The 62,235-nt window shown below is 44.7% G+C and overlaps 1 protein-coding gene and 1 pseudogene across 6 annotated transcripts; both read right to left on the minus strand.

Moving 5' to 3' along the window:
• Positions 1 to 4,074: 4,074 nt before the first annotated feature.
• Positions 4,075 to 30,563, minus strand: LOC148506350 (E3 ubiquitin/ISG15 ligase TRIM25-like). Of its 6 annotated transcripts, none has more exons than XM_088446890.1 (3): positions 30,543 to 30,563; positions 10,660 to 10,721; positions 4,075 to 6,509 (listed from the first exon to the last, which is right to left on the minus strand). In XM_088446890.1, the coding sequence occupies exon 3, from the start codon at positions 6,495 to 6,497 to the stop codon at positions 5,085 to 5,087; it is 1,413 nt and encodes a 470-aa protein (XP_088303016.1). In that variant the 5' UTR covers positions 6,498 to 6,509; positions 10,660 to 10,721; positions 30,543 to 30,563; the 3' UTR covers positions 4,075 to 5,084. The 6 variants fall into 6 exon arrangements, with proteins under 6 accessions (XP_088303016.1, XP_088303015.1, XP_088303014.1 ...); XM_088446889.1 differs by lacking the exon at positions 30,543 to 30,563 and adding an exon at positions 30,291 to 30,361; XM_088446888.1 differs by lacking the exon at positions 30,543 to 30,563 and adding an exon at positions 30,267 to 30,312.
• Positions 30,564 to 44,965: 14,402 nt separating this feature from the next.
• LOC148506351 (E3 ubiquitin/ISG15 ligase TRIM25-like) lies at positions 44,966 to 47,389 on the minus strand (annotated as a pseudogene).
• Between the last annotated feature and the right edge of the window lie 14,846 nt (positions 47,390 to 62,235).

Genomic DNA, 62,235 nt, shown 5'->3' on the forward strand with positions numbered 1-62,235 from the left:
TGATGTACATAAAGCCACACCAGTTAATTAGTGAGACAACTGGCTTTCAAGTTTTAGTAGCATTGGATCCCACCAGGATCGCTCGGGGTACACTAAATTTTAGATATATCCAAGATCTTGCTAAATTGATAGATAATCACCGCGATGTATGATGACACCTTTAGGTATACAGGTAGGGAATTGCAAGCGTACAAGAAAGAACTGGTGCAACACAGACTAGTGTTAAATTATTTAACCGCTGTCACTGGGAGGTACTGCGTAACTTTGGCCACCCAATTTGGAGTAAAGTGTTGCACTTATATTACAAATGATACCAGCGATCCCAAGGAGGTGATAGACCGAAAGATGGATGAAATTCTGCAGCTAAAATGGGAGTTTTGAAAGAACCATAACGCTGCAGTGGCTGAAGTAGAGGAGAAGGTAGGGGAATGGGTTTCATGGTTGAACCCAGGGAAATGGTTCTCAGGTCTAGGAGAGTGGGTCCAGGAAATGATTGCGAGCATAGGTAAACTCCTGATCCTTATACTGGGTGTCATCATAGTAATTGGCATATGTGTCAGGTGTGTTCCTCCTGTGTTGGAATGTGGAAAATGTAAAGATAAGGTGAATCAAAGGAATGAAATCATGATGGTGATCAGTGGTAACAATATGAATACTGAGGTAAATGTAGAACTGCATTACAACCCTGAACTAGGAAATACCATCGTATAATGTATTATATTTAGACATGCATAAAATGTGTTATTAAAATGTTATTTTAAATAATGTAAGTCCCTATTCCCCCTCAAGACTTCCTTTATAGGATTGGTGCATCCCCACATCTTTCCCATGATCTCCCAAGATCCGTGGTGTGCGTATAGGGGTAGTCTTATCCCCCTCCTAGAGACACATTATTGATGGTTTAAGAACCACCGTGTGCCATCCCATAATATAACATTAAAATAATAATGTCATAATGTAAGCCTAAATTAATTTTAAAATCAGGAGTATGATAGCATGTTGTTTGCTTTCAAAGGGTGGACTGTCGAAGCCGGGATAGGATCGGTTTAAAATTAGATCTGCGCGACACCATTTTACGAATGGCAATGAGACGCCATTTTGCAACTGGCCGCCCAGCGCCATTTTAGTGAAACACACCATTATAAGTACATACGGCGATGCTATTATTTAGTGTCGTGCGACTCCCACGCAATAGAAAGAAGTTAAAAGTCCTCACCATGTAAATACAGACACTCACTAAAACATATAAAATGATTATCCCTGCAAAACACATTCCATGGTGTACTCCACAAAATACAGTCGCACAGCGCTAACTAGCGTCTTTTCCCAATTCCCCAATACATACACACTGCACACTTACATAAAAGGTTCCCTAGTATTAAAGTGTAATATTCAAGGTTTATTCAGTAATTATTAATGTTGTGAAATAAAGATTATTTGATATCTAAGGTTAAGTACATGGTAAGCAGACCGTGTTTGGTGTTGTACTGATCCACTGTGTCTCAACAGATTTCCGGTATCATCGATGAGAAAATCGGAACATACGTCTGCAAACTATGGACTATAGAGAGTTAAAACACTAAAATGTACTCTGTAATGTTAGCAGTTTAGATTAGCATGCAGCGGGAAAAAAGACACAAAGGACGGTTGGAGGCTGTTTGTGTCTATTTGAATTGACCTATGAACTATTCTGTAACAAAAGCACCTTTAAGAAGAACCAATGGAATCATGTCAAACTCGTTTATTGTATTGCCTAACCCTGCAAGAGTATACATGTGTGCTCTCTGACGCCAGTCTTGAGTTCTTGAGTCTTCTTGCTGTGCTGTTGACGAAGGTTTCTAATCCTGATGCCGGTATCTGGGCCCAGAGCGCGTGCATATGTAACAACTGTACCTTGGGTCTGTATGATTTATTTGCGCTAATTGTATTTAGATCACAGCGTGTAACCATCTGTTTTTATATTGAATAATATCTTTTTGTGCATTGGAACCACATTCAAAGTCTGAAAGCATTTATTTCTTGTGCGACTTATTACGCTGAATAGCGACAATTTTAGAAGGCATAGGAAGGAATTGATTTTAGACGGTATAGATAGGTAGGAATCGATACCCCCCTGTCATGTGTGCAACCCTGTGACCCCGTCCAGACTGTGTGGGGGGGTGTGACCTTGTGCAGTCACTTGGGAGAGGGAGAATGACCCCGTCAGTGATTCCCCAGTCATGTGTGCAACCCCCATTACCCCATCCAGTCTTTGTGCAGTGTGTGTGACCTGTGCAGTCACTTAGCAGCAGTCAGTATGGGGAGTGTGGAGGAGCAGACACCAGAGCAGCTGAGACAGGTAAGGTTTATTTTCCATCTCCTCTCAGCAGGATTTTGCCCGCAAAAATCCCCGCATTTTTTTTTTTTTTTTAAATTGGATATTGTGGGTGTCGGGAGAGCGCATTCCTGCCGTAATCAAAAATTGGTCACGAGGTCGGTGTAATTTTTCTTCAGACAAGACCTTGCGGTAAATTGTATATGCCCCTATAATCACTTTTACATGTATCCCTACAAATTCATCACTGAGAACATCGGATCAGAGTGTCCATCCATTCAATGAATGAGATTGTGCTGCGCTTTGGTTCAGGATACTTTTTACAACATCCATCATTTGATGGTGGTCTTCCGATGTCCATCCCTACACCGTCAGGTCTCGCAATGGGATTGGAAATACAGACCAGGGGCCGTCGATGTTCCATGCTCAGTCAAAGGATCGGTGGGATTATACATTTAAATATTCACAGATTTGCAAATCACGATTATATATTGATTGTGATCTGCAAATCTGTGAAATCCAACATTTGATTTCACCAATCCTCCGAACCGGCATCGCAGGACTGCGACAATCCATTGCAGATGTATGGGGGCCATAAGACGGTGCTCCACACACCTAACCAACCATTTCATCAGATCAGCAAACTACGCCTCAGCTTGTGAGGTCACAGACATAGGCGGATAGTGCCTCCCTACTTCTGTGTATTTCGTATAAATAGATATATTTTATTTATTGCACACAGTGACAGGGCAGGAAGAGAAAAAGGGGAGGGGAAAAAAAATCAGACGCCAGGAGGCCGCCGTTTGGCCTCGAAGGGGGATACAAGTCAGGTGGAGAACACAGCATTCGGGTGGACTTGGATCCCTAATGTTCGAAGCGGTTCAGATTCCGCAGAATCCAAAACGCTCATCTCTAGTGCAAAGTTGACAGAATTAGGCCCCACCCCTTTCCTGGAAAGTCTGCAAGGATGGGGTGAGGTTAAATGACACAATGAGTCATTTAGCCTTGCCGCCTCCTCACGGACCCACCCCATTAAATCTCCCAATCCTGCCCGCTTAACTAGGAAGTGGGCAGGATACAGGAGATCCGCCTACACTTCTGGGGGTGCCAGGGACTACCCTAAAAATCTGGAGCCTCTCGTGACTTCATGGAGTGTAAGCAAGTATACATCTGCGACTTTATGCAAATCCCACTACAAATTCCTTCCCTTGTGTACAATCGTGAGATCAAATGCGCAAGTAATGAGACACTCACTTTTATCAGCCGTGCACGCTGTAACCAGGCATGCTGTGTTCTTATACCCCACCATCAGTCGTACCATTGAAACTTTCACCTGCCATACGGCAGGAGCAGTTTCCCCATCTGACCGCGGCCTCCTATGCTTGCGTCTGTGAATACCGCTGTCTGACTGAACCACCCACGACACTCACATAAACAGACCATTTTTGCATTCACTACTAGTCACCTCCCAGTCACCGTCCAGGAACGCCCGGCACTTTCCTGCCAATTATGTAATCGATTCAGACAGTATCAGACAACACCTTTGTGCGCACACTGTGTAACGCAGGCGCCGCAGGTGTTTTTAGACATTTTCGCGCTTGCACAAGTGGAAGTTATAACTCTCATGAACATCAGCATTGCGTGTGACTCAGATTCAGGCCCACAATGCCTGACGTGGTGTTACCTCATGCTATACTATAAATATGACACATACAACAGAGGGCACAATGTGAGCACTATAATAACACACGACACACATGTAACATGTAATTGTCTCCATCTATATTTCCTCCTGAGCACCATATGCAGTATTATCAGTAATAACAGCATGTTCCCCATACATACATGTAACATGCACATTCCAACCTTATTACAGAGTAACAGAGACAGGACTATCAGACACATGGAGGCCACAGTCACATACATTTATTACATTGGCTTCTGTATACCCTCCTGTGACGGTTACTGATGTCATTGTCTATATTCCTCTCAGCCAGGTGACATGGGGCTGAGTTATTACCATTACCCCCATATAGGACCACAGCTGTTCCGTGCTCTCCACACAGGCTTTAATACAGAGAGCAGGTCTGTAATTTACCTCAAGATAACAAAAAAAAAAAAAAAAAAAATCACACATCTCCCCATTGATAAAAAGGCATGACTGAAAAGCACAGAAAACAAATTAAACTAAAAAACCTAAGGGGGTAATTGTAATAGCTTACATGCGTGATGTGAGCTGCACTGTAATCAGTAAATACAGTATAGCCGCCTTATATACATTACTGCTCACACCTCCTAAGGTCACAGCCAGAGATCAGCACAAACTCACTGCAAAAAGCTGATAAGCTTTCAGGGCTTCACACACAAAAGAGTCAGAAAATCATGGCTAATTGCATCTCCACCCAAGTATTTAGTAAAAGCATCATGAAGGGATACCAGCCAATAAAAGGTATAGGTGATTAGTCATTATTACCTCAAACATATCTCATAGTTGCCTACCTTTTCATTGTCCTCCCTGGGAGAAGCCTGGGGAGGAAAAGCAGATGTGATGCGACAGGGGCGGGGCCTGACAGTCACCTCATTAAGCCCTGCCTCCTTCACAGTAAATTGCCACGATTGGCCTAAATTTAAACAACTTGGAAGGGGCAGAATGCGGGAGAAAGGCCTACCCTTCCAGGAGTGCGGGGGGGGGGGGGGGGGCTGGGGGTTTACCTGAAAAATCGTGAGCCTCCCGCGAAAACCAGGAGGAGGGTAGGCATGTATGACATATCTAGCTTTTAATCCTGACCCAGCCATCATGCCATACCACAAAGGCACCATGCAGGGGCTCAGTGAAGATGGCAGTGAAGGTATGCAAGTGTCTGATGGGGTCACACAGCTGATAGAAGGACAGACGCCCGGCCTCATAGTCCAGGTATATTCTTACTGTCTGCACAGGAGACTCCAGCTGCAGGTTATTGTATACTGAATTGTGCATCACAAAGTAACTATTATCTGACAAACGCAAACACCAGGACTTACTATTGTATCCAATTCCTGACCAATTTCCTTTTCTTTCAATACTAGAATAAGCCACTCCAACCCACCATTGCTCTGATGTGCTGACTCCCAGTTCCCAGCAATGTTGTCCTGAGACAAAACTTGTGCTGCTTAAAACCTGACAATACTTTGTAAACCTCATTATATTCTCTGGGTAATTTATTTTTTTTTCAGACCAGGATACAAATTTTAAATCCCCTGATACAGAGACTTCACTACAAGCCGTGTTTATATCAAGTAACATATCTGCAGCCTCAGGTATACAGGACCCTCTCTTTGCAGCAGTCAGAATATCAGATAAACCCGAGTGCAAGGTCACTGAGATCAGACCCTCGTCCAGATCACTCACAGGATAAACCTCATTGTCATCACTTTCTGTGTCATTTTCCTTCTCATAAGTGTCTGATTCTCGCTCCTGTAAGACAGTTAGTGAGTCAGTCATGTTACACAGCTCCTCAATGTGACCCATCTTCCTGGGCAGCTCGTCCTTCTGTACTTCCAGCTGCTGGATCAGATCAGAGATTTGCAGAGAAATCTCCTCAGTCTGTCTGGAGACCTCACTCAGGACTCTCCCCTCTAGGACGTCCAACTTCTGCCTGATGTCCATAAACAAGTCAGTGACTTCCCCTGTGACAACAGCCGCTCTCTCCTGTACCTCTGTCCTGTCATCCTGCAGACTCTGCACTTCTTCCTCAGCATGTGCTCTGTGTGTGGTCAGTTTCTCCAGGAGGTTTCTCAGCTTCTCCTGCTTGGTCTTCATGGCCTCATCCAGTGACTGCACCTGGTGTCCTCTGTGTGATCCTATTAGACAGGAGACACAGATACAGGCAGCATCCTCACAGCAAAGGTACGCAAGAAGTTTCTTGTGAATTTGGCATTTTCTGTTGCTCAGTGATGACGTTGGGTCAATTAAAACATGATCCACTGACTTGTTGTGTACACTCAGGTGGTCCTCACACAGGGACATCTCACACTGCAGACACAGCTTCACAGCCAGTACAGGAGCCTCCACGCAGTAAGCACAGAAGCTCCCGATCTCCTCCTGCTCTGGCTGATTACATAGGAAACTTTCCACAATGTTACTCAGCTTCCTGTTCTTCTCCAGTGCAGGACGTTCCTGATACACTGCTCCTCTCTCAGACATGCAGACGTCATTCTGGAATAAAGGAAAGAGAGAATAAAACTAGTGTGTTTTGTGGGGGGGGGGGGGGGGGGGGGGAGGAGCAGGTGTGTGCATGTTTGGGGGGGGGGGGGGGGGGAGCAGAAGAGGACCTGGCGTGTCACGAACCTCCAGCTGATCTCTCCAGATACACCAATCTGAGAATCGCCGCCCGTGACTTTTAGAAGTTAACTCAGCACGCGTGGTTAAATACCTGAAAGCTGCCACCAGCAAAAGTAACTAATGCTTCAGCATAAGGTGAGCTTTTGCTCTCACCTGCATACACACTTAGAACAATAGGTAACGTGGGCCAAGTTTATGCCTCGAGTCATAAAAACACAGTTCCTGAACTAAAATTTATGTTTTAATTCAAGAATACCTTCAAAGCTTAGTTACAAAAAGTTACAAGATTATAATAATATAAAATAAAAGGTTGCACACAAGTTTCTTCCCTTTTATTTTATTTATGAAATTGTAAGTAACAAACCACACCATTGTCTTAAGTGATTTGGGGGACAGGGCAGCCCCTAGTGATGAACTCCGATTCAATCTGTACCACACGATAACCCCTCAGAAATTAACACTGACCCAGAAGTCGGTTACAGTTTTATACCCGTTTCTTCAGGCAGCTCTGGGTCACTCCCCTCCCTTGGGGTAGTTTAACCCTTCCATTGCTTAGGTGACTGAAACACAGGGTTTCTTGGTCACTTGAGTAGGGGTTAGTTCATTTAATCAATCATTGCTCACTCCATCCTGTTTGTAGCTCAGAGATTAGGCCTCTGTCCACAGAACTGGACACTTCTTACAGATGGCTAGGGGAAAGATTTAACACCTCGCTGGTCGGTCTGTCTCTCCTTGGCCTGTAAGCCTAACCCCCTGTGGGGTTATAACCAGACTACTCTTTGATCCCTGCTTCAAGTGAGGAAACCACAGACATTAACAACTTATTTTATAAGAGCCTGGTCAAATGGCTGGCAATTTCCAGGGTCATCTATTTTATGTGAACTAGACACGTTGACACAATTATAACTGAAGCAGGAATGCAGGACTTCCTAACCTCTTTTCACTCTAAGTTGAAAGGCTTGTCACCCATCACACACGAGTAACATTACAACCAAGACAACAAAAGGGCAAGTTACATGTTTATACCAATTACGTATCCTGCGCAGTTATTGCCATGCAGACACAAAAATCCATCTTTCGCGACACTGCACTGAAGGGAAAACTGCCTGTTTGGCACTGAATAACGGAGTAGGGATGGAACATCGAAAGAAAACATTGGTACTTCCAATGTTTTTAACATACAAAACATTTAGATATAAACATTGGTTCTCTGTACATAGACATTAATAGACAAAAGGTGCGTACACACAGGACGATTCACTCCATGAACGACACCATCCCGTGTGTCCCCGGCAGGGATGTGCTCAGTGTCGTTAACGACACTGAGCACAAACACTGAACGATTTCGTGAACAAAATAGTTCAGTGCCGGGCTCCCTCCCTCATCCCTGATCATGTTCAACCTGACAATATTGTCAGGTTGGACAGGAGGTTCGGGCGATGAACGATAACTACCAACTACAAACGGGAGCGCGCATTGGTAGTTATCGTTCATCATTTTGGGGCTGAAACTGGATGATTTTTTGGACAACTGATCGATAACGATATAGTTATCATTCACTGAGAGCAGCACCAGTGGCAGTGAGCTGGGGGCAGGACTGTCCTATGTGCTGCTGCTGCTAATTGGCTGACCAGAGTGTCTTTCACTCTGTCAGCCACCACCCCCAGCAGCAGTACACAGCAGCAGTAGCCCAGTCAGTGTTTGTACTCTTTGTTGTGATGGAGTATAAAACAAGGTGAGAGCCAGCTGGCAGCCCAAAGCAGTGACAGCACCATATAGTGTCACAAAAAAAAAAATCATCCACTGATTCCCATCCCTATAAGGGAGAGCCAGACTCGGAGGACATCGCCGCTGGGCGAGGAGAGCCTAAGGACCCCGCAAGTCTGACTGCACTGGCAACCAAATAGCCAGGTAGCGCTGAAGCCATGTTGCCATGGAAGTGAAGAGGCTCACTGACCACCGAGGACCCCTTAGACCATCGCCAGGTACCTGCCCTGGCTGGAAGACTGCAATGCTGCCTGGCTGGAGGAAGGACCTCCTGCTGCAGGAGTCATTGCCAGTATCCAACCACTGTGGTGTATTAAAGGGGCAAACGGAGCTGGCTTGCGGCCTGCCAGATGACACTCCTATGCGATTATATCCCCTGATACCTCCGGCACACACTCTTGCTGGTCTCCAGATATTGAGAGGAGTAATAATGAGCTGGCTTGCGACCCGCCAGATGTGGCTGCAACAAGACTTAGGGTTCGGCACCCCCCCGGAGGTTAGGTTTAGGCTAGGGGGAGGGAACTTAGGGTTAGGCGCACCCCCCCCCCCCCCGGGGGGAACTTAGGGTTAGGCGCACCCCCCCCCCCCCCCGGGGGGAACTTAGGGTTAGGCGCACCCCCCCCCCCCACATGGGGAACTTAAGGTTAGGCACACACCCCCCCCCCCCGGGGGGAACTTAAGGTTAGGCACACCCCCCCCCCCCCCGGGGGGAACTTAAGGTTAGGCACACCCCCCCCCCCCCCGGGGGGAACTTAGGGTTAGGCACACCCCCCCCCCCCCCCGGGGGGAACTTAGGGTTAGGCACACAAGGGGGGGACTTAAGGTTAGGCGGCAGGGATAGGTTTGGGTTAGGCACCCTAAAGGAGGGTTAGGGTGTAGATTAGGAAATACTTACCACGTGGCCGGCGGTATAACCTATGTATTCCCAATTTCTGCATATAGTTGAACGACTTTAGAAAAGTCACCGACCAACGGCAAACTATTTTAATGAATATTCACTCCATTCATTAAAAATTTCCACTCCCTTGTCTCTTCAGCGACAATCCTTGGTTTCGTTTCGTTTAAGGGGCCTATCCATTACACGACTTTATGAACAATCCGACCAAAACCAGGAGGTTCTGGTCGCATTGTTCTTAAAGTAGAGTAATGGATAGCCAGCAAGGACCAGCGATGCACGTGCACGCTGGGTCCTTGACAACCCAGACTATCTACGGAACATGCCCATCATCCTGACGACGCTCGTCAGGTTCGGCATGGTCTGAGATAGGAGGTCGGACTCCCGCACTGAATGATGTTCAGTGAATGCCATTCAGTGTGGTGCCCGTACTTTGGCGACCTGAAAGACTCAACGCTAGACGTTGAGACTTTCAGGGCGCTTAATGGATAGGCACCATTAGGCTTGCCTCTCTGTGACGGTGTGTCCTATCTCAACGACTGGGAGTTCGGCCACAAGAAAGCATAACAATCACACCTAAACCTGGTTCTAGTGGTACATCACTATAGAAACTCCCAGAGCATCACACTTGAGAAACCGGTTTCCTTCCCATCTTGTTGAGACTTGACAGTGATTATATTTGAGGAAAAAAAATCCCCAGCTGCTTCAGGCCTGATAATGTACTCAATAAGCATATCATAAGGCTATATTGTAACATGTAGACCCCAATATTGTTTTACAGTAGTACAGTGGGTGGAATTATTAATATAAGTACTGTTGTACATAGACCAGAGATCTGGTTTCAGACATATATGCACAAGTGTATAATTAAGCATTTTGACTATAAGTATCTATAAGATTTGGAAATAATGTAACTATAATATTCTCCTTCATCCACAGGTGCCCAATTCCTTATATATTAATGTTAAAATAGTGTTTTTTTTTTTCTTCTTTGTTTTTCTTTATGATGTTCTATGCCTACTACCTATTTTAAATCTATATATAGTAAAAGTTTAAAATTACAGACAGCAAGAGTGCCCCCAGCAAAGTCTTCTTTCTCGCCCTATAAAATGGCTACTTATTCCTGACTCAGGGGACCACCACCAACTCATGTACTTAAGCAATTTTTCTTCTGCTTATTGATTGAAGTTAGTTGGTTCCGTGGAAACTACCAAATACGGTTTCTTGTTAGCAGCTTACGAGCTCTATGTGGCGTAGGCAAGTTTGCTTTTCTCTAGCGCGGATTCCGATACTATTTATCCTTTTATAAGTGAGACTGGCAAAGAATACAAATCATCACACTACAGAAGCTTACACTTATACCTTAATAGTGTTCACAGGTCCGCTACTGGGACTCCTTGTATCCGATGACTTCGGTGGTGGCACTAAAAGAGAAAAAACAATAAAGCTCTATAAACAGTTATTGTCAAATTAATAGAGTACTGCACTAGGTTTGTGGCTGGAAGAAAAAAAAAAAAAAAGTCTAATTGTGCATCACATTGCTGACAAAAAAAATCTAAATACATAGGACCTGATTCAGACCCGCTCGCTAAGGTGCGATCGCTCGCTGTAAGCGATATTTGCCCATCTGCGCATGCGTATAATTTGCAGTGCACGTGCGGAAGCCAGTCAATGTGATTGCACAACGGCCGCTTGCAAGCCACTATCAGGTCGCTACAGTGACAGATAGCGCCATTTGTGGGTGGTAACAGGGGAAGGTGCTTGTGAACGGGGGGGAGTAAATGTGCGAACGCAGGCGTGTCTGACCGCCAAAACGCCAGCAAAGTAGCATCATTGTACACGTCACCTGCATGTATTTCAGCCCTCACTGATCGCAGTGCTTGTGGTAGGGCAAGGCAACCCCAAGGCTTGCGAGCTGCTCTGATGGCTCCCGATGTTACCGATTAATCCTACAATTCCCAGAGATGACGTGTGTGGCAAGTAGCAAAGGGGGCATCTTTATGACACTTGCACACGCTCACTTAGACATAGAGGGCATCCTTACGTGACGCAGTGTGAGCGCTTCATTTAAAATAGCCAGCCCCTTTTAGCCAGCGAGCGAACGCATCAGGTCCATAATGCATTATACGTATGTAATACCCTGCTATGCGAGGTATTACGTCTGACATTGCTGAGAGTTGTGGTCTGCACAGTCTCTACAGCTGCTGAAGAGGTCAGGAGCTTGTCACATGACCAGGGTCAGGTGGTAAGGTGAGTGGCAGTTAGAGGGGAAGGACAGTTGGTTGGAGCTGAGCGGAGGTAATGGACCTGGAGAGCGATGCTGTGAGGAGGCAGGTTGGAGGATGGCCCACAGGGGCTGATAGAGACTCTAGGCCGGCCTCCCCTTCATTGTGCTACAGAATCAGCAGACAGCCCCTGAGGCAGCACTGGGAGTGGCTGCAGGAAATCACATTTAAATACCAAAACCTTATTTCACCACATGACTGGCAGGCACAATTAATGACTAAAGCTGCACACACACACACCACAATTTTGTTACCAACGATTTTCTGAACGATTATCTGTCAGATTTTTTTAAAGTGTAATGAACGATTTTTTTGAACTACCAACGAGTTTTGCATATTCCCTTAATGAAAATCGTTCAGTTGACAAGCCTGACTGAACTACAAACATGAACGATAATCGTTAATTGTTTGACTCAGAAAGTGAACAATTTTTTTCAAACGATTATCGTAAAACGATATCGTCTAACTATAGTCGTTCAAAAAATCGTGTGTATGCAGCTTTAGCATCAAAATTACATGTTAATATACCAGGATATAAAACAGAAATTACTTACAAGAAAATACACAGTATAAATGTGTGTGTGTGTGTATATATATATATATATTTATATTTTGATAGGATCACTGGTAAAGTGGTCTGTGGCATGTACATTTGTCCCAGATTCCTGTCTTTTGTGTTTTAAACCCCCAGGAGAAAGTCTGCAGTGTAGCAGGCTTGAGTTTCGGGTTTTTTGAAAAGCCGGTTTGGGACCTGGGGGTTGTGGGTGAGAGGAGAGGGAGGGCTCCACCCACGGCCACTCCAGGTTTTGGTTCTCGCAGCCTGGTAACAGGTTGTTAGTTTTCCACCTGAGAGTGGCTAATATAAGCCTAGTGTGTTGAGGGCTGATGGTCTCACCTGGGAGAGCAGACAGGGAGTTTGCTCAGAGACACTTGAAAAACCTATTTGTGAGTACTGTGCTGTGCTTTGTTGCTGGCGAGGGCATTAGGCCCTGCCAGGTTCTGGTAGTGAGGGAACTACCTGTGAAGTTAGTGCCCCGACAGGGCTAGGATTTATATTTATGTTTTCTTTATGTTATTTCTGACATTGTACAATAAAGACTGGCGCCGACCAGCTTGCACTTGCATCCAGACACGTGTAAGTGTACGTGTACGTGTGTGTGTGTGTAAGGAGTCCTCTACCCAGGAGAGGGACCCCCTAACCTAACTGTCACAATATATATATATATATATATATATATATATATATATATATATATATATATATATATATATATATATATATATATATGCAGACCACCAAGTATTGCTCTTCAGGATATTGGGTCTCATTCAGACCCGGTCGCAAGTGCCGATGCGCTCACAACCAGGTCGATGGTTAGCCCAGAGCGGCTGCACTGCGCGTGCGCAAGCCCCAGAGCGATAGAGAAACTCTCTCGCTCCGGAGCTCGCTACCAAAGGGGTGGCTGTCGATGTTGAGAGACAGCTCGCCCTGTTTGGTAGGCGGGCCGTGGGGGGGGGGGGGGGGATGTGGCAGCACAAATGGAGGTGAACGCTTGCAGTTTGTGGGCGGCCGCACTGACATCATTAAAGATGTCAGTGGGGAGCTTCCTGCTTAAACAGAACAGGAAGCTCCCTGGGGCTTACGAGTGCCCAGACCCAACCTTAGGGTCTCGTTGTAAGCCCCGATGGTCGCGATGGTGATGACCATCGTGACCATCACCCTGGTTACCACCCACAGCTTAGCTTGCGACCAGGTGGCCGCACTTTAAAAAAAGAAGCGCCCGCCCTCATTCAGAGAGCGATCGCTTCTTGCGACCGCCTCTAAATGAGGGCCATTGTTCCAAGGAGATACTTTTACATGAGATATAGAACTCAGGTGTAGTAGCTGTTCTGGTACTAGCAACAAAGTACAGACTGACTTAATATGTATCCACAGAGAACTCTATTGTTCATGTTATTATAGCTATGCTTAGGACTGTTTGCTAGTATGGTAATAGCTTGTTGATATTAACCTACTGCTACCAATTTGGTAAGGGTGGAGCATGAGTTAATGCAATCACCATTAAGGGTATTACCAATAAGGAAGAGTAAAGGTAGTGAAGTGTTAGATTAAAATATATTTTGAGAGTGTAATGTATTATTGCTAGTTATATGCATGGGAAGATCCAGAACGGTCAAAGAGTTCCAGCTAAATAAAGTGAGCATTATTTTATTTACGGTCAATTGTTGTACTGGGATTGGTGACCACCTGCCTCTCTGCTGTGACATGGGAAGAAAGAAGCGCAGGAATCACTAGAATGCTGTGAAATCCAAAACTAAAGATCTTCAAACACCTTATGGGTGTCACACAGGGCCATAGTGAGTGGGGCCGGGTACTGTAGGGGAGTGGCCTAATCATGGCAATGTGGCCACACCACGCCCCCTACCCCTCACACACATGCAGGCAGGAGACTGCTGCTGCTTTTGGTAACAGCCTCCCAGAACCCACCGCAGCCCAGAACACAGGGGCATATACTGCCCATTAGTGCCTGCCACCCCCCCCCCCCCTGACCATCCATACAGGGTAAGCAGGGGTGTATCTATAATGGGTGCAAGGTATGATATGGGCCCCTGAGTCCAACACCACACACCCTGCACTCATTTGTTAAGCATTTACCTCCCTGGTCTCCCGCATCACTGGTACCATCACACCACAATCACCTGGAAAATGATTCTAAACACATTTTATACCTGCAAAGCATCACTATACAGTAAAGCATCCTCCAGAGAGGAACATTTAGGGCTCTATTTACTACAATCCGCATTTGTAATTCTGATTGTAGTGTGATATTACAGAGTGAATTTGCATTGCGAATTCAGGCAATATCACAGGGATTTGCTTTTGAGAAAGCTCTATCCCTGCGAATCCCCTCCACACACTAGTCACGGTATTTTTGCAAAAAAAATACCATGACCAGTCCCCCTTGCATTCACCTACTGGCCGCCGCTGCTACCCCCCCCCGGCACTAAGCCCCACCCCCCACAATCACGGACCCCCCTCTCCCTTAATTACACTTACCTGCATGATCCGGGCTCCAGTGAGGTCTTCCATGCCTCTGGTCAGCTGCTATCCCATACTGCACTGGGACCCGATCATCTGATGACCGAGCCACAGTGCAGCATGGGAGACCAGCTGACCAGAAGGAGGACATCACCCGGAGCCCTGACCACAGGTCCATGGAGTCAGGTAAGTTTGTTTTTTATTTACATTTTTTTTTTTGCAGCGTATCAGCGTGTGGTCTGTTTAGACCACACAGCTGATTACTGGGGCCGGCTCCCAGCTATACTCTCCCCGTTAGAGCAGGGCACGAGTCCGGTAACCGGGGGAGAGCCTGGATAACGCCACCTGCAGGTGGCGTTATCACAGGGCTTTTCCCGATATTTTTTTACAATTTATTTTTAGTAACTCTGGTCGGATCACATATCCCATTACAATTAAGGGAAATGCGATCTGATTACTAAAAATAAGTGATAATTAGGGCTTGGAGTAGAATTTTACAAATTCTACTCCAATTGCCCTGTAATAACTATAGGGGATACTAAAATAATGTGAGAAAGGGTGTGAAAAAAAACACTCACTTTATTTTAGTCAAAATAATGTTAATAAATAGAGCCCTTAGGCTATTTGGGTTCAGAACAAAACTATCAGAGTATTTGAGCAAATTGTGGATACTGCATTTCAATAAATGATTGATATTAATATGTGGAACTGCAAAATATACTTCAGTATCCCAGAATCTCTCTCATTTCACCAGTTTGAATATCTTGTATCTGTAGGATTATTGTGTATTTTTTCTCTCTCCTTTACATGCTTTTCAACTGCAATTATTAAATCCAGCCATTATATCCAGTGATTAGCAGAATATTCTATCCAAATATTGGCAATTACTCTACAACTGGCTGCTACAAATAAATGTAAGAAATAAAAAAGCAATGCATTTACAATTTCTGCACTCCTATCGATATGCCAATTAACCTGTATACTGTATATTGTGAGCAACACTCCCCCCCCCCCTTTTTGCGTATTCATTGTTTATAATATTTTGTACAAACCACTTTATATTCCACCATCACATAATTTAACTGTTTGTATCTTCTCACATCTATCAATAAATTGTGTAACACCAATTACATAACTCACTGTAGCGTCTCCTTTCAATCTTTGTACCTTTACTGGAAAAGACTCCTGAGTAGAGAAAGTAAATGTTTTTCTCCTTTTGGTTTTTCAATGCATATAAAATAAAATTAGTTTTAATGAACAGTAAAATTTCAATCAAAAGAGCGTCCCAACAACAAGGGTCTTCAGTCTTTCTCCTTTGGTTTATACATGATATGATATACCTGACTCTAGGAAGCACCACCAACCTTACGATTTAGTATGATCATACCATACTATACGATGCCCTATATGTTGGTTCTTTAACACTGTACACACACATACTATTTGGATCAGGTCAGTGTGGATTCGCACCTTCCCTTTTGTTCCAGGCATCGCTAACCTCTCTGAAGGCACCGGGCATTTGCCACATGGGTCGCACCAATGAGTACAGCTCTGATTCAACCACCTCTATTCCGCTATGACCCATCAAGCCCAGTCTACGGGTTCGGACTCAGATCTGGAAACCCTAAATGCGACATATTTGTCTGTGTTTTAGCTCGGGGAAATCAGAACACACACATAAGGGGCGTATTCACGCATCATGGGGGTGTTGCAACATGCCCCCTTAGGTCTGAACAGGACTTCTCCAATGTTGGGTCACCACCAGCTGTCTTCCTCTAAATAAAACCCTTCCCTGCAGCAGTAAACATGAGAAACACCCTACCAGCTCTGCAGCCCACAGGAGGAAGATGTCCCAATCAAACTCTGGCAGTGGGGAGGTAGGTATACTGTTGTAAGCACAAGTGTTAATAAACTGCACTAGGTTGCTAGAGCACATGTACATAATGTTCAATAAGCCCAGCAGTGTGATATTTGTTATATACAGCATGTCTGGTCAGAATACACAGTAACGGAGGTGCACTGCTTCACATGTACAACCTCCTACCCAGTGCACCTTCTCAGCATGCACGCTTCACCGCTCCTTCCTCCGTCCTCAGGACAGATAGGACGTGCAGTGGAGAGAGACTGTGCCCCATGTGCGACATACACTGGTGCCACAACAGCGGCTACGCCACCATCACCACTACATCTACTAGCAGGTGTGCACTACAAATACCACAGGCCACCTGCATTAACCCACTCCTAACAGGATCTGTCTCCCATTGCAATAACCCTGTATTGTCCTATATCCTGCTGTTCCACTTGGTTAACAAACCAATCCCTAGTTAAGCTATTTATTGTGTGGACTAACGTCCATTACACACTGCTGACACCTATGAACATAGGTTCCTCCAATACACTGCATCCCTACATAGGCCCCTCAATGCGCGTTCCTGCATCGGCTCCTCATACGCAGCGTCCCATACTTGCCTACTCTCCTGGAACATCCAGGAGACAACCATATACTTGGGTGACTCTCCTGGACTCATTGAATCCGCCGCTGATGGGCAGGTTGATTGTACAATTTGCACTGAATCACATCAGAGTAAATAGTTGTACCTGGCTTTCAAATGGTGTGCCAATGTAGTCATTAGTCACCTGACCACTAGGAACAGCAAGAAAGCTGTGGGCCCACCTCCATCCATCAGCGATGGGAGCAGTGTTGTGGTAAGTGAGAGAAAGGACACCAGGCGCTGGGTCCAGTATGTAACAGGGTCAGTTATTTGGTGGAGGACAGGGTTGCGCTTCTATTTGTCCACATATTTTATGATTGGCAGCCACCAGCCTATCACATTGACCATAAATCATTTCATTTGATACTGGTCCACCAAGCCATAGCACCCCTGCCCTGCGGCACCCAGTTTGGGAACCACTGTGCTAGGGGGATGCTAAAAAGTCATCTGTACTTAAGAAAAAATAAAAAAAAATAAAACTACAAGAGGATTAGGGTGGTGATAGGTGAGCGATGGGCATGTTCTGTGTGATAACAGCGTTGGTGAAGGGCTGTATAAGGAGCTTGGAAAGGGAAGGGATTAGAAGCCATAATCGGTTTGTTTGCTCATGGTAAGCAATTAAAAAGTAAAATCATTGCAATGTGTTGAAGTTCATTGAGATTTGAAATAACGGCTTCAGCGCCAATCATGTTCATTACAATAGCCCAGGGCAGCTGGGAAGACCCTGTGTTTTCACAATCGCGCCGCCATACTGTCTCCTCAGCTGCACCCCCCCCTCCATCCCCTATGTAGCACCACACCCCCCCACTGTGCCAACCTGGCTGCCCCATCCCAGAAGGGACAGCCAGATGTCAGCGACTATGGGGTGTGGGCACAAATACTCTAATACTCTGCTGCAAGAGGAGATCACAGAACTTCATGCTGAGATATGTAGGACGTCTGTGACCTTGAGGCCACCACTGCCTCAGAGAGCCCCCAGAAGACATACTGCCTGGACTACTGTGGGCTCTGAAAAGCAGAGATTTCCAAAGGAACACAGACACCTCCCACAAGCTGTGACACTGCAAAACTCATATGCTGCTCTTGCAAGGCTGGAAGGTACAGCTAATATAGGCAATCCAGAACAGGAAGATTTACAGGGGTATTCAATATGGGTGCGATAACATTGTTTTTGCGTTAATATTGCAATTATGACATCATTATCGCAGGTTTTACTTTTACACCCTATTCAATTTCAAAGACTTATTGCAGTTTTGACAAGTCTTTGATAAAAAAACGGTGATAACTTATCACCATTGAATAGGTGTCAAAAAAAAGTGCAGATTTGGGGTTTAGGGGTGCAGGCTTAAAAAAAAAAAAAAAAAAAAAAAAAAAATAGCCTGCACCCCTGAGAATGACATTTAAAAAAGAACTGTCAAAAAAAAAGTTTAAAAAAAAATAGGGACACCCCAAAAAACTTAACTTAAAAATCGGGGTGCAAAAAAAAAAAAAAAAAAAAAGGGGAAAAATTGTTAAACAATAGGGAAATAGGTTCAGGGCTATTCTGCAAGTATGCGACAGGTGTTTTCTAGAATAGGCTATTAGCGGCAGGTGTTTTGAAGAATAGAATTATAACGGCAGGTGCACAAATGCAGAATTTTTAAAAACTGACTTTAGGGACATCAAAATATGCTAGTACCCATTTTCATGTACCCCAAATTTGATGGGACCAGTAAAGAAAAAAATAACCCAAGTGCTCTTCTGCATCACTTCTTCAATGTCGTGAAAAAAACACCTGCTTCGGCTATTTAAATCCCCGACTTTCAATTAAAGGCTAAAACGGGGGTACGCTTTGTGTTCCCCCATGTTTTTACAACTTTAGGGGGGGTCTTACAATTATTTTCAGGAAAAATTCGTAACTTTACGCAAATCCAACTTCGGAGTTTCCAGTTTTCGTTAATTTTATATTGAATATGGGGATAAGCGGGAGCGCGCACCAGACTTAACGCAGAAAAAAACTCCGATATGAAACGTTAACTTCGGCAGTGAAGCTAACGTTTCATATTGAATACCCCTCATAGGGTCTTCCACTGATTTTACAAAAAGGAATAGGAACAGGAAATTTACCTCTTCAAAAAAGGACTACACTTCTCTTGGGAGATTCCATTATTAGAGCAGTACATCTGGGAAACACTGCTGAAGTAGAGAGACAAGTAATGGCGCGTACACACTGGGCGATTAAAGTGGACGACTGAACGATAATATCGTTATTGTTCAGTCGTCCACTTTAGTCGTCCACTTTATCGTCCATTTTTAACACAAAAACGATGAACAACAACGACGACGTGCGTTCCCGCGGGTTGTTAGTCATCATCGTTCATTGTGTTAACATGCAGGCCAACCTGACTATGTCGTCAGGTTGCTGCACGTTGGGGAATGGGGGAGAGAGCTCAGCGCTGAACGATATCGTTAATTATATCATTCAGCGGCTGTGCTCAATGTCATGAACGACATTGAGCACACCGTGCCGGGGACACACTAGACAATATCACTCAGGGAGCATATCGTCTAGTGTGTACGCACCATAAGGTGTTTACCTGGAGCCACAGCTCCAAGGGATAAAGAGCACATGCTGAGAATTGTGAAGGCAGCAAGAAAAGATGCAGAGGTAGATGTCATTGTCCACCTAGGGACAAATGACCTGGCCAGTGATGAAGTCATGGCAGTTAAAGATGAATTCAGGAAGTTAGAGACTGCTCTAAAGCAGGTGACAACCACTAACTTTTTCAGAAGTATTGCCAGTACACAGAGGGAGGGAGAGAAATCATTGCATCAGAAACTTCAATGTGTGGCTACAGAAGTGGTGTTATGAGGGATTTGGATTGATAGTCCATAGCCACTCCATCTGGCAAGATAGAAGCTTATACAAATATGATGGCCTGCACCCATCTTCAAAAGGAACTAGAATACTGAGTGAACAGTTTAAATAGTTCTTGGTGAAGCTTTCAAACTAGAAGAGGGGGACAGTGAACCAAAAAAAAAAAAAAAATCTGCTCCCCCAATTCAGAGGTATTATTTCTGCTGGCAAATGGAACAGGAAGCATATCCACAGCAACAGAAGAACACAATATTGTGGCTTTTACAGAGTCATGGTGCAATGAAAATCATGACTGGGACATAGCTGTACTGGGATATACTTTATTTAGGAAGGACAGAATGAGAAGAATTGGAGGAGGAGTAGCAATATATGTCAAGGAAAGCATAAATACTATGTTAACACATAGTATTGAAGAAAAAAAAACGAGTCCCTTTGGGTAACTATAGAAACATGGGAGAAAGTGATTCTTCATATTGGGGTGATCTACAGAACACCAGGTCAGGAAGAGGAACTGGACAATAAACTATTGCAGGTCATCACTAAAATGGCATTAAATGGAGAGGTTATAATCATGGGAGATTTTACTCTACCCAGTATAAACTGGGAGATGTCTGTGGCAAGTTCCACTACAAGTAGGGACATCCTGAATTCATTGCAGGGAGCCTCCCTCCAGCAATTTGTGAGGGAGCCCACTCAGAAAGACGCAATATTAGACTTAATACTCTCAAATGGAGACAGATACTGACTCACCCCATACAAAAACAAAAGGTTGTTACATTTTAGGAAGACTGATTTTGCAGGGCTGGGAAGAAGTTTAAGCGAATCTTTGGCAGAGTGGAGGAACTTGAAAGCAGGGCAGAAGAGGTGGGAAAATTAAAAAAAAAAAAAAAAAAGTGCAATATTAAAGGCAACAGACCTTTGTATCAAAAAGGTTAGGAAAGCCACAAGGAAAAGGAAGCCGGTGTGGTTTGGGAAAGAGGTAGCAATTATTGTGAAAGCAATAAAGATGGCCTTTAGGAAATGCAAGCAAAATAAAATAATGAAGACAAATAGGTGTATCTTGTAAAACAGAAGGAGGCTAAGAAAGTAATCAGATGTGCAAAGGCAAAAGCGGAGGAGAAAATGACAGTGGGAAAAGGGGCAAAACTTTAAAGTATATAAGCGAAAGGAGAAAAACAAAAAGGTGGTATAAAAAGACTAAAGACAGAAAGAGTTTTGTTGAGGGAGACAATGTAATAGCTGATCATCTTTATTTTTGTTCAGGATTCCCTACTGAAAGAGGGAAAGGGGCCACAGTTAAGGTGCAGGTGTAATCAGAAAAATGAGGTAGGAACAAGCACAGAGGGGGAAGATCCTAACAGAACTCTCAAAACTTAAAGTGGACAAATCAATGGAGCCAGATGGGATACATCCAAGGATACTAAATATTGGCCATTAGTAGGCTGGAATAGCCTGGCTGGAATTGCTCCATTCAGAAGTGCACTATTCAAAAGTGCATTTTAAGATTAATACTAGAGTTACACCAGCGTTGAACCGAAGTGGAACAGAAGGGAACAACCGATCTGCACTTCTAAAAACCTAATCTAGATTTGGAGAAAAACCATCAACAAAGGTGATTTTAAAATCTCACTGCTACAAACTCCTGCTGACTGCATAACCTGGACTTTCAAAACTGAACTCTGGTCACTACAAACACTCTGGCCATCACTTGCTACTATTTGTGCTGCCTCCGTGCTTAACAGATAATCTTACTGAATACAGTTAATATCAGCTTAACTCTGTAATAATGTCTTTTTACATTAGCACTTTGGTCTAGTCTTACATGATCTAGCTACTGCTACTCTCTACTCTAACATTCAAATTCTGCGCCCATCTTATCTCTCACTTTTTCTAAACTCTAATATATTTTTGTTGTGCTGACACTTTACCTCATCCTTACCATGACCATGTTTTCTCCTCCCTTCACTCAGTTTCTAACTAATCTTTTGGTCTGCCCTCTGACTCCACCTCTATCCTTTCCCCCTGGTCTCCTCCACCTCCTCCTATCTCCCCTTCTCTCTCTGCCTTCCTCCCCCTCATCTCCCATTACTCCATTTTCTTTCTCTTATACCCCCCAAGGATCCTACTACCCCACTGGTAATCTTTCCTCCCTTACTTATCTCCCTGTCACTTCGCCCCACTTTCATTCACGTCTCCTTAGCTTCCCTCCCTGCCCACTTCCTACAGGGTCCCCTCCTAGCACAGGAGCATGCATGATCCCTACACTCTATTCATCTCGGTCTCCCAAAGTATTCTCATCTCCACGCTATTGCAACCCTGATAATCTCATTCACATCTCTCCTATCAACTTTGTCACCCTATCCTGTGCCCTCTGGAATGCCAGATCAGTCTGTAACAAACTGGGGGGTCCTTCTATCCCCTGGTTACTCATACCAACATATACCATCAGAACCATCCCTTACATTCTCCACATTTGAAGTTCATGCTATACACCTCTTCCAACCAGTACACCTCAGAGTAGCTGTCATCTACTGTCCCCCTGGCCCTCCCTCCAAGTTCCTTGACAACTTTGCTTCCTGGCTCACTCACTCACTTTCTCTCCTCAGACCTTCCCTCTATTATCCTCGGTGACTCCAATATTCCTATTGATATCCCCACAGAATCTGCTGCCTCCAAACTACTCACCCTCACTTCCTCATTTGGACTCTCCCAATGGACCTCCTCACCCTCCCATGCGAGTGGGCATTTGCTTGATCTGGTATTCACTCACCGTTGTGATATTTCTGCTTACTCCAATTCCCCATTCCCCCTTTCTGACCATCACCTTCTCTCTTTTAACCTATCCCTCTCTCCTTCCCCTCCACTACCTCCGAAAGCCACCATCACTAAGCGTAGCATTGAAGCCATCGACACTTTCTTCCCTACTTGACTCACTTCTCTCCCCTATCCTCTCTTTCTCCTGCGCTGAACAAGCTGCTTCCCTATACAATACCTCCCTTACTTCTGCTCTTGACTCTGTTGCTCCGGCGATCACTACTCACCCTCGCAAATTCACACCTCAACCCTGGCATTCCAAATGCACCAGATACCTGCAAAAATGTTCACGAACGGCCGAGCGACAGTGGAGAAGATCACGCTCTCAGGCAAATTTTCTCCATTTCAAATTCATGCTGTCATCCTACAGTGCTGCCCTTTCCCTCTCTAAACAGTAATTTCAATAATCTCATCTCCTCCCTGTCCTCAAATCCCCAGCGTCTCTTTTCCACTTTCAACTCCCTCTGTCCACCCCCTCCTCGTCTCCCCTCCTTGCTCTCTGCCACTGACTTTGCTACCTATTTCACATCTAAAATTGATTCCATACGTCAGGACATCATATTCAACCAGTCCCCCAGCTCTCCACCTCCTCCTTTCCCGGATCACCCCTCCCCATCCATTTTACAGACTCTGACATCCTTCTCCCCTGTGACTGGAGAGGAAGTTAAGGCCCTTATCCAGTCCTCCCCCCTTCCACCTCTCCCCTCGACCCTATCCCCTCCCACCTCCTCCGCTACCTCTCTCCTTCTGCCTGCTCCCATCTTGCCCACCTCCTTAATCTCTCCCTCTCATCTGGCACTGTTCCTTCTGCATTCAAGCATGCCCGTGTTTACCCCATTCTTAAAAAACCTAACCTTGATCCTAACATTCTCTCTAACTACCGTCCAATCTCTCTCCTCCCTTTTGCCTCCAAACTCCTTGAGCGTATTGTTTACAATCGCCTCACCACATTTCTTTCCTCCCACTCTCTCCTTGACCCTTTTCAGTCTGGCTTCCGTTCTCTCCACTCCACTGAAACTGCCCTCACAAAAGTCAGCAACGACCTCCTTGCTGCCAAATCCAAGGGCCACTACTCTCTGCTCATTCTCCTTGATCTCTCTGCTGCTTTTGACACTGTGGACCACCCTCTACTGCTGCATATACTTCACTAACTTGGTCTACATGACACTGCTCTCTCCTGGCTGTCCTCCTACCTCTCTGACCGTTCCTTCTCTGTTTCCTCTCATGGCGACTCCTCCCCCCCACAGCCTCTTACAGTAGGTGTTCCCCAAGGTTCTGTTCTTGGACCTCTCCTATTCTCTCTCTATAAGTCTTCTTTAGGTAAACTCATCAGCTCTTTTGACCTCCATCATCATCTCTATGCTGATACTCAGATCTACCTTTCCTCACCTGATCTTTCCCCCTCTATACTGACTCATATATCTCCAACTGTCTCTCTGCTAGCTCTTCCTGGATGTCCCAGCGATTTCTCAAACTTAATATGTCTAAGACTGAGCTGATAGTCTTCCCACCCTCCCACATAACATCATGTCCCACTATTTCTTTATTAATAGATGGCATTACTATCTCATCTAGCCCCAAAGTGCGTTGTCTTGGAGTCATCCTGGACTCTTCCCTCTCCTTTAAACCACACATTCAGAACCTCACAGTCCTGTCGTTTCCATCTCAAGAATATTTCCAAGATCAGACCCTTTCTCACCCAGGATGCTACCAAAACCCTTGTACATTCACTGGTCATGTCCAGACTGGACTACTGTAACCTTCTCATAGCTGGCCTCCCCAAATCCCATCTCTCTCCTCTCCAGTCTGTGCTCAATGCTGCTGCTCGGCTCATCTTCCTCTCCAAATGCTCTACATCTGCCTCCCCTCTTTTGCAAGCCCTCCACTGGCTCCCATTCCCTTTCAGAACCCAATTCAAGGCTCTTACACTCACTTACAAAGCCCTCACCCATTCCTCTCCCATTTACATCTCTGATCTCATCTCCCTTCACTCTTCTGTCCGCCCTCTTTGTTCACTTAATACACGCCGCCTTTCATGCCAATTGATTACTTCCTCCCACTCCCGCCTCCAAGACTTTGCCCGTGCTGCTCCTCACCTTTGGAACTCCCTCCCTCTCCCTATCAGACTCTGCACCTCTCTACCATCTTTTAAACAAGCTCTTAAGACCCACTACTTCATTAAAGCCTTCCAGCTCTCATCCTAACTTGCTGCTACATCTTCCTTTCTCCCGGCCCACCCCATTCTGTGTCACTCCTGTTTGTCTTCCCCTCCCTTAAAGAATGTAAGCTCTTTTGAGCAGGGCCCTCTACCCTCTTGTGCTTCTCCCTACTGTAAATTAATTTATCTCTTACTAGCCACTAGGGCAACTAAAACTTGGCTGCTTATGCCAGGGCCGAAACTAGGATTTTTGTCACCAGGGGCAAGACAGTAATTTGGCGCCCCCCCATGTAATTCCCCCTGCAGTAGTGCCCATATTGTAATGCCCCCATAGTAATGCCCATATGTTAATACCCCCATAGTAATGTAGTAATGCCCCTGTAGTGCTCACCATACAGTAATGCCCCTGTAGTGCCCATGCTCCCATATTAATGCCCCTGTAGTGCCCATGCTTTCATAGTAATGCCCCTGTAGTGCCCATGCTTTCATAGTAATGCCCCTGTAGTGCCCATGCCCCCATAGTAATATCCCTGTAGTGCGCTTACAGTAATGCCCCTGTAGTGCCCATGCCCCAATAGTAATGCCCCTGTAGTGCTCATGCCCCATTATTAATGCCCCTTATTGCCTATGCCCCCATAGTAATGCCCCTGTGGTAATGCCCCTGCCCCCATAATAATGCCCCTGTAGTGCAGCTTATGAAAAAAAAAAAAAATACTTACCTTGAACCCCGCTCCTGCATCCAGCGTCGCGTCCGGTCCGCCGGCTGCTCCTTGGAACTATGGGGGAGATGTCATGACGTCTCCCCCATAGTGCCCGTGGGGAGAGCTGGAAGCTGGAGTTCGGGAGAGAACTCCAGCCTCCGGCTCCGGCTACACCGCGTTGCTGCAGAGAAGGAGCCGGGCGCCCGCTGGTAATAAATATTACCAGCGGACGTCCGGCTTGGAGCCTCTCTGCAGCGCCGGGCTGGAGGTCACTGGCACCAGGTACAGCGGCTCACCCGGTGCACGTGCACCTCCAGCCCCCCCCTAGTTGCGGCCCTGCTTATGCTGGTGTTAATTTCACTAATATAGCAATGTTTATCCATGTCCTGTATTGTATTGTAAGTCAATGGTTACTTTCTTGTCTATGTACTTTGTAAGGCGCTGCGGAACGATGACGACGATGACTGATAATAATAATAATAATAATAATAAAGCTTAAAGGGGTGCTGGTAACACCATTAACAGAATTTTTCAACCAGTCACTAGCTACTGGAGTAATTCCAGAGGACTGAAAAAGTGCAAACGTTGTCCCACTGCACAAAAGTGGAAGCAAGGAAGAGGCAAGCAACTACCGACCAGTGACTACCAACCAGTGACCTGACATCAGTAGTAGGGAAATCGATGGAAACGCTCTTAAAATAAGGTCGTAGATTATCGCAAATCCAGCAATTTGTAGCATCCCAAACAGCATGGATTTACTGAGGGGAGATAATGTCAAACGTCTTATTGACTTTTTTGACTGGGTGACTAATGAAATAGATAAATGGGGGGCCATAGATGTAGCTTATATAGACTTTAGAAAGGCTTTTGACACTGTTCCACATTGCAGACTGTTTAATAAACTGGAAAGCATGGGATCGGATACAAAGATAGTTGAATGGATAAGGTCATGGCTGTAGGATAGGAAACAGTTGTAGTAAACAGAGTATAGTCTCAAGAGGGAAATGTTACCAGTGGAGTATCTCAGGGATCTGTACTTGGACCAGTGTTTTTTAATATCTTTATTTGTGACATTGCAAATGGTATTGAAGGGAAACTATGTCTTTTTGCATATGACACAAAGGTATACAACAGGGTAGACACACCAGGAGGGGTAAAACAAATGATTGATGATCTAGGTAGACTAGAGGAATGGGCAAGAACGTGGCAACTACAGTTTAATGCAAGATCATGCACTTGGGTGTCAAAAATCCAAAGGCTAAATATAGTATTAATGGCACTATACTGGAAAGTACTGAAGAGGAAAGGGATCTAGGAGTCACTATTTCAGGTTACTTAATGGCAAGCAAACATTGTAACAAAGCAATGAGGAAGGCAAGTCCGATGCTTGGTTGCACAGGGAGAGGAATCAGTAGCAGAAAGAAAGTGATATTACCACTATACAAGTCATTGGTACATTCTCATCTCGAATACTGTGCTCAGTTCTGGAGACCATATCTCCAGAAGGATATTAATACATTAGAGACTGTACAAAGAAGGGCAACTAAAATGGTGCAAGGTCTACACCACATAACGTACCAGAAAAGACTAAAAGATCTTAAAATATGTATAGTTTGGAGCAGAGAAGGGAAAGGGGGGACATGATAGACACGTTCAAATATATAAAGGGTATTAACTATTAACAAGGTAAAGGAAGGAGACATTTTTCAAAGAAAGAGAAGTATTAGAACAAGAGGACATGTTCTGAAACTGGGGGGGTGGTAGGTTCAGGGGAAATTTGAGGAAACATTACTTCACAGAAAGGGTAGTGGACAAGTGGAATAGCCTCCCATCAGAGGTGGTAGAGGCTAAAACTACACACACTAGACCAGTGATTTTCAACCTTTCAACTCGGGGCACACTACACAAGATTTTAAAATTGCCAAGGCACACTATCCGGCAATGCGGTGTGCGCGGACTATGAAAAAATACACTACATTAGTTCCCACAGGAACAAAACACACTACATTGGCCCCCACAAGAATAAAATAATCCCATTGGCTGGCCTAACAGAAAAAAACCCCCACATTGCTCCCCACAAAAAAAAAAACAACCATACCACATTGCGCCCCACAGAAAAAGAAACCTATGGCTGGCCCCACAGAAAAAAAACAAAAAACAAAACAAATTGTTACCCACTAAATAGGCAAATATATGGCTGGTTCTCACTAAAAAAAAATGACATGACTGGTTCCCACGAAAAAATAAACTATGGCTGGTACCCACGAAGAAGAAAAAAAAATTTCTGGTCCCCACAAAACCCACATTTCTTCCCCCCTTGTCACTCACACTGCAGCAAGATCTCGTGCGGGCGGGCTTCCAGGCAGGCTGCAGAGCCTGCCTGGACAGAGCGCGGGCTGGCTGATTGGCACAGGGCGTTGGCTGGCAGAGCGGGCTGGAGGGCAGTGGACAATGCGGCGTGTGTGACCTGTGATGTCACGCCACCGCATCTTTGCAGGTCACTACCCGGTCGCGCCGGAGTCTCCCAGAGGAGCTCAGCGGCCCGGGATGCTGAAGTACAGTAAAATGTGCCCGGTGGCTCTGACAGCCCCGCGGCACACTTCACAACCGGCCACGGCACACTAGTGTGCCGCAGCACACCGGTTGAAAACCGCTGCACTAGACCAACTTACATCCAACTAGTTGATTGGTTGGAATGAAAATCTGGTAAGGGATGAAAGCAAATGACAATCAGCAAATTGCTCCCAAACGCCAGAAATTGAACAAAAAACTGTTTGTTAAAAGTTTGATCAAAACAATTTGTTCAAACTTGTCTGACGCCATTTTCATCTGTTTTCTGGCATTTAGGAGCAAATTGCTGATCATCAGTTACTCCCATACGTTACCAGATTTTCACCACACCAGCTGTGTATCCAGCTTTAGACAGAGCAATTTAAACATGCATGGGATAGACATAAGGATATCCTTCAGAAGTAGTAAGGATCAATAAGGTTTGAGGTAACAATATGTTTAAAAATGGGGCAGACTAGATGGGCCAAGTGGTTCTTATCTGCCATCAAATTCTATGTTTCTATGGGGTTAACAGAACGTCCAATGGAATAACTCCAGGAACTCCTTCCCGGCGCTATTTAACATCACATTTAATTGAATTCCACCCACAGTACTCCAAATTGCCTAAGTACTAAATTGTTTTTATTATTTATTCTGATATTCAGTCTGTTCTTTTTGTATATATTGCATATTTGCACATGTCTAGTTTATTATACGTTTCATGGTTTGAGGTTTTAATAAATGTATAAGTGCTGACAGCACTTTTTATTTTTCTTGTTTACCTTTTGCGGTTCCAGTTTCCCCCTTGGTTTAGAAGCAGCAGTCAGCTCTTTCTGGATTTAAATCATATGCGATTGGCATTATATATTGTCTTACATAGACTGTTAGCACCACATTTTATTATTTCATAGGATTGGCTGGATATAATAAAATAGCATGATGTATGTAACAAGGTGTTAACCTACATCGTGATTGGCAATAATAGAGAGATAGATAGAAATATATATATCCTATGTCAGGGCTGTATCCCTCAGAAATGACCTCAGCAGTTATTGGGTCACCCGGCCACTGACACAGGACAGGAGATATAACCAGCCTCACCTCCTTCAGGACAGGGTCCCTCAGACCTAGTTATGATCTGATGTCTCCTCAAGTCTAGTCATAAAATAAAAGCCAGGGCCGTAACTAGGGTAGTGCAGCCGGTGCCATGGCACAGGGCACCGCAGGGCAGGGGGCGCTGTTTGGGCCTGTCAAATTTCTGTTTATTATTATTATCCTCATTTGTAGTTTCCACTTATTTCATCCCCAGCATCTCCTGGCCTCCCCTATCTCTTCCCCATGAGGCCAAGGCACTTTTTTGGGTGTTATGTCCCTATTTAAAAAATGGGGGCACCAATGTACTTTCTGGCACAGGGCACCAAAACTTCTAGTTACAGCTCTGACAAAATCATTCTCTTTATACAAACTGACCGGTCTGAATGAAGCTTATTTCCATCCCCAGCATTTCTCTGTATTATGTAACATTCGCCTCAATAATTGAAAAGAACCAAATGCTTGTATACAATATACAATGACCTAAACCACATCACTAATTACTAGCCATCAAAATAACACTGACAGGCCCAGACAATGGAAGGATATAAGAAGCAGAAACATAACCAGTAACACATTAATTACACAACAACACAAGGGAAAATACTACATCTGGTGCACAGCACATTCATAGACCTGTAGGAATAAAGAACAGTCTTATGTACTACTGGGATAAACTCCAGTATTTCCTGACAGCGCTGGAGCCCTTTATAACAGGAGATGACATAATAGCTGTAATATACCTGTCCCAGAGTCTCTCAGCACAGAGTACATCACCTCCCAGCTCTGACCCAGGCTGCTGCCCTCTGCTCTCTTATACATGTATCACACACACTGATTGTTACCTCATTGTCACCTGCAGCTTCTACCTGACACTCAGGTGTGTGGTCACATGATTACTGCAGCCTCTGCTCCTCCCAGCTCTGACCCAGGCTGCTGCCCTCTGTTCTCTTATACATGTATCACACACTGATTGTTACCTCATTGTCACCTGCAGCTCCTACCTGACACTCAGGTGTGTGGTCACATGATTACTGCATCCTCAGCTCTGACCCAGGCTGCTGCCCTCTGCTCTCTTATACATGTACCACACCCTGATTGTTACCTCATTGTCACCTGCAGCTCCTACCTGACACTCAGGTGTGTGGTCACATGATTACTGCATCCTCAGCTCTGACCCAGGCTGCTGCCCTCTGCTCTCTTATACATGTATCACACACCCTGATTGTTACCTCATTGTCACCTGCAGCTCCTACCTGACACTCAGGTGTGTAGTCACATGATTACTGCAGCCTCTGCTCCTCCCAGCTCTGACCCAGGCTGCTGCCCTCTGCTCTCTTATATATGTACCACACCCTGATTGTTACCTCATGATTGATAACGACAGCTACAGCCGGCCGAACGGTCAGACGATCTGACCGTTCGTACATAGCCCAGGCTGTCGGCGCTGCTATCTTGTAGATAGCAGCGCCGATAATGACAGGGGCGCATAGCCCAGACCCCCGATTATACATCGGGGAGAAACGGTATCAGCGCACTTAATGTGCACTGATACCGTTTCTGGGCTTCATACATCTACCCCAATGATCCCTATGGCTACATGTGTTTTGTTTCAGTGTGTTTTCACCAACAAATAGATCTTACTAACTGCATTGGGTCTCGTTTAAATTTGGATGTAAGTCAGGTTTATGACACGCCCCTCAGATGTAGCAGTACACGCCCATCACATGTATGACACGCCCCTCAGATGTAGCAGTACACGCCCACTTTACTGCCACACTCATAGGTGCTGCTTTCACACTCTCCCTGAAATGCTTTTCCAAAAGTAGGCAAGTATGCACTGATATCACACACCTGATACACACTGATATCACACACCTGATACACACTGATATCACACACCTGATATACACAGGTCACACTGATATCTATACACAGATCACACACCTGATATACACTGGTTCTTATACCCTTTTATTATATAGATGCTACTACTGGTTTATATTAGGGGTGAGCGGGTTCGGATTTCTGAAATCCGAACCCCCCCGAGCCCCCCCGATCCGAGTCCGATCCGAGTCAGGCTCGACTTTTCCCGCCTGACTCGGATCTGACATCGAGGCAAAACGTCATCATCCCGCCTTCCGAGTCTCGCGGGTTTTGGATCCTATATAAGGTACCCGCGTCGGCGCCATTTTCTCACTCGGCTGTGGACAGTGAAGAGGGAGGGTGGGAGTTAGTGCTGTGTAGTGTAGTGTAGTGTAGTGCTGCTGTTGTCCACTACTTCAAAGTCCATAGGGGCTGGCTGTGTTGTGCTGTGCTGCTGTTGTTAATAGGGGCTGTGTCCACTACTTCAAAGTCCATAGGGGCTGGCTGGACTGTGTTGTGCAGTCAGTTCTCCATAGGGGCTGTGTCCACTCCAAAGTCCTGTGCAGTGTCCCAGTCCTAAAGGGGTGCTGTAGTGTTGTCCAGGGGGTGCTCTGTCCATCAGGGGTGCTCCCCCCAAGTGCTAAAAAAATAATATATTTTCTGTGTTTGTGAATTGTGTGCGCAGTAGCCGCACGTGCATCAACAAAGTAGTGCCAAGCGTGCGCCTGTGTCATAAGTAAAGGGCCGGCTGGCTTGACCGTTAAAGGGTGCTGTAACCCCCGAAAGTACACTCCAGTCCAAACCAAAAAAAAATTATTTTCTGTGTTTGTGAATTGTGTGCGCAGTAGCCGCACGTGCATCAACAAAGTAGTGCCAAGCGTGCGCCTGTGTCATAAGTAAAGGGCCGGCTGGCTTGACCGTTAAGGGTGCTGTAACCCCCGAAAGTACACTCCAGTCCAAACCAAAAAAAAAATTATTTTCTGTGTTTGTGAATTGTGTGCGCAGTAGCCGCACGTGCATCAACAAAGTAGTGCCAAGCGTGCGCCTGTGTCATAAGTAAAGGGCCGGCTGGCTTGACCGTTAAGGGTGCTGTAACCCCCGAAAGTACACTCCAGTCCAAACCAAAAAAAAAATTATTTTCTGTGTTTGTGAATTGTGTGCGCAGTAGCCGCACGTGCATCAACAAAGTAGTGCCAAACGTGCGCCTGTGTCATAAGTAAAGGGCCGGCTGGCTTGACCGTTAAGGGTGCTGTAACCCCCGAAAGTACACTCCAGTCCAAACCAAAAAAAAAATTATTTTCTGTGTTTGTGAATTGTGTGCGCAGTAGCCGCACGTGCATCAACAAAGTAGTGCCAAACGTGCGCCTGTGTCATAAGTAAAGGGCCGGCTGGCTTGACCGTTAAGGGTGCTGTAACCCCCGAAAGTACACTCCAGTCCAAACCAAAAAAAAAATTATTTTCTGTGTTTGTGAATTGTGTGCGCAGTAGCCGCACGTGCATCAACAAAGTAGTGCCAAGCATGCGCCTGTGTCATAAGTAAAGGGCCGGCTGGCTTGACCGTTAAGGGTGCTGTAACCCCCGAAAGTACACTCCAGTCCAAACCTAAAAAAAAATTATTTTCTGTGTTTGTGAATTGTGTGCGCAGTAGCCGCACGTGCATCAACAAAGTAGTGCCAAGCGTGCGCCTGTGTCATAAGTAAAGGGCCGGCTGGCTTGACCGTTAAGGGTGCTGTAACCCCCGAAAGAACACTCCAGTCCAAACCTAAAAAAAAATTATTTTCTGTGTTTGTGAATTGTGTGCGCAGTAGCCGCACGTGCATCAACAAAGTAGTGCCAAGCGTGCGCCTGTGTCATAAGTAAAGGGCCGGCTGGCTTGACCGTTAAAGGGTGCTGTAACCTCCGAAAGTACACTCCAGTCCAAACCAAAAAAAAATTATTTTCTGTGTTTGTGAATTGTGTGCGCAGTAGCCGCACGTGCATCAACAAAGTAGTGCCAAGCGTGCGCCTGTGTCATAAGTAAAGGGCCGGCTGGCTTGACCGTTAAGGGTGCTGTAACCCCCGAAAGTACACTCCAGTCCAAACCTAAAAAAAAATTATTTTCTGTGTTTGTGAATTGTGTGCGCAGTAGCCGCACGTGCATCAACAAAGTAGTGCCAAGAGTGCGCCTGTGTCATAAGTAAAGGGCCGGCTGGCTTGACCGTTAAAGGGTGCTGTAACCCCCGAAAGTACACTCCAGTCCAAACCAAAAAAAAATTATTTTCTGTGTTTGTGAATTGTGTGCGCAGTAGCCGCACGTGCATCAACAAAGTAGTGCCAAGCGTGCGCCTGTGTCATAAGTAAAGGGCCGGCTGGCTTGACCGTTAAAGGGTGCTGTAACCCCTGAAAGTACACTCCAGTCCAAACCAAAAAAAAATTATTTTCTGTGTTTGTGAATTGTGTGCGCAGTAGCCGCACGTGCATCAACAAAGTAGTGCCAAGCGTGCGCCTGTGTCATAAGTAAAGGGCCGGCTGGCTTGACCGTTAAGGGTGCTGTAACCCCCGAAAGTACACTCCAGTCCAAACCAAAAAAAAAATTATTTTCTGTGTTTGTGAATTGTGTGCGCAGTAGCCGCACGTGCATCAACAAAGTAGTGCCAAGCGTGCGCCTGTGTCATAAGTAAAGGGCCGGCTGGCTTGACCGTTAAGGGTGCTGTAACCCCCGAAAGTACACTCCAGTCCAAACCTAAAAAAAAATTATTTTCTGTGTTTGTGAATTGTGTGCGCAGTAGCCGCACGTGCATCAACAAAGTAGTGCCAAGCGTGCGCCTGTGTCATAAGTAAAGGGCCGGCTGGCTTGACCGTTAAGGGTGCTGTAACCCCCGAAAGTACACTCCAGTCCAAACCAAAAAAAAAATTATTTTCTGTGTTTGTGAATTGTGTGCGCAGTAGCCGCACGTGCATCAACAAAGTAGTGCCAAGCGTGCGCCTGTGTCATAAGTAAAGGGCCGGCTGGCTTGACCGTTAAGGGTGCTGTAACCCCCGAAAGTACACTCCAGTCCAAACCTAAAAAAAAATTATTTTCTGTGTTTGTGAATTGTGTGCGCAGTAGCCGCACGTGCATCAACAAAGTAGTGCCAAGCGTGCGCCTGTGTCATAAGTAAAGGGCCGGCTGGCTTGACCGTTAAAGGGTGCTGTAACCCCCGAAAGTACACTCCAGTCCAAACCAAAAAAAAATTATTTTCTGTGTTTGTGAATTGTGTGCGCAGTAGCCGCACGTGCATCAACAAAGTAGTGCCAAGCGTGCGCCTGTGTCATAAGTAAAGGGCCGGCTGGCTTGACCGTTAAGGGTGCTGTAACCCCCGAAAGTACACTCCAGTCCAAACCTAAAAAAAAATTATTTTCTGTGTTTGTGAATTGTGTGCGCAGTAGCCGCACGTGCATCAACAAAGTAGTGCCAAGAGTGCGCCTGTGTCATAAGTAAAGGGCCGGCTGGCTTGACCGTTAAAGGGTGCTGTAACCCCCGAAAGTACACTCCAGTCCAAACCAAAAAAAAATTATTTTCTGTGTTTGTGAATTGTGTGCGCAGTAGCCGCACGTGCATCAACAAAGTAGTGCCAAGCGTGCGCCTGTGTCATAAGTAAAGGGCCGGCTGGCTTGACCGTTAAAGGGTGCTGTAACCCCCAAAGTACACTCCAGTCCAAACCAAAAAAAAATTATTTTCTGTGTTTGTGAATTGTGTGCGCAGTAGCCGCACGTGCATCAACAAAGTAGTGCCAAGAGTGCGCCTGTGTCATAAGTAAAGGGCCGGCTGGCTTGACCGTTAAAGGGTGCTGTAACCCACAAAGTACACTCCAGTCCAAACCAAAAAAAAAATTATTTTCTGTGTTTAGCCGCACGTATATATCAAATCGATATAACATAAATGGAGGACCAAACTTTCTCCGATAAAAATAAAATAGAGAAAGATCAAGAACCACTTCCTCCTAGTGCTGAAGCTGCTGCCACTAGTCATGACATAGACGATAACATGCCATCAACGTCGTCTGCCAAGGCCGATGCCCAATGTCATAGTAGAGGGCACATACAATCCCAAATGGCAAAGTTCAGGAAAATGACCTTGAAAAAGACATTTAAATCAGCTGAAGAGAAACGTAAACTTGCCAATATGCCATTTACGACACGGAGTGGCAAGGAATGGCTAAGGTCGATCCCTAGTATGTTCATGACTAGTGGTTCAGCTTCACATGACGATGGAAGCACTCCTCCCACTAAAAAAATCAAAAGAGTTAAGCTGGCAAAAGCACAGCGAAGAACTGTGCTTTCTAAGAAGATATCACAAATCCCCAAGGAGAGTCCAAGTGTGGTGGTGGTTGCGATGCCTGACCTTCCCAGCACTGGACGGGAAGAGGTGGCTCTTTCCACCATTTGCACGCCCCCTGCAAGTGCTGAAAGGAGCACCCACAGTCCACTTGCTGATATGCAAATTGAAGATGTCACTGTTGAAGTACAACAGGATGAGGATACTGGTGTAGCTGGCGCTGAGGAGGAAGTTGGCGAGGAGGATTCTGATGGTGATGTGGTTTGTTTAAATCAGGCTCCGGGGGAGACAGTTGTTGTCCGTGGGATGAAAAAGCCCATCACGGTCATGCCTGGGCAGAAGACCAAACATTCCACCTCTTTGGTCTGGCAATATTTCTATCCAAATCCGGACAACAACTGTCTTGCCATATGTACCATATGTAAAGGTGAAATAAGTAGGGGTAGGGACGTCAACCACCTAGGAACATCCTCCCTTATACGGCACCTGCAGCGCGTTCATAAAAAGTTACTGTCAAGTTCAGAAACTTTGGCTCAGACCGTAAGCAGTCCAGGGACACCTAAATCCCGTTGTCCTGTTGTATCCAAGCGCCTGCAAACCACACCGTCAACTCCCTCCTCGTCAATTTCCTCCTTAGTCAGGATCGGAAGTAGTCCTGCAGGCCATATCACTGGCATGACTGACTCTCCTATCCGGGATTCCTCCGGAGGATCCTGCATTGCTACGCCTACTGCTGCCGCTGCTGCTGTTGCTGCTGCTGCTGGGAGTCGTTCATCATCCCAGAGAGGAAGTAGGAACACCACTACTTTTACTAAACAATTGACCCTCCAACAGTCCTTAGCGAGGAGGATGAAGTACGACAGCAGTCATCCTGAAGCAAAACGTATAACTGAGGCCTTGACTGCTATGTTGGTGTTAGACGTGCGTCCGGTATCCGCCATTAGTGCAGTGGGATTTAGACAATTGATGGAGGTAGTGTGTCCCCGGTTCCAAATCCCGTCTAGATTCCACTTCACTAGGCAGGCGATACCGAGACTGTACAGAAACGTCAGAAAAAGTGTCCTCAGTGTCCTGAAAAATGCCGTTGTACACAATGTCCACTTAACCACGGACATGTGGACAAGTGGAACAGGGCAGACTAAGGACTATATGACTGTGACAGCCCACTGGGTAGATGTATCACCTTACGCAGCAACAGCAGCAGCGTCACCAGTAGCAGCATCTCAGAAACGCCAGCTCGTTACAAGGCAGGCTACGCTGTGTATCACCGGTTTCAGTAAGAGGCACACCGCCGACAACCTCTTAGAGAAACTGAGGGAAATCATCGCCCAGTGGCTTACCCCACTTAGACTCTCCTGGGGATTTGTGATATCTGACAACGCCACCAATATTGTGCGGGCATTACATCTGGGCAAATTCCAGCACGTCCCATGTTTTGCTCACACAATAAACTTGGTGGTGCAGAATTTTCTGAAAAGCGACAGGGGCGTGCAGGAGACGCTTTGGGTGGCCTGAAAAATTTCTGGCCACTTTCGCCATTCAGCGACTGCGTGCCGAAGACTGGAGCGCCAGCAAACACTCTTGAACCTGCCCCGCCATCACCTGAAGCAAGAGGTTGTGACGCGGTGGAACTCAACCCTCTATATGCTTCAGAGGATGGAGGAGCAGCAAAAGGCCATACAAGCCTATACATCCACCTATGACATAGGCAAAGGAGGGGGTATGCACCTGACTCAAGCGCAGTGGAGAATGATTTCCGTGTTGTGCAAGGTTCTTCAGCCCTTCGAACTTGCCACACGTGAAGTCAGTTCAGACACTGCCAGCTTGAGTCAGGTCATTCCCCTCATCAGGCTTTTGCAGAAGCAGCTGGAGAAAGTGAAGGAGGAGCTAAGACGGAGCGATTCCGCTCGGCATGTGGGACTTGTGGATGAAGCCCTTCATTCGCTTTGCCAGGATTCCAGGGTGGTCAATCTGTTGAAATCAGACCACTACATTTTGGCCACCGTGCTCGATCCTAGGTTTAAAGCCTATGTGGTGTCTCTCTTTCCGGCCGACACAAGCCTGCAGAGGTGCAAAGACCTGCTGGTGAACACACTGTCAGCTGAAGCGGAACGTGACACGTCAACGGCTCCTTCTTCATTTTCTCCCGCAACTGGGGCTGCCAGGAAAAAACTTAGGTATCCTAAGCAACCCGCTGGCGGTGATGCAGGGCAGGCAGGACCAAGTTTGGACATCTGGTCCGGACTGAAGGACCTGGCAACAATTTCTGACATGTCTACTGTCACTGCATATGATACTGTCACCATTGACAGAATGGTGGAGGATTACATCGGTGACAGCATCCAAGTAGGCATGTCAGACAGTCCATACCTGTACTGGCAGGAAAAAGAGGCAATTTGGAGGCCCCTGTACAAACTGGCTCTATTTTACCTGAGTTGCCCCCCCTCCAGTGTGTACTCCGAAAGAGTGTTTAGTGCAGCCGGGAACCTTGTCAGCGAAAGGCGTAGGAGGTTGCTTCCACAGAATGTGGAGAAGATGATGTTCATCAAAATGAATTATCAGCTCTTCCAGGGAGACCAGCCTCCAGAACGTACAGAGGGACCTGTGGTGGTGGATTCAAGTGGGGACGAGTTAATACTTTGTGAGGATGAGGATGTACACACTGAAGAGGGTGAGGAATCGGTGGATGAGGAGGATGAGGATGACATCTTGCCTCCGTAGAGCCAGTTTGTGCAGGGACACATTAATTGCCAGCTTGTTTTGTGGGGGCCCAAACGAACCAATCATTTCAGCCACAGTTGTGTGGCAGACCCTGGCGCTGAAATGATTGATTTGTTAAAGTGTGCATGTCCTGTTTATACAACATAAGGGTGGGTGGGAGGGCCCAAGGACAATTCCATCTTGCACCTCTTTTTTTCTTTGCATTATGTACAGTTTGGGGCCTAGTTTTTCTAACTGCCATCCTGTCTGCCACTGCAGTGTCACTCCTAGATGGGTCACGTGTTTGTGCCGCCCACTCGTGTCGCTTAGCATAGTCATCCAGCTACCTCGGTGCAACCTTTTGGACATAAAAACACTATTGTGAGGTGTGAGGTGTTCAGAATAGACTGGAAATGAGTGGAAATTAAGGTTATTGAGGTTAATAATAGCATAGGAGCAGAAAAACCTACAAATTCTGTGATTTTAGCTGTTTTTATGCTTTTTTTCAAAAAAATACAGATCCAAAACACAAAACCCAGAACCCAAAACACGGAAGGGTGGTTTTGGCAAAACCAATCCAGATCCAAAACACGAAGAAAGATCCAGATCCAAAACCAAAACACAAAACACGAAAAGTGGCCGGTGCACACCCCTAGTTTATATATATGTAGCTGATTATATAAATGTTGCTGGCACATTGTTTGTTTCCCTATATAGATTTTTCACATTTATATTGGTACAGTCCGGAAGTGATGTTAGTTGCTGGAAGTTAGCGCTTCACTCTGGAACCCACTTGGACCTTGTGGCGGCATTTGGCAGATTGATGCCGGTAATTATGGTTCTGCAGGTGAGAGTGTGGATGTATTTCCTGGATTGTATCACAGTGGTTGTACAGTCTGTATTGTTGGATGTCTTGAGAAATGTCAGACGGAAGTGAAACATCGATGTCTTCCGATTTGGACATGTGAGAGATAAATCAATGTATAGCTTACCAGCTTGGTGTGTGCCTGCTTTTTGATATAATATATATATATTTCAAGTTCATAACATGGGATCCCCTGGGTCAGCATAACTAACGTCTTTAGAACATCAGTAAGCTTATTCAGAGTATCAAGTCAACTAATTTAATGCTTACTGGCCTATGTATCAAGCTAATTTTTACACAAACTGCAGTTTCTGCATAATTTTATGTATTGTGCCTATGTACTAATAGCACAAAGGAGGAGATTACACAGAAATCTCCAGCAAGGTGCTAATTAGCACTTCAGATAGCAGTCCTCATTATTATTAATGGGGACTATGATCTGTCCCCTATGTACTAATCTCCAAAAAGCAAAGCTTTTCGAGGAGCTTAGGGCCTGATTCAGAGCCGCTCGTAAGCGGCCGCTCGTTCTGACCGATGTTCGCACAACTGCGCATGCGTACGGATTGTAATACGCATGCGCGAACCAGTCATTGCGGTCAGAAATTGTGTGCTCGCAAAATAGCGAATGCTTACTATTTTGAGTGACAGGAGGAGGCGTATGTGGGTGGTAACAGGGGAAGGTGCTTGAAAACGGGGAGTGGAGATCAGAACGCAGGCGTGCTTAAAGGTCAAAATGGGCGTTTTATGGGAGTGCATAATTACTAAAGCAGCGTCATCTACCACGTCACTTGGTTGTTTTATACTTAGAACTGCTCGCATGATTGTGGTAGGAAAAACCAACCACAAGAATAGCGAGCAGTTCATACGCTGTCCGATGTACTAGATTATTCTAATAAATAGCGGACATGACGTATGATGCGAGCGGCCAGGGGGCGTTTTTTTCAAAATTACGTTCGCATGTTTTGTTCGCTCATTCAGACATAGAGGCGTGAACAGACCGCAAAGAGCGAACGGTTAATTTAAATAGCCAGCCCCTTTTTCTGGACGAGCGAGCGCAAATAGTGTCCGGCTCTGAATCAGACCCTTAGCCCGGTAGTTACACCATCTTCAGCTGGTGTAACTACTGTTAGCCTATCGGGGGCTCCAGGTGCAGGATAGAGATCTTTCCATCTCTCCCCCGCAGCCCCCGGCCAGTTACAGTAGATGACACTTGCGCAGTGTCAGCTCTCCCCGGGTAAGTCTTTCACTAAATTCCAGGGATATAACTCGCAGGGGACAGTGATTACTGCAACTGCTGTCCCTGCAAGCTCCCCTTGGTACATAGCGGGGATATTTTCATTAAAAATGAAAATATTCCCATTGAGAAGAATACATAATAATAGCGGCAGTTTAGCTATTATTAATACATAGACCCTTTAAACTGCTACTTCTTACGAATGTAAAGATTTAGCAAACTGTTACTAATGGAACTTTCCTGTATCTTCTCATTCCGTCTGGGGGATAGAGGGCACTTCCATGATGCCTGCTCATTCCTTCCCTGACTGGCTGATTCTGACTGACTGACCTGTGAGATCGCCCCCAAGTGTTCTTCCCGCCTTTCTGCACAGCAGCTGCATTTTCCAAAGTTGTCTATGACACAAGTTCTCAAACTCGGTCCTCAGGACCCCAAACGGTGCATGTTTCCCATGTCTCCACACTGAATCAAGTGAAATAATTAGCTCCATCTGTGGACCATTTAAAATGTGTCAGTGAGTAATGATTACACCTGTGCACCTGCTGGGTGACCTGCAAAACATGACCTGTGTGGGGTCCTGAGGACCGAGTTTGAGAACCACTGGTCTATGACAATGCCCCATGTTCTAGTTACTGGCGATGTTTCTGTAATTAGATGCAGTAATGATGCATTGCCAGGTATAATGCACTTTTTCCCTATCTGCCTAAATGCAGCGCCGTGATATATCTTTCCATCGCGTTGTGTTATCGCTGGGTACACAGATGGTATAGTACTGTGTACCCAGCTTAGCTCTCTCTGCATGACTCCGCATGGATTGCTATTGTGATAGCGTGCGCAGATGGATGAATTGTTGCTAATTGCATCGCAGTGCGCGTGCATGAGTTAGCAATGCGATTTCTCTGCAATCACTCACGGAGATGCAAAGCCATTACATAGCGAGTGACGTCAGGGCAATGTTTGGGTGGGTGACAGGGGAGTGGCCCCTTGTACATTATCTGCTGTCTCTCTTATGTTATTAGGTGATAATGAAGCTTCATTTTGATTGGAAGCTCTGGACATAAATGGAGACAGATTGCACCTGGTCACTATACAGCATGATCCCTCTGAGAAAAGCGCTAAAGAGAGACATTAGACAAATGTGTAAGGGCTGTCCTGCATATGGCATTTAATGTGGATAAGCCTGTTGATCACTTGCCCGATGTCTATACTTACTCCCAGCACCAAGCAGATCCTCACTGCCTGCCGCATCCTAAACACACTCTGCAAATCTTACATTGGCCCCCGCATAGTGATACCCAGGTGCAAAGTTACTGCTTTCATTTACCTTGCTCCCAAATCAGAATCAGCCCCTCTGTAGCTACATGTATAACAATCACTGACATGCCAGGATAATGATGACTCTCAGGGACATAGAGCTGTGTAGTAGTGTCTGTGTGACTGTATGAGCACAGTGCTCTGTAGCTACATGTATGGCTGTCACTGACATGCCAGGATAATAATGACTCTCAGAGACACAGAGCTGTGTAGTAGTGTCTGTGTGACTGTATGAGCACAGTGCTCTGTAGCTACATGTATGGCTGTCACTGACATGCCAGGATAATAATGACTCTCAGAGACACAGAGCTGTGTAGTAGTGTCTGTGTGACTGTATGAGCACAATGCTCTGTAGCTACATGTATGGCTGTCACTGACATGCCAGGATAATGATGACTCTCAGAGACACAGAGCTGTGTAGTAGTGTCTGTGTGACTGTAGGAGCACAATGCTCTGTAGCTACATGTATGGCTGTCACTGGCATGCCAGGATAATGATGACTCTCAGAGACACAGAGCTGTGTAGTAGTGTCTGTGTGACTGTAGGAGCACAATGCTCTGTAGCTACATGTATGGCTGTCACTGACATGCCAGGATAATAATGACTCTCAGAGACACAGAGCTGTGTAGTAGTGTCTGTGTGACTGTATGAGCACAGTGCTCTGTAGCTACATGTATGGCTGTCACTGGTGATCTGTAGCTACATGTATGGCTATCACTGACATGCCAGGATAATAATGACTCTCAGAGACATAGAGCTGTGTAGTAGTGTCTGTGTGACTGTATGAGCACAGTGCTCTGTAGCTCCATGTATGGCTGTCACTGACATGCCAGGATAATAATGGCTGTCACTGACATGCCAGGATAATAATGACTCTCAGAGACATAGAGCTGTGTAGTAGTGTCTGTGTGACTGTATGAGCACAGTGCTCTGTAGCTACATGTATGGCTATCACTGACATGCCAGGATAATGATGACTCTCAGAGACATAGAGCTGTGTAGTAGTATCTGTGTGACTGTATGAGCACAATGCTCTGTAGCTACATGTATGGCTATCACTGACATGCCAGGATAATAATGACTATCAGAGACATAGAGCTGTGTAGTAGTGTCTGTGTGACTGTATGAGCACAGTGCTCTGTAGCTACATGTATGGCTGTCACTGACATGCCAGGATAATAATGACTCTCAGAGACATAGAGCTGTGTAGTAGTGTCTGTGTGACTGTATGAGCACAATGCTCTGTAGCTACATGTATGGCTGTCACTGACATGCCAGGATAATAATGACTCTCAGAGACATAGAGCTGTGTAGTAGTGTCTGTGTGACTGTATGAGCACGGTGCTCTGTAGCTACATGTATGGCTGTCACTGACATGCCAGGATAATAATGACTCTCAGAGACATAGAGCTGTGTAGTAGTGTCTGTGTGACTGTATGAGCACAATGCTCTGTAGCTACATGTATGGCTGTCACTGACATGCCAGGATAATAATGACTCTCAGAGACATAGAGCTGTGTAGTAGTGTCTGTGTGACTGTATGAGCACAGTGCTCTGTAGCTACATGTATGGCTGTCACTGACATGCCAGGATAATAGTGACTATCAGAGACATAGAGCTGTGTAGTAGTGTCTCTGTGACTGTATGAGCACAGTGCTCTGTAGCTACATGTATGGCTGTCACTGACATGCCAGGATAATAATGACTATCAGAGACATAGAGCTGTGTAGTAGTGTCTGTGTGACTGTATGAGCACAATGCTCTGTAGCTACATGTATGGCTGTCACTGACATGCCAGGATAATAATGACTCTCAGAGACATAGAGCTGTGTAGTAGTGTCTGTGTGACTGTATGAGCACAATACTCTGTAGCTACATGTATGGCTGTCACTGACATGCCAGGATAATAATGACTATCAGAGACATAGAGCTGTGTAGTAGTGTATGTGTGACTGTATGAGCACAATGCTCTGTAGCTACATGTATGGCTGTCACTGACATGCCAGGATAATAATGACTCTCAGAGACATAGAGCTGTGTAGTAGTGTCTGTGTGACTGTATGAGCACAATGCTCTGTAGCTACATGTATGGCTGTCACTGACATGCCAGGATAATAATGACTCTCAGAGACATAGAGCTGTGTAGTAGTGTCTGTGTGACTGTATGAGCACAATGCTCTGTAGCTACATGTATGGCTGTCACTGACATGCCAGAATAATAATGACTCTCAGAAACATAGACCTGTGTAGTAGGGTCTCTGTGAGGTATGAGCACAATGCTGGGTGTAGGGAGTGGCTGTAATATAAGGGGCACCAGCTATAATATTACCTAAGGCACCACATTGGTCAGGGTTGGTGCTGGTGCAGGGACAGAGGTGAGGGGACTGGGAATATCAGACACATGGAGGCCACAGTCACATACATTATTACATTGGCTTCTGTATACCCTCCTGTGACTGTAACTGATGTCATTGTCTTTATTCCCCTCAGCCAGGTGACATGGGGGAGAGTTATTACCATTACCTCTGTATAGGACCACAGCTATTCTGTGGTCTCCACTCAGGCTATAATACACAGAGTAGGCCTGTAGTTTATATCAGGATAACAAAAACCCCACATCTCCCCCAATGATATAAATGCATGACTGAAAAACACAGATATCAACTAAAAAGAAAAAACTAAGGGGGACAGTTCAAATAGCTTGCAAGCACGATATGGTCTGCATTGTAATCAGTAAATACAGTATAGCCGCCTTATATACATTACTGCTCACACCTCCTAAGGTCACAGCCAGAGATCAGCACAAACTCACTGCAAAAAGCTGAATAGCTCTCAGGGTTTATAGCGTTGGAACCTCATGGCTAATTGCTTTCCCACCCAAGTATTTAGGAAAAGTAGCAGGAAGGGACATCAGTGAACAGTGACTGAAGATGCATTATTACCTCATGTAATGGGCGAGATGTACTAAAGCTAAAAAATGAAAGCTGTAAAACCCCGAAAATGCAGTTTTCAGGGTCTTTACTGATTTCCGCAAATGTACTAAGCACTGGAATGCATCAGCCCGATGGGTAACGCCACCTTCAGGTGACATAACCCAATAGAAGCCTATGGGCTTCTTATCAGGACACTCCCCCTTGGGAGGGATCCAATCGGATTCCTCCCATGAGCCCCCGCGGTCCGCGTCATTCTGATCATGCGCAGAAGGATGCCAGGAGGACTTCTGGGTGTTAAACCCTGACGTCACTCTGCCCGGCAGGATCACAAAGGACAGCTCTTATCGGGAGAGTGGTCCTTTGCGATATTCTTGGTACATACCGTGGTAATGAACCTTGGTATGTACCCGCAGACAGGCGGGATGAACTGCATCGCTAATGTGAAGCTTAGTACATCCCGCCCAATATATCTAGCATTTTATCCTGACCCAGCCATCCTTCCATACCACAAAGTCAGCATGCAGGGACTCAGTGAAGATAGCGGTGAAGGTGTGTAAGTGTCTGATGGGGTCACACAGCTGATAGAAGGACAGACGCCCGGCCTCATAGTCCAGGTATATTCTTACTACCTGCACAGGAGACTCCAGCTGCAGGTTATTGTGCACTGAATTATGTATCACTGAGTAATCATTATCTATCATACGCAAACACCAGGACTTACTATTGTCTCCAATTCCTGACTGATCTCCTGTCCTTTCTATACTAGAATAAGCCACTCCAACCCACCAACACTCTGATGTGCTGACTCACACTTCCCAGCAATATTGTCCTGTGCTAAAACTTGTGCTGCTTAAGACCTGACACTAATCATCTGCAAATCTCACTGTACTCTCTGGGTAATTTATGTCTATTTCAGATGAGGATGCAGATTTTAAGTCCCCTGATACAGAGATGTGACGATAAGCTGTGTTTATATCAAGTAAAATATCTGCAGCCTCAGGTATACAGGACCCTCTCTTTGCAGCAGTCAGAATATCAGATAAACCCGAGTGCAAGGTCACTGAGATCAGACCCTCGTCCAGATCACCCACAGGATAAACCTCATTGTCATCACTTTCTGTTTCATTTTCCTTCTCATAAGTGTCTGATTCTCGCTCCTGTAAGACAGTTAGTGGGTCAGTCACGTTACACAGCTCCTCAATGTGACCCATCTTCCTGGACAGCTCGTCCTTCTGTGCTTCCAGCTGCTGTATCAGATCAGAGATTTGCAGAGAAATCTCCTCAGTCTGTCTGGAGACATCACTCAGGACTCTCCCCTCTAGGACGTCCAACTTCTGCCTGAAAGTCAGTGACTTTCCCTGTGACAACAGCCGCTCTCTCCTGTACCTCTGTCTTGCGATCCTGCAGACTCTGCACTTCTTCCTCAGCCTCTGCTCTGTGTGTGATCAGTTTCTCCAGAAGGTTTCTCAGCTTCTCCTGCTTGGTCTTCATGGCCCCATCCAGTGACTGCACCTGGTGTCCTTTGTGTGATCCTATTACACAGGAGACACAGATACAGGCAGCGTCCTCATAGCAATGGTACGCAAGAAGTTTCTTGTGAATTTGGCATTTTCTGTTGCTCAGTGATGACGTTGGGTCAATTAAAACATGATCCACTGACTTGTTGTGTACACTCAGGTGGTCCTCACACAGGGACATCTCACACTGCACACACAGCTTCACAGCCAGTACAAGGAGCCTCCACGCAGTAAGTACAGAAGCTCTGGGTCTCCTCCTGCTCTGGCTGATTACATAGGAAATGATCCACAATGTTACTCAGCTTCCTGTTCTTCTCCAGTGCTGGGCGCTTCCTATACTCTGCTTTGCATTCCGGGCAGGAATAGCCCCCAGCCCCCTCCTGTGTATCCAGCACACTCACAATACAGAGCCGGCAGTAGTTGTGGCCACATCTCAGGGATACAGAGGGGCCTATTCATTAAACATAAAAATTCTCTGGAGATAATTAGGTTTAGAACTCTCATGGAGTTCTAGCTAATTATAGGTGGAATTCATCATTCCACCTCTCCATAAGTATCTATTCCGGTACCTGTCATTTTTGCGATGACAGCTTTTCGGGAAATAGATACTTTTCCTGCCTACACTACCTTACCGCATCTGGAAACAGTGCTGCGCATGCGCTGTTACATCTGTAAAACCAGCGCATGCGCAGAACTGCCTACAGATGCGTTAAGTTTCGTACCCCCCCCCACCGCTCACCTTCCCCCTCCCCCCGACTTACCTGTCCGCGCAGCAGCCTCCGGCTCCGTCCTGCTGGTCTGTCATGTGGTTTCCCAGCAGACCACATGACAGATTTGAAAAAAAAAAAAAAAAACATTTTTTTTTTTTTTGTCTAAACTTTCTTGTGCTCTGCTGGGGAGCACACATGTCCGAACAGCCTCCGGAGCCTGAGGACGGAGCAGAGCACCGGAGGGACTCATCGGGGGACCTGCACACGCGGATACAGGTTAGTTTCACCTGCTATTCGCCACCTCACAGTGGCGAATAGTAGCTGCATCGAATTCCGAAAATTGATAATTTTCGGAATTAGATGAATACCACAATTTCCACATCCCCATACTAATGTAATAATGTACTAATGTACCCATACTAATGTAATAATGTAATAATGTACTAATGTATGGGGAGTGTGGAAATTAACGCAGGGGAACTTAGCAAGGAGATATCTGTGATATCTCCTGTGCTAAGTGGCTACATGAATACCAAAATAACGTTATTTAAGGAAAATGTCCTTAAAAACGTTATTTTAGTGTTGATGAATAGGCCCCAGAGTCTGTATAAATGCTCAGGCAGATGGAGCAGCTCAGCTCCTCTCTGACATGCAGACACCATTCTGAAATGAGGAGAGAAAGTGAAGGGGGAGGAGGAGCAGTGTGTGTATGTTAGGGGGGGAGGAGGAGCAGTGTGTGTATGTTAGGGGGGGAGGAGGAGCAGTGTGTGTATGTTAGGGGGGGAGGAGGAGCAGTGTGTGTATGTTAGGGGGGGAGGAGGAGCAGTGTGTGTATGTTAGGGGGGGAGGAGGAGCAGTGTGTGTATGTTAGGGGGGGAGGAGGAGCAGTGTGTGTATGTTAGGGGGGGAGGAGGAGCAGTGTGTGTATGTTAGGGGGGGAGGAGGAGCAGTGTGTGTATGTTAGGGGGGGGGAGGAGGAGCAGTGTGTGTATGTTAGGGGGGAGGAGGAGCAGGTGTGTGTATGTGTAAAGGCCCCCATACATCAGAGATTGATTGCAGCAATCGTGCAATTTGCAATCGATTGTGTATAAAAAGCTTTCCCTTTTTCAATCGATTGCTGATTGCATAATTGCCACAATCGATTGAAAAAGGGAAAGATTTTTATACACAATCTAGTGCAAATTGCACGATTGCTGCAATCAATCTCTGATGTATGGGGGCCTTTAGGGGGGATGAGGAGTATTTGTCACTGTGTCCTAACTTCCTGGCTTATTATTATTATTATTATTAAACCTATGTTCAACACAGCTAAGATCTAAAAGCAGATCATTACCTGCCGAAATAAATCACTAGTGGAAATCTCTATCACTAAGCCAGTCACACCTGTAACACTCAATATAAAATAGTACAGTTTGAAATAATAATAAAATCTTCAATCATTGCAGTGGTATCCGGTCTTTAGATCCACATTGCCTAGCTCACAAGTTCTCAAACTCGGTCCTCAGGACCCCAAACGGTGCATGTTTTCAATGTTTCCACACTGAATCAAGAGAAATAATTAGCTCCACCTGTGGACCTTTTAAAATGTGTCAGTAAGTAATGACTACACCTGTGCTCCTGCAAAACGTGACCTGGGGTCCTGAGGACTGAGTTTGAGAACCACTGGTCTAGATAGACAGTGTTTAGGTAGACAATGGAAGATAGACAGGCAATAGATAGACAGGGACTGAAGGTCGACAGGGACTGAAGGTCGACAGGCAATAGGTTGACAGGGACTGAAGGTCGACTGGTAACAAGGTCGACAGGTACTGAAGGTCAACAGGCAATAGGTCGACAGGGATTGAAGGTCGACACACTAAAGGTCGACTGGGATTGAAGGTCGACACACTAAAGGTCGACTGGTAACAAGGTCGACAGGTATGAAGGTGAAGGTGTGTAAGTGTCTGATGGGGTCATTAGGTCAACACACATAGTTAACATGTAAATGGTCGACACTCATAGTCGATATGCAAATTGTCACCACATAGTTGACATGTGAATTGTCGTCACATGGTTGGCATGCGAATGGTCAACACATGGTCAACATGTGAATGGTTGACACATGATCAACACAGTCGGTATGCAAATGGTCACATAGTCGAAATGTGAATGGGCGACACATGTCAACACATGGCCGACATGCAAATGGTCACCACTCATAGTCGACATGCAAATGTCCAACACAGGTCAACACTCATAGTCACCATGCTAATGTCCGACACAGGTCGACACTCATATAGTCGCCATGCAAATGTCCGACACAGGTCGACACTCATATAGTCGCCATGCAAATGGTCGACACATGTTTTTGTTTGCTTTTTGGCCCTAATCTTTATTCCTAACCCTCCTCTTGGTACCTAACCCAAAATGCCTAACCCTAACCGTCGGGGTAAGTTCCTAACCGTCGGAGTAAGTGCCTAACACTACTAACCTTCGGAGTAAGTGCCTAACCCTAACCCTTACCCCCCCAAAAAAAAAATTGTTGACCATTTGACTATATGAGTGTCAACCTACTGCCTGTCACCCTTGTTACTAGTCGACCCATTGGAGTAAGTCCCTAACTGTTGGAGTAAGTGCCTAACCCTAACAAAAAAAAGTGTCGACCATTTGTCTATATGAGTGTCGACCTACTGCCTGTTGACCTCCATACCTGTCAACCTTGTTACCAGTCGACCTTTAGTGTGTTGACCTTCAGACCCTGTCGACCTTCAGTCACTGTCTATCTATTGCCTGTCTATCTTCCATTGTCTACCTAAACACTGTCTATCTAGACAATGTCTACCCATTGAACCATACCCCAAGCTCTGTCCCTGCAAGGGATTTTATAGAAAATCCCTGAGATATTGGATGAATTCGCAATGCGAATTCAGTCGGTAATATCACACTACAATCTGCATTCAATATGCAGATTGTAGTAAATAGAGCCCATACAGAGCTAATGTGTAACAGCTTGCTGCTATTATTGTCACTGCAATGGGGTATCCCCTCCGCATACTTATCACGGTATTTTTGCAAAAAATACCGTGAGCAGTGCCTGCGCATGCGCCGACCGGCCGCCGCTAAGCCCCCCCCCGCTAATTACACTTGCCTCCGGTGATCGGGACTCCAGTGATGTCCTCTGTGACTCCAGGCAGCTGATCTCCCATCCTGCTGGGACCCGGTCAGCTGAGCAGGGAGGACATTACCAGATACCAAGGCCCCGATCTCCGGTCCCTGGCAAGTTTTTTTTTTTTTTTACTAGTTGTTTTTCTTTTTTTTGTTTAAGCAGTGATCAGCGTGTGGTCTGTTTAGCAGTGATCAGCATGTGGTCTGTTTAGACCACACAGCTGATCACTGGGGCCGGCTCCCGGCTCTGCTATGCCTGTTAGAGCGGAGCACGAGCCCAGTAACCGGGGGAGACCCTGAATAACGCCACCTCCATGTGGTATTATCATCACAGGGCTTCCCCTGATATTTTTTCACAATTTATTTTTAGCAACCTGCACACAGATCGCATTTTCCATTACAATTATGGGAAATGCGATCTGATTACTAAAAATAAGTGATAATTAGGGCTTGGAGTTAAATTTTATGAATTCTACTCCAATTGCCCTTTAGTAACTTTAGGTGATACTAAAATAATGTGAAAAGGGTGTGAAAACACCCTTTTTCTCTTTATTTTAGTAAAAATAATGTTAATAAATAGAGCCCTAAATGAGAAGCAGAATTGTTTCATTGTATCCTGGAAGAAACCAGCAGCCCGATTAATGACTGGCAGAGAGCAGCAGTATTATGCTGCCATACACCTGTACGACCAGCTTAAGATAAGATTCACATACGATTCCCCGAAGCTCCCTGGCAGTCCTGGCGGCACGATTTGTTGTTTGTCATTGCACACGATCTGTCATATGATCGATCATGTGCCTCACCCGCTCATTAGGGAAAAGTATTTGGATACCTATTTAAAACCCCTATGCAATCTTGCCTATAACCTCTATGGAATCCTGCGTATAACCTCTAAACCTTAGATGACGCTAATTAGCGTTTATGAATAGTCACACACAGCAATAAACACTTTCAGACTTTGGTTGTGGTTCCGAAGCACAAAAAGTTATTATTAGCACAGAAAAGGAAAAAGGTACTTTAAACGCACATGATTTAGACAATACGTGCAAAGGTTACATTCAATATAAGTACAGTCGATACATACGCAGGCGCTCTGGATCCAGATCCCGGCATCAAAGATGAAGCCTCCGTCAAGAAAAGAAGATGACTGACTAGCTGGTTTCAGAGAGCCTGACTATATACCCAAACAGAGATAAGCAATACAATGGACATGAGCTGGCATAATTTCATTGGTTTGGCTTCTTGAAACTTCAGTTACGATAGTTCATTGGTCTTTTTGTACTTGAGTAGCTCAGCCTCCCAACGGCTCTTTGTGTATTTTTCCCCCTGCATAACTAATCAATGGACACTTCATACAATGTACATTCTATCTCCTAATTCTCTATAATTCATAACTTGCAGACGCATGTAGCGATTTCCCCACTGATAGAACCGGAGATCTGCAAATAAACAGCGGATCAGAATGGCACCAAACATGGTCTGCTTATCATGTACTAAACCATAGATATCATATAACATGCACTTCACAACATTGCTGATATAAATAAAACCCTGAATATTAACCTAAAATACTGCGGAACCTTTTAATGTAATTGTGTGTATATTTTCACGCATTGTGAATAAACATGTGATTGTCTATGTGCATGCATGTATTTATCATGAATATATATATATTTATCTATGCTTTACTTGACATATTTTGGTATTACTTGTCTGGACTACAACAATGACAGGCAATGTGTTTACACATGTGATCAAATGATGCTTGATGAGATCACACAGGTAAGGCTAATCTGTTTAAGCCTCAGACTTAAATACAATGGTTTATTTAGCTTAACCATATCGGATACTAACGGCCTACAATGACTATCTATAACCAGTGGTGAAATAATTAATTTCTACATAGGTATATAAGATATAAATTGTAACACACACATATACCCCTTGCTAGGCCTCTTTGAGGTTTAGAATGAGATTGTCTTAATACAGTTGCAGTCTTTCCATAGAATGGTCAAATAAGACATAAATTGAGGCCTAGCTCATACCTGCCACTGCTTTTAGTAGAAGTATAATGAGCCATTTATAGCCTACATGTTCTTATCAGTTAGCTACATTCCATTGGAATGACCACTGTAAAGCTGTGTAGAGATGCTAAGCATTATGGGTAACTGTTAGTGATGTCCAGACTTTACACACAAAAGAGGTTTTGAAAGAGGTTCATCTCCATACATTATTATTATTATTACCAGTTATTTATATAGCGCACACATATTCCGCAGTGCTTTACAGAGAATATTTGGCCATTCACATCAGTCCCTGCTCCAGTGGAGCTTACAATCTATGTTCCCTATCACATGCGCACACACATACACACTAGGGTTAATTTGTGTTGGGAGCCAATTAACCTACCAGAATATTTTTGGAGTGTGGGAGGAAACCAGAGTACCCGGACGAAACCCATGCAAGCACAGGGAGAATATACAAACTCTACACAGGTAGGGCCATGGTGGGAATCGAACCCATGACCTCAGCGCTGTGAGGCAGTAATGCTAACCAGTACACCGTCTGTGCTGCCCATTAGGATACATCATTGCTATATCTCTTTGTCTGAATATCTATATGCTTATGGAGCATGTACAATAGAGATAAGCTTGGTCAATACTATGCTGGACCAATGAGTGCTTGATACCCTTCACTGTATGTAACTGATATGGGCTTAATATCCAGAAAGCCAACACCCCAGACTAGGGTATATAATCAGGAGGTACACAAAGGACCCTTTAGCTCATGCAAGGATCTAAGTCAGCAGTAAGGATGCCTGCAATGTAAATTGAACTACTTGGGTGAGGGCTCCCCAGAAGAAGATGAAGTACATCTTATGTTGGAGATGATGAATTACCGGTGTCATCTGAATACATAGACAAAAGTTGAGTATACAGTATACTTTGTATGTTGTTTGTTTGTTACTTGTAAATAAAGTGTGTTCATTTGTACATCACTCATATTGGTCACATGGGTACTATTTCATTTCGATTAGAACGAAACCCACAATTATGCACTTGGAGTCGAGAAGTGGGATCGGAAGGGTTAAATAGTTGGTGACCAATTGACTGATTCTGTAAAAAAAAAAAAAAAAGAGTGCAAAATGATGTTCTGCTTTTTCTCTGCTAACCTGTATATTACACTGTAATGTTTCCTCTGTTTTATTCCTATTAGAAAAGATTTGTGATTTAGCTTAAAAAACAAAAAGAATTGAAAAATGCTGTGCAAATTGTTGAAACAAGTGAAAATTGCTGAGGGTAGATTACAGAATAAGTTAATGAAATTTCAGAAATGTGTTAAAAAATCTCAGTTTAATCCAATCAGTTTGGGGACGCCCATACAAAGTTGTAGTGATATGGGGTTTTTAAAAGCAAATGATTTTGCATCAGACAAAGCTTTGCAATTTCTGTGTTTCTGATGATTCTGCCACTCTGCCTTTAAGAAATTCCATAGGGAGGAGGGAGTTAAGATGTCAACTGGTGATTTATTACACACATCTTGCATAGAAATTTGTGAGCTTGAAATACAAAGAGAAGTGTGTCAGAAAGAACTTCAAACAGAAATTAAGCAATGTATTCACACTACAGTAAATGTGTTTGATCAGAGCAGTAATCGTGTGAGGAAAATATCTGTTGATTTCACAAAATGCAAACAAAATGTTGAAATCTATGAATGCAGGGAATATGTCCAAAAATCTGAATCAAATTTGAATGCAAATGAGGTTTCTGATAACATGCCATTGGTTAGTGATACTCTTGAGGTGAATGATTGTATGTCTGAATTGTCCAGAACAGTCCCACTTGCCATGCAATTTGAAATTATTGAAAAAAAAGGATGTGTTTGCATGGCCATTCAGAGGGGTGTTGCTAAGTGAAGGGGTGGTGATGATGCCTTTTGCCTTACCCAATGAGACATGGCCATTGCCCAAAGCCAGGGGGTGGGAATATGGTAGGATTTCAGTAAATGACCATGCCCCCGATACTGAAGACTTCCCCCATGACAACATGGCATGATCAGCGTGTCATTGTTGAATTTAAAAATGCAAAAAATTAACAAGATGTGTTTTCTGATTAAACATCCATTGCAAATGATGTTCATTCTTTACTTGCTCATTGTGAAGGAGGGGTTGGTGGGTACACACTGACTAACCACAAGGGGCATACATGCAGTACAGACACACTGACTGTGGGTTTGTGTAGTGACAAACTTGTAGATTTTGTGTTTGGTAATGAAATTCGCATCCCAGTGTATTTCCTTACAAAGCCTTACCAGCCAAAGGTTTTGAAGCAGCTGAAAGACACACAGTTGCTAACGACAATGGCAGAAACTCTCATGCTGATTGGGGAGTTTAAAGTGCTATTGGCTGGCCAAGTAAAATTTAAACCAATGTTTGAACTGTCCATACTGGATTTCTTTATGATCACAGCTCCACAGTGGTGGGAAGATTTCCAAGACACAGAGGATTACTGGTTCATGGACTATGGTGCTATCTGCACGCACACAGGACTTTTGTTGCCCATTGCTGAAGCAAAGCAGCTATCTTTACAAGCTGACAGCAGACAGCCAGAAGAAGGGGCTAGAGAACTTGTTGCATCTATGACTATTTTCCAATTCACTGACAAAACTGGATGCCCTGTAAGTCTTCACACTGAGGAATGGACATTTGATACAAAGTCTATATGGACTGCTGCTGTCTAAAGCTGGAAGATCGACGTGGGACATGCTGATATACACACCTATAGCTTGAATGGTGTGTGCACAAGTGAACTGAGCACAGAACATGGTGTGCAATTCACCGCAAAGACAGTTCTGATGGTGCTAGAACTGTTAAGCCATGACGGAGCCAATGCTGCATTCGAGCAAGCTCAAATCAAAGGGATTTCTTATATCCAAACTATTAAGGATTCTGGATGATAACCTCTATGTACCCCTGCCTATACCTTCTAATATCCTTCCTATGAACCTCTAAGGATGACGCTATTTTGCGTACGCAGTCATACAGTAAATAAAGACTCCAGACCTTGAACCTGTGGTTCCAAAGCACAAAGTATTATTCAAGTAAAAGTACAGTCAGTTACACACTATGATCTAAGTACAATTTAGCGCAAAGAAATTATACAGAACCAAGTACAGTTATACATACGCAAGCGCTCTGGACCAGATCCCGGCATCAGCAAGATAACCTCCGTCAATCAGCAATCAGCAAGAAGACTAGAAACCCAGGGTCAGAGCACACATATTTATACCCCCCAGAAATAGACAACACAATAGAGGAGTTTGTTGCTGATCCCATTGGTTCCCAGTGCGGGTGCATTTGTTACAGGGCATTTAACAGGTTGGTTCAAATGGACACAGAACAGCCTCTTCTATTTCCCCTGCATGCACAAAAATAAATTTTGGTTCTTTATGTCTTTACGGTCCATAAGTTGCAAATGCATGTTCCGATCTTCACACCGTTGATACCGGAAAGCTGTGGATAAAGTGCGGATCAGTATAATATCAAATACGGCTTACTTATCATGTATTAAACCTTAGATACCAAAATAGTCTTTATTTCACAGCATTTGTAATAAATGAATAAAACTTGGGTATTTTACTTTATAGCTATGGAACCTTTTGTGTAAGTGTGCATTATGTAAGTATTAGGGGTTTGGGAAAAGATGCTAGTTAGGTTTATCTGATTTGGGGCAGATGTGCATGCATGCAGCTAATAAACAGCGTTCGCATGCAGGATATTGTGCATTCGCTACTGAGCATCATGTTAGCAGCTCAACTATGCGTAATGTGCGGTGTTTATGCATGAGATTCTATGATGGACTTAACATATACACATATATATATATATATATATATATATATATACACATATATATACACATACACACACATATCTCATTCCTCACTCACAGTTTCAAACTGCAATGCAAATGTGTTACCCCCAGCTGTGAAGCCGGGGCCATTCTGTCTGGGTGTGGGACTAAAACCTGTTTAGGATTCAGACAAATTCAATTGTGTAGATCAATGTCTGGGTTATATTACAATTGGCACAACTATACTTGTCTATATACAGGGATTCCCAATTTGTATGTAAAACACTCACAGTATTCTGGTGTATTGTCTATTCTATTTACTTTTCTCAGGGGCTGTTTTTCTAGTTGTTTTTGGTAGATTATCAAAAACATTGCCATCTCTACTTAGCTTGTGAGTTGTAACTTAAAATGGCACTGGTCGCAAATGGCGTCTTACAGATTCTTGTTTCTAAAATGGAGTCTAGCTGCCATTCGCAAGATGGCGTCGCGCATGCTAATTTTTACGCTGATTCCGTCTCAGCCACTAATCCAGCTTCGACAGTCCACCCTTTGATAGCGAACAACATGCTATCACATCCTGATGTTAAAATTAATTTTAGGCATACATGCATGCATTGCTTAATGTTATTAGGGGATGGCACAAGGAGGTTCTTAATCCGTCAATAATGTGTCTCTAGGAGGGGACATAAAACTACCATTATACGCACACCGCGGACCTTGGAAGATTATGTGAAAGATGTGGGGATGCACCAGTCCTATAAAGGCAGTCTTGAAGGGAAATTGAGACTTTACATTATCTGAGGTGTTTCAAAAGTAAAGTTTAAATAATACATTCTATGCACGTCTAAATATAATACATTAAATGATGGTATTTCCTAGCTCAGGGTTGTAATGCAGTTCTATATTTACCTCAGTATTCATATTGCCATTACTGACCAGCATCATAATTTCATTCTTTCGTCTTACTCTATTTTTAAATTTTCAACACAATAGGAACACACCGGACACCTAGGCCAATTATTATGATGACAATCAGTATAAGGATCAAGAATTTTCCTATGCTGGCGATCACTTCCTGAACCCATTCCCCTAGGCCTGAGAACCATTTCACTGGGTTCAACCATGAGACCCATCCTTCTATTTTCTCCCCTACTTCAGCCACTGAAGCATTATTGTTCTTACGAAACTCCCATTTTAGCTGCAGAATTTTGTCCATCTTCTGGTCTATCACCTCTTTGGGGTCGCTGGTATCATTGGTGACATAGGTGCAACACTTCACTCCAAATTGGGTGGCTAACGTTACGCATTACCCTCCAGTAACAGCATTTAAATAATTTAACACTAGTCTGTGTTGCACCAGTTCTTTCTTGTATGCTTGCAATTCTCTCCCTGTATACCTGAATGTGTCATCATACATCTCGGTGATATTATCTATTAATTTAGAAAGTTCCTGAATATATCTAAAATTTAACGTACCCCAAGCGATTCTGGTGGGATCCAGTGTGACTAAAACTTGGAAGCCAGTTGTCTCACTAACTGAGTGGCTTTATGCACGTCACCAGGTATCATATTTCGTTTGCCTCTGTGTTCATACTGCGCGTGAAGATATGGTGATGGTGTGTTTTTATGGATACCAAGCATTTCAACATGTGTGAGGGTCATAACTTCTGGGACTACTCTTCCCAGGTAACACAAACCTTCGGAACTCGGGGAGAGCCACTTATACGCCTTTCTTCCACATATAAAATACACATTATCGGGGAGAACATAAGGAATAGTTTGCATCATTATCATTAAACACATTTCCCTTGCAAACAATCCTATCTCAGGGTCTTCCATCTGGTACATGCAAGTCTCTGGTTGTATTATTTTAGCACAATAACTATCTGGTCCCTTACCAATAATTTCTTTGGTGGAACTCAATGTGTACCGGTACCTAAAATGTTTCCCACTAGATTTAATTGAGCGTAACAGATCATGGTTTATTGACTCATTATCCGCTCTCTGTGAGAAGGTTATCGTCTGATTATTCCCCGTCACTTCCCAACTCCCGGGTTTATTGGGGTTGGTTATGTTTAAACACAAAAGTGATCTATCTACTTGGAATTGATAGAGTTTGAAATGAGGTGGTTTGGATGAGAGGAATTTTCCATCCAATGTTTTACCTTTTTGTAATTCTAAAATTTCTGTGATATTCAGCGGAAATGGCACCAACCCTAAGTTATGCTGTCCCTGTGGCACATGTGAACACACCCAGCAATCAGTTTGATTTAACACTTTGCCTACCATGCTATGATAATCCTCTAAAGGATACCCACCCCAGTACGGGTTATATTTAGGCTGGCACCGCTGGATACAATTCTCATCAACTAGGGACCCACAAAGCTCACAAATACAGGAATCTTCAGACGATAAACCTCCACACCATCCCCGAGTATCCGGAATTATAGCTCTCTTAACAATAACAGTACTAAGATTGGTCAGACACTCCCCTGATTGGCATTGCGCTCCTCCTGACTCCACTCCATCGGCACTACCATCAGCTCCCATCTCCTCTATCGGTCCTCCATCACAGAAACTGGGTATCCCCAAACAAACCAAGATGACGGAAACTCTGGAAGAAGAATACAAAAATTAACACAGCAGAACAATCCCTTGCTGCGACACTGATCTACAGTTTTCTTTTAGCTCAGGTTTCTCACTGTCACCTTTTTAATCCTCCTGGCACAAGCTCACAATCGACAGGTCCACGTTATCGGCCTCGTCTCCGCCTTGTATCTCCACCGGTTGGTTAACCTCCCTATAGTGAGTGGAATGGACCCACGAATCTTCCCCGGCCACCCTTTGAGGATGTGGTACTTTGTCAACAATGTCAGATACGGACCTTTCCACCGATCAGTCAAACAATCTGAGCTAAAAAATTTTTGGATCATAACAAATTCTCCAGGTTTAACATCATGAGAGTTTGCTTCAGTTAGTTAATAACATTTTCAATTTCAGTTCTTACTCATCTTCGTGAGATACTGCACAGTAACCTCATTATCATATTTTCACATGAGGCTGCCTGTTAAACAGTATCTCAAAGGGGGACAGGTAGACAGATGTCTGGGTTGATCTTGATATTAATACCCATCACCTTACACAGGTTATAGAAGACATTACTTGTGAAATGAGTATCCCTCCTATATTCAATTATTCTAGGGATACTGTATTTGTACACAAATTCCTGCAAATTAAATTCTGTTATCAATATCTACTGCTCTAAATATTGCCTGGGCCCCTGAGTTGGACAGTATTCCAAGTATTTGACCTTAGCCTGGCATGGCTGCCGTTTGTCCTTAGCGTCCTGTGTGTGAGAGATAAAGCACAACAGTTTAATATCATTTAAACATGACCTAAATACAACAATAAATCATCCACATTTTACATTAGAACAGATCCATTGGCAGGTTGAAAAGATTGTAAACAGTCATATAAGGCCTGGGAGAAGATACTGGGGTTGTCTATGAACCCACGGGACACTCATGTCCATGTGTAGTGTACACCTCCCCCTAGGTGGGAAAAGAAAAATAATGACAGTCAGGGTGTTAGGGCACAGGGAAGAAAGCAGAACAGAGATTGGGTATCAGTTACATCAATTACCATTACCAGTTTTTCCCTAGTACTTCCCATCAACATGTCTATCTGCAGACCACAAGTATGACCCGACTCCTAGCGCTGGCTCCCACTCTCCAATAAAGCATTAACGGCCACATTTGGAGCTGGTGCCTGTTGGACATATGCTGGTCTCTGTGCATATCCCTTATGGGGATATCCAGGTATTCCCTGGTTTGGGGGTCCTACCCTCTTTGCCGTGCAGCTCTTACTTATGTGTCCTGGCTGGTTGCAATTAAAACACTTTCGTGGGAAGGATTGTTGTGTGGGTTGAGCAGGAGAGAAAGGTGGTGGGTATGGGTAAGGATATTGAGGAAAAGGATATTGTGGGAGGTATGGAGCTTGTGGGTAGTATGGGACTTGTGGTTGTGTAGGATAAGTGGGATAAGGCTGTGTTTGCTGTGGTTTAGGATTAGTGAGGGCGTATAACTGTTCAGGTGCAGGTGTGGGTGTGGGTGCAGGTGTGTCTGCTGGCTGTGATGTTACCGTCACTCCTTCCAGAGCTTGAATACTGACAGCCATTAGTTTCTCGCTCTGTGTCTCTCTCTTCTTTGAGATGTTTTTATCATGTTCTATGGCGGATTCTATGAGGGTATCTATTGTGACTCCCCTCCAGCCAGGCTGTGAGGTCTGAACCCGGGTTTTTAGGTTCTCTTTAAGGCCATCTATGAGTATGGTGACAATTATTCCCCTGTGGTGAATGCTATCTTTAATAGTCTCTAACCCAGTGTACTGGGTGATAGCCTGCAGAGCCCAGTCGCAATAATCTTCTGCAGATTCACTCTCCTTTTGCTTTATGGTGAAAATTTTGTTCCAGTTAACTACTACTGGAAAATATATACCCAATTGAGTTACAATGTGGGAAATGTTACCTTGGTTTACTTGGTCTGTTAAGGGAACGTCACCATCCCATACACAATCCGTGATAAATTTTGTCACGTCGATATTGCGTGGTAGACAGGCCCTTAACACCACTCGCCAATCTTTATTAGTTGGCTCATGAGAACTACCCAAATTCCTCAAAAATCTTTGACATTTGGCTAATTCCTTTTTGGGATCGGGGAAATCATTTATGATGGAATTTAGTTCTGCCCTTTTCCAAGGACAATGCATTACCACTTCCCTCATGGGCACTACACCGTTCGCATCTGCATTTCCATTCAGAACAGTTATTGTCCGAATGGGATGCAGACCGACAGTGCTGCTACCTTTTGACCTTGTTACCTGGCTGGGGGTTTAATCTGTTGCTGCTACGTATGGTATTAGCAACTTCCTCTACGGGTGCAGAGGGTGTTAGCACTTCCCTTGCTGTTACCGATGGAGATGGTGGCACCACTCATGATTGTCGTGGTACAGCATCTATCATTTGTACAGCATGGGAAATGGCAGACATTACAATAGGCTCATCATCCACATCATGAACATTTTCTTTATGGTTGCTGTACAAATTGCTTGTTAATTTTTATAGTTTTTTTTTGATAACTGTACTTGCACCCCCATCCACATAAGGTGGCGGTGGTGCGCGTGAACTGCTGGCAATTCCTTCCGCAATGCTACCTTGCCGCATGTGCGCACCATTTTGCAGCTCGCATGCATTGCAATCCAGCGCCGCGGGTGTATTTGCTGGCAATGCGCTCGCAACTCTAGTTTGTGTCGCTTGCACATTTTTAAGCCACGCATCCCCTTCATGCTGCCACAATTTTAAACATTCATAATATTTTACCTTCTTACCTCGAGACCGCATCAGACTGATGTGGTCCCGGACATTATCCAATACATCTTTATCAAAACTACCAATTCTGGGAAACGGTCTAACACTCTTCATCATTATTTTAAACCATACGTCACAATACCTTATTGCATAAGTACCGTACTTAGTATGCATAATACGACGGGCCGATCCAAGCTGCGCCTCCATTAGCAGTACATCATTGTCTAACATCTCTATTGTTTGCGTGGCTCCCATCTTGAGACATCTCCTACGTTTTTCAATAAAGATTTAAACTGGTGAAAGACAGTCAAGATACTTTTACTTACCTGCGGACGCCTTTGAAAAAGGGTGTATCCACCAAACCCTATGAAGGACCTCTAGATGCCTTCACTCACCTATGGAAGGAAGATGCTCCCATACAATAAAATCCCATTTTGAGTGCGTTTCAACTGCTAGGGGGCAGCAAAGTACCCTTTGTGTTCCAGTTGATTTCGTCCACCCTCCCACCAGCTCACAATCACAATCTAGCCAAGATTATGCGGTTCAATTATAGTGTTCAAATAAGCCTAACAGATCACACACATTGATTACTGAATGCTATAATCACGCTGGGGGCCGAACCCTAACAAAAATAACAAACCATTTAGCGTAAAATACTATCAACAAAGGAAAACAAACTTTTTCCTTTCTTGTCCCTGGATTCTAGACAGCGTACCTTGACTCATTCGATAACTGATAGCGATCTCTCAGCATAAAGTGGTTGCAGGGAAAACTGCGTGTGGCCACTATCCACCCTTTGGTGAAATATCGATAACCGTATTTTATCGTGTGAATAGGTAAGTGACTTAACTATGAGCCCCCAACTAAGGATTCTGGATGATAACCTCTATACACTCCTGCCTATACCTTCTAATATCCTTCCTATAAACCTCTAAAGATGACGCTATTTTGCGTACGCAGTCATACAGTAAATAAAGACTCCAGACCTTGAACCTGCGGTTCCAAAGCACAAAGTATTATTCAAGTAAAAGTACAGTCAGTTACATGCTATGATCTAAGTACAATTTAGCACAAAGAAATTATACAGACCCAAGTACAGTTATACATACGCAAGCGCTCTGGACCAGATCCCGGCATCAGCAAGATAACCTC

Source organism: Taudactylus pleione, unplaced genomic scaffold (genome assembly GCF_031769625.1).
Source record: "Taudactylus pleione unplaced genomic scaffold, aTauple2 ptg000407l, whole genome shotgun sequence".
Lineage (NCBI taxonomy): Eukaryota > Metazoa > Chordata > Amphibia > Anura > Myobatrachidae > Taudactylus > Taudactylus pleione.

What these genes read in the sequence shown, in the direction of transcription:
- LOC148506350 (XM_088446884.1), bottom strand. Translation starts at nt 30,108, where the DNA reads ATGTATAAGAGAGCAGAGGGCAGCAGCCTGGGTCAGAGCTGGGAGGTG. An exon ending in GCTGAGAGACTCTGGGACAG is followed by an intron (nt 10,722 to 30,029) that starts GTATATTACAGC and finishes TTTCTCTTTTAG; the next exon opens with TGCCACCACCGAAGTCATCG. An exon ending in GACCTGTGAACACTATTAAG is followed by an intron (nt 6,510 to 10,659) that starts GTATAAGTGTAA and finishes CCTTTATTCCAG; the next exon opens with AATGACGTCTGCATGTCTGA.